A 72,089-nucleotide genomic window follows, 5' to 3' on the forward strand; every position below is an offset into this window, starting at 1 on the left:
ATGCTTAGGTTTATCCACATATCAAACTCAGCGGGGTAGTGATGACAAAATATACTGAGTCTCAGAGATATTTCAGATAGATTTACTTTTTTGTTGTTCTTCCTTAAAACCAGGTGTATTTAAAAAAAATCTGGAAGTTGGTCAGGACTTTCATCAGTTCTCCAAATAGAAAATAACAGAAACTGATAGGAGCCAGCTGATGTTTTCATAATGCTAAACCAATGGATGTTTCAAGTTCTTTCCTTCAGAAGGAAGAAGGCAGCTTACAAACATGTTCTCTCTACTGAACCTCTCTGTTCAGTAGAGGTTGAAACTGCAGTGACTGTTCCATCATTGACTGTAAAATAATCTCTTTACTAGCATCCAAGAAAGTTTTTTTTTTGTAATCTTTAGAGGCAAAGAAGGTAGAAGATCTAATTACCAAGAGGTTGGCTTCTGAAGCAGTCCCAAGAAGAAACTGCAAGAAAGAGAATATCAATAGATTACCCAACACAACTCTTGTTGTCATTCTTTCTAGTTTATGTTGCCAAAATTTACAGCCATGGCAAGTTACATTTGACATTTGGCAAGTTTATTTGTTTCACATTTTATTACAAACTTACTTAATTTGGTCTTCCTGAGCAAACATTCAAAGCAAAATACTAATAATGTTTATAAATTGTAATGCAATTTATGAACAAAGGCTAAATAAAACCTCAATGAGAAGCTGAACTAAATTAAATTTTACAGATTTGTCTCTGCCTGTTCCTGACATCAGGTGTAGATAGCCTGAAATATCATATATTAAGCAATGATGTGACTTTCAGAAGCCATGAAATATGGTGGTTTTTTTTCAAAAGTTCCACTACATACTATGTGGTTTATATCGAGAGTATTATAACAATAATGAAAAATAGATGGCTTGAGTTCAAGTAATTTGTTCTTATCTAATTGCAGCTGTAGCTAATATAACAAATTAATGCTTAAATGAAGAAGAAGGCCAAAAGGAAAATGTTCTTTAATATCTATTCTCAATGGAGGAGATACAGCTATTGGAAAACAATGCACACATCTTGTTTTTAAAATAATGCTAACTAGAGAGCCACTTGGCTCAATCTAATGAAGGGTGATCTGTTGACTGAGAGAGAATTTTGTACATGGATAATTCCCCATCTATCAGATATAGATATTTCAAGAAAGAAATAGGTAGGGAACTAAAACCCCAAAACAGATTTAGATAAGGCATTGGACCCAAAATTAGCATAATTAAACTCCCTCATATCAAGTGCAAGTGAACTATTTTCATAGGCTGTTCAAAATGAGAAGAGAAAGGACTGGACATTTATTCCATCTTGAGGCAACAGGTGCCATTAATTCATACAGTGTACCTGTAACAGCAGTTCAGCCAGGCAGTGGTTTCCAGTTAAGTTCTCTGGAAAAATTAAATAGTAGTATTGATAGTATTTAAAAGTTCAAAGTGCAGAACAAAATTTCATTACAATGCCCATTATCTCAGGCTCATTATCTCATGAAAATATTTATTGGAATTAAGAAAAGCTCAGGGTATGGTAGTGAATTCCTTGAGAATCTTGGCTGTCTTTTACTTTTATTTTTAAAAAAGGAAGATTTTAACCCATATCACTTTTTGAACATGTAGAGTAAATATCTATTAGAATCTCAAATGCCAGAGAGGCAGATGAGTTAAATTCACATTTTTTTCAGAGTCCTCAGTTTCTCCATATCTTCCTATGACTAGAAAGTTGAAGGGGGGAAGAATACAGAATTCTATTTTTATGTATAGAAATCATGCAATAAGATGTTAAACATCAATATTTGCATAAAGGTCCATATCTAATACATGAAACAATATACATTTGCTATATATTCATAATTGCAGAATTGGGGTTTTTAAATTGCAGACTTACCCTTCTTAGATGCAGCATTTTAATTTTATATTTAGCAAAGATGTCCAAAACCTTGACTGCAACAGTATTTTGAACTATCTGAATTTCAGTGAAGCTAATATTTGTGATGAATAAACTGTATATTTGCTAACTTCAGCAGGAGCCAAACTGGTGTAATTCCCATTTCCTTCTCTTGATCCAAGTTAGACATGTTGGCCTGCTATATTAGATTCTTCCTTCTCCAGAGAATTAGGGTTAAGTGCAGTTTATTCAGGGTTTCTTCTAGGTATTTGCCAAGCTGGAGATTCTACTGTAGTGGTCACTGAAAGGTTAAGCAAGGGGGTAATTCAGTGGAATAGTTTTATGCTCCAGAGAGAAGGGATTCCCAAGAAGTAATCACGGGGGACTACTCTGGTAAAGACTTTCTCACTAGCAACCTTGATGGAAACAGTAGGTACATAAAAATCAACCATATCAAATAAGAGCAAGAACTCTTCCCAAGAGATTTGCCAAGCTCTAATCTTGCAAACAGATCTCAGAGGATCAAACCCTTGTTGACTATATATTGCTCAGCTGGGATTAGCCCACAATATGTACCTATAAAGAAATTTTGTCTTCCTGTCAACAGGGGCATTACTGTTGCAGGAATTCACAGACTAATACAATGTAATGAGCAGTAGCGGCTGTTTCAGAGAGGATTCCTCATGATCAAAGGATCTTGAATGTAGGGAGTTTTTAGAGACCACCAACTAGACACCAGACTAGATTAGGCTATAATATTCTCACCTACCCTTCCTTTTAAGTATTTTCCAGATCTGATACCTATTTGAATTTGTCACAATGCTCCCAAGATAGGGAGTTTAGGAGCAAAATGTGTCTATATTATTGAAAGTTAAAATGTAGCACCCCAGATTCGGCTACCCAAAGATAACCCAGTGCAATACAGCAGCTTACTTTTACTGCTACAACTTTCACTCACAGTGGGGAGGGCCCTTTAGAAAGCAGTTCAGCAAGGACTCCTTCAGAAATGAAATTTGCTCTATATGAAGATATGGTTCAGCATATCTCTAGTCTAAACCTGGCTTCAATGCAATGCAATATCCTATGCAGAAGAAATCAGCTAAGGGATTATGATTTAGGAGACAATGTAAACTTCTAACATACTCTGGGAGAATAAATGGGCATAGAAATAGAACTTCTATATGTTCAGATAAATGGACATAGAAATAGAACTTCTATATGTTCAGATAAATGTCTATATATAATTGTAAATTAAGGCTGAGAAAAGACTTGTCTACTTTACAGAGTTGCAACCAAAATCTATGTTTATGCCCCCATTTTTGGTATTGTATGTGAAATCGTATTGTGCACTCTCATTCTAGATGGATACATTGCTCATCACTTACAGCTAAAAATTTCTTTATTTACCATTTCCCTCAAACCCCCAACCAACAATAGCTGTATGGAAAATCATCCCTCAAGATACCTCTGTATATGGAAGAGGGTATCATTGCCTTGCTTTTCCCCTCAGGCAGCCAGAGGCCTCTAAGTGTCACTAGCCCTTTCTTGCAGTTACAGAGTCTGAATCTGTAAAAAAAACTGGTCACTAGTGGGGGGGGGATCTTAAGGGCTTAGGGAAGGCCCTAATTATCCCAAGTGCCAAAGCAGTCTGATTAGGGACTCTATAAATGCCAGTCTTTAAAGCATCTTGCACATTGTTTATGATTAGCAGGCAGAAAACTATCACAAGGCACGTTTCCCAGATACTTGCTTGTTATCTCGTTCTCTTCCTTTATTTCTTGTTTATGTCTCTTTCAAAGGAAGATTTCTCTTGGTTGATTGGTTGCTTTTATTCCTCACCAGCACCAGAAAAAAAGTATGTTTTGAGATAGGAAGTAGCCTTTTTATGTCCAGAAACATCTTAGACAATCTGTCAGTCTTCCCCTAAACTATGTGCTAGACAAAGGGTTAGCATAGCAAGTGCCACAATAATGTCGACACAGAAATATTACAAAGTAAAGGCTTATAAAATAATAAAAATTTTACTTAGTTCAGATACCTCCCAGTGCCTTTGGCAAAACACCTTGAGCATTCCACATAAGGCGGGCATTGTCTTCATAAGATGGCACCTCATAAAATGGTATTAAATATCACCGACAGGGCTTCATATTTCATCCAGCAGGGTTTAAACTAGACATGTTCTATATCACACATTATTAGAATGACATCTGCTTTGCAAGTTCTGTACCCAGGAGCATACCTTGATAACTCATTTCCGCACTCCTTCTCGGAGGGCTTCTGTGCCTTCATAATACCTAATATGTTTAACTCATTTTGAACAGAAGTCTAAAGGCTGTCCTGGCCCTCTGGCCACAACTGTAGCTGTCAGGCAAAGGAGTCAGCTATCAAACATTACTCATTTATCATTAGCGGGGATGCAGCTGTACAAAGGAATCCAGCCTCTACCCTGAAGAGCTGTCAACTCATCCCTGTATATGATTCTTTTCTTCTCTCAGTGGGGCATTTTGCAAAGTGGAGGCATCCCCATTCTCCCTCCAAAATGATTGGTGGTAGGAAGGGTATACATGGACAATGCCCTCACTTTTAAATCACTTTGCCATCTGACAATTTTCTTTTTTTTAATTTGTGTCTTCTTTTCATTGGCCTGTGTGTTCTGGCTCACCGATCCCATTTTGAGATCAACAGCATTTTACCCTTTCTCTGTTGCCTAAGGGGTATTTCAAAATGCGTACCATCTGCTATTTTATATCTCATGGCTGGGGTTCAATAACCTCCTTCCCTAAAAGAGAGAGAGATACACACACATGAAAAAATGGTATAGTTCAGAGCACATACAGCACCAAGAGAAGGGAATTTTTTTTTTTCTAAACACAATCCCTCAAACCTTCTGGAGTTCTCCTGTTTTTTTCCGGCAGGACACTGAGACCAAAACTACAGTTAATATCACCATCTTAAGAAAGCTCCTCAAAATTATTTAACATTTCCCCCAGTCATTTATATTTTTATGACAAAGTGGTTGAGGTTGCAATTACATTCACCATAAAAATGAAGAAAGGATTTTTAAAACAAAAAATGTAACCATTTAAAACTGCCATTGGGTGAGTCATTTCCCCCAAAGGGGATCCTCAGTTCAAAGCCTCTACATTCAGGAGATTCTGAGTTCATGATTCCAGATGTACCTTAGTAGATACATCATATGCATATGATCCTATAATCTCTTGGAATAATGATAATTCAGGCTCTAGTAACACTTTCTTTATTGTTCTCCAGTCTCAGAAGATCTGCCCCTCCATGTGTAAACATGAGAAGATCATCTCACAAAATTCAAATCCCACACATTATAAATACAGTAAGGCAACCTTGATATGATAGGATGGGCTTTTCTCTCCCAAGAATAAGAACAGGATGGAACGTTGGGCCTGAGGGTAAATGTGGGCAGTGGTGGATTCAGTCGATTCGGGCAAACCGGTAGTTAAATTGCTGGCTGGCTCCACCCCTTCTCACTCCACCCCTTCCAGGAGTCCCCACGCACCCCATTTTGGCTCCTAGGTAAATGCAGGGAAGCCTCCTAGGCCCAAAATGGGCTGTGGTGTGTGTGTGTGTGTATGTGTGTGTGTGTGTGTGTGTGTGTGTGTGTGTGTGTGTGTGTGTGTGTGTGTGTGGTGCAGCATGCCCCCCTGTAGCCCATTTTCACTCCCAAGCTCAAAATGGGGTGTGGTGGGGCAGTGCCTCCCCATAGCCCATTTTCACCCCCAGGAGGCTTCAGGGAGACTTTCTAGGCCCAAAATGGGGCACAGGGGGGTGCGGTGCGCCCCCCACAGACCATTTTTGCTCCCAGGAAGCTTCAGGGAGGCCTACTAGGCCCAAAATGGGGCATGGGGGGGCAGTGCACCTCTCCATAGCCCATGTTTGCTCCCAGGAGGCTGCAGGGAGACCTACTAGGCCCAAAACAGGTTGCAGGAGGGAGTGTGTTCCCCCCGTGGCCCGTTTTTGCTCCCAGGTGGTGCAGGAGGCCAAGTGCTGCCTGTCACACCCCCTCGCCAGGCCCACCATGGCCAAGCCTATCCAGCCGGTCATTAGGGCAAAGCAAAGAACTGGTTGTTAAATTATTTGAATCCCACCACTGAATGTAGGATATGTGTGGGATGTATATGGGTGAGTTTGAGTATTTACTTCTCGCATGAGAGTAGGGAAGTGGGAAGATATGACTAAAGGCCAGCAAGATGGTGCAGTTGAATGAGAATGGGGTTAGGGCTGGGGTAAAATGTTCCTCGTTCGGACCGGATCACCCGATCCAGTAGTGATGACGGCAGGTGGTTTGGAGGACCGGTAGCAAAAATCCCTGCCCCCCCCCCATGCCCAGCTGAACCAGGCAATCATCAGAGGCTTTTTTTTTTAATTTTTAAAAGCATTTTTTTCTACAACCTCTTTGGCCGAAAAAATGCTTTTAAAAGTAAAAAAAAAAGCCTCTGATGATCGTGCGGCTAAACTGGGATCGTCAGAGGCTTTTAAAAGAAAAAAAAAAGGCTCTGATGATCAGGCAACTCAACTTCGGCCAAAGAGGTTGTAGAAAAAATGGTTTTAAAAGTAAAAAAAAAAATTGGCCCCGCCCACTCAGTCACATTATCTCCCCCCCCCCAAGCCAGGGGAGCCAGAAGGCAGTAATTGGAGGATGTATACTCTAACAGGCCAGTACATTCAGATAGTGATGGGCATGGGATATTTCAATGGGAGACAGGGAAGAAAATTGCAGGGGAAGATGACCATTGTATCTGATACCAATGGCTGTCATGATAAATGCCTAACTACTATATCTCCCTGATCACCCGGACCTTCAAGGGTTAACTAACCACATATCCCATAATCCTTATAACCACTCCTTACCTCTTAGCCCCTCCTCCTGGGTACAAAAGGTCCAACCACATGGTCCACAGATGATTCCAGATGTATACCTGAAAGAGAAAGGTACAAGGTCAGTGACCTCCAGTACCAACAGATCAATAATAAAGCTACAGAAAAGAATTGGAGTCTGTCTTTGAGTTATTGGGCTAGATCCAGTTTATAACAAAATGGTAGCAGAGGTCGGTTGCCCATAACTCCAGACAATGACTGAACCCAACACCTACCCTGAAGAAGCAAACAGAGCACAGACCAGAGCTCTTACCAAGAAGATGGCTGAGAAGCTTGCAACCAAAGCCACAGCCATGGAGGAGTCAGAAGCTGGAAGCGAGCAGGACTCCAGCCTGGACTCACAATCAGATGAAGAGGGGCCATCCAAGGAAATCACCGCCCCGGAAGAAGAAACAGCACAGAAAATGAATAAATTCAAACTCTCCATCCTGAAACTGATGGAGGCAAGCAGCGACAAAGAAAACCTCATCGCGGACCTTCAAAGCCTCTTCGAGCAACAAGAAGCAGCGATTGAGGCCCCAAAGACCACCGAGAAAGAAAAACCAGCAAAAAAGGGTAAGCCACCCCAACCCGATGATCCTGAGCCGGCAGAACCCATTTCCGCACCCCCTTCCTGGCGGCCATCTTGGGACGAGCACCAGCCAATGGGAAGCCAGGATTTGAATCCCTTGGCGCGAAAATGCCCGAACCCCGAAACAGACGAGGGGGACTCAGAAAGAGACTACGAAGAGCCCAGCTCTGAAAGCGACCACGAAGAGATCACAATAATAAAAAGAAAAACGCCTACCGATCTCAAATTGCAAAAGGCAATTGAGACCATCACCACTGCCCTAGGCTCCGCTTTCGAGCCTCCTGCGGCACTCAATAAACCCAAGAAAAATCCTGGAAAGCACAAGAAGGCCAGGACAACCAACAAAGACCAGGCAACCGAGTCACAGCCAACTAAAAACACCGCACACACCAACATCCGGCACAAAAGACCGCCCACCTGCAGGAAGAATCAACCGCAGAACTCGAACTCACCACCCGCTACACCGACAACCCGAGGCCCGAGGGAGAAGAGAAGAACCGGCTACTCACCCACGCCACGACATCCATCAGGCCAGTCCACGCAACCAGGGACCAGCGACCACGAGGGAGGATCTGCTGCCGCCGCCGCCATTACCGCCGAGCCGCTGGGTGCAGGGAATCCCCAACCTACGACCTCCGCTGCTGCTGCGCCGCCGACCCGCGAAAGTCCTCGACTTGCGACCGCGTCGCCCCCTCACCTTCTGCCCTTCTTCGCCGGGGATCCGGCCATCCAGCAGTGGTGTCCACCTTCAGGAGGAATCTTCGGACCCACCGGGGGCGGGTCCAGCCTCCCACCGACAGGCCTAGGCCTAGGCCTGGGAGCTCCAGCAACAGGAACCTCACCCGATGGACTCCAACGCAGAATGAGCTTCGCGCATGCCCAGTACCTGCCTGTAACAAGAGAAGCAAGTTACATAGATCCAAGCAAGTACAGAATGGCCACAGACATCCCAAAGCCTTATTGTGAGTTTAATCACATTTTGGACCATGGACAGCTCCCCCCAGTAAGTAACCTTACTAATATTTCTGGGGCAAATTATACCAATTTGCCAAAATTGCAGTTAGATGGGGGTAATATTATAGAATGGAGCCAACAATTAAGAGTTGCTCTCATGAGAGAGAATGCACTGTTCCTAGCTAACAGACCTCCCCAAAGGCCCTGGTCACTGGAAATTGACTGCATTCATCACAGGGCATTTTGTATCATGTTAACCTCCATTCCATCTGCTATGTATCCATCTATTGAGGACAATCTAACTGTTTATGATATTATGCAAAAACTATGTAACCTGTTTTATAGCCAAAGCAGAACCACTACCACTAGACTATCTAGGGAGTTCCACTCCACCAAGCATAAGGCAGGGGTCCCCATGAGTGAGCACATCTTAAAAATGAATGCTGCAAGGGCAGAACTCATGCAGAGGGGGGGAAATCATCACTGAAGAGACCATGATAAGCATAATCATAAACTCTCTTGATAGCAGCTGGGACATCTTCATGACCCAACTAAATAGCCTCAACTTGCAATACCTCACACTAGGCGCACTGACCAGTCAGCTCGTTGCAGAGGACACTCTGAGGAGGGAACGCCAACTAGTCAAAGGGGACCCTAGACCCACAAAGAGGGTGGATTTCCAGGATAGGGCCAGGGATACCTCAGAATGTTATTCTTGTGGATCAAGGAACCACTTAAAGAAGGATTGCCCCAGGAACCATAGGGATAGGGGACAGCACGACAGTAGAGGGGGAAGGTCACCTGAACACAGGCACCCAAAGGAAAGAGGGCGAGGGTGGTCACCCAACCCCAGGAAACACCACGAGCGCAGAGACCACTCCAGAGACAGTAACTCTGGCTCCATGTATGGGATCAGGCACGATGACCCAAATGACAAACATAAGGCAGAGAGAAACACATGGCTCCTGGACTCAGGGGCCACAAGCCACACTACTTGTAACCCAGAGCTGCTAGACTCACTCACAGAAATAGACTCAGAAATAAAGGTGGCAAACCAAAGCAAGGTCAAAGTAGTGGGGAAAGGAAACGTACACATCACACAGGTAGGGGACTTAAAAGGAGTACTGTACGTACCAGAGATTCCCCACAACGTGCTAGCCATCACAAAGCTGACACGAGACACAAATATAGAAATAAAATTTAAAGATGGAAAAGCACACTTGATCAAGCAAGGGAAAGAGATAGGAAAGGTAACCATACACGAGGGGCTTCCCTACTTCACACCCAACGCAAGGGAGGAAGAAGGCATTGATGCCAGCACAAACCACAAGGTAGATAAGTATCCAGAAACAGAGGGGGTGCAGCAGGAGGCAGGATGTAGCCATGAGAAGACAAACAAGTCTGTATCTATCGGCAAGCCATTGCATGATAACTGCGCCCACCTCCTACACAGGAGACTGGGACACATAAGCTTCCCCATTGTAAAGAAAATGACGGAATGTACCGAAGGTCTCAAAGTAAAGAACTGCGAAAACTACTTAGAGTGTTCAGTTTGTAAGCGTTCTAAGATCAAGGTTAAGGCCATCCCCAGGGGATCCAAACGAACCACGGAATACCCCTTCCAATTGGTGCATATGGACTTGGTAGGGCCAATGAAACCCTCTGTAGGACATAGGAAGCGATTCTTCCTCACGATTGTGGATGACTACACCAGATACGGGTATGTCTACTCCCTCAGACACAAAAACGAAGTGTTCCAAAGGTTTAAGGAATTCCACAGAAGAGTAGATATGCAACATAACATGAGAATAAGGCAGATAATGACTGATAGGGGCTCAGAATTCATGGCCAAAGAATTCACAAGGTGGCTGAGGGAGCAGGGCATAGCGCATTACACCTCTTCACCTTTCTCCCCCTTTCAAAATGGAGTCTCAGAGAGAAAAAATGGAGTGTTGCAAACCATGATGAGATGCGCCCTGGAGGATGCTGGGATGGGGCAGCATTTCTGGTCAGAGGCATTACACTACGCTAATTACACCCTGAATAGACTGTGGTCAAGCTCTATCAATAAGACACCATACGAGATGCTATACAACAGAAAGCCCAACATTGCACACTTACACATATTCGGCGCCCCAGCTGATGTCCACATTCCCAGACAGCTAAGAAGAAAAGGGGAGAAATTATCAAAAAGGTTGAGGTTCGTGGGTTACGAACCGGGCACAAAGGGCTACAGATTTGTCGACAACAATAACTGTTTTGTGGTTTCCAGATCAGCCAGTTTCCACGAAAACGCAAACTGGTCGAGGGTACACTCCAATGACATCCCAGCCAATAGGGTCACGTTCGAGCATGGCCAAGGGGAAAGGGAGGTCAGAGAGGTCACAGGGCACAAAGCCAACCATCGCAAGGCAAGCGTCAAAGGTTGGAAAGAAGGGCACCCTTCACTGAAGATAGATGACCTGACGGACAAAGAGGCAGACAACATGCAGGAAACCGAGCCAACCCCCAGCAGGCCAATCAGAGAAACCAGAAACAAGCTACCAAAGAAGTTAGAGGACTACGTTATGACCATCCACAACACCCATTTCACGCCCAGCTCATATGAAGACATCCTCGGGCTCCCCCAGGAAGAGAAAGAAAAATGGATGCTTGCCATGGAGAAGGAGATGGAAAGCCTAAGGAACCTCCAGGTATACTCACCTGCCCAAGTTCCAGAGGACAAAAAACCAATAGGAACCAAATGGGTGTTCAGGGTTAAGACATTAGAGGACAACAAGGTCCTATACAAGGCAAGACTAGTCGCGCAGGGTTTCGCCCAAAGATACCCCGAAGACTATACAGACACCTACTCGCCAACCGTCAGGGCGGAGAGCGTCAAAAGCACCCTGGTGGTGGCCACCATCCTGGGCTTGGAGGTCTTCCAATTCGACGTACAAACAGCGTACTTGCACGCCGAGCTGGATAAAGAAATATACGTCAAAGCGCCGCCTGGGTACAACAAAGGCGAGAACCAAACCTGGCTGCTGAATAAAAGCCTGTACGGGCTCAAGCAGTCGGGCAAAAGGTGGTATGACTGCTTGGCCAAGGCCCTCAGATCCATGGGCTTCGAGGCCACCTCAGCCGACAAATGCTTTTTTACGAGGAGAGAAAACAACACATTCGAAGGTGTGCTCGTTTACGTGGACGACATCTTGTACATCAGCAAACACAAGAACAGGTGTGACAAGTTCGCCACTGACCTGGGTAGCCACTTCTCCTTAAAGTCACTTGGAAAGATTGACAGATACCTAGGGGTCCAAGTGATAAAAACCAACAAGGGCTTCCGCCTCTCCCAGAGAGAAAAGATCATCGAGCTGCTGTCCAAATGCAACATGTCCGAAGCAAAACCCAGCGAGACCCCCATGCAACCCGAGTTCCTGAAGACCATGTATGAGGAATCTGAACCTTTCACAGACAACAAATTGTATAGATCAACGATAGGGTCACTGCTGTACATATCCAACTGGACCAGGCCCGACATCGCCTTAGCCGTCAACCTGCTGTCCAGGCATGTAAGCAAGCCCACGGTAACACACTGGAACACCATCAAAAGACTACTTAGATACTTAAAATTCAGTGTGGATGCCCTACTCTGCCTAGAACCAGAAACATCCGAGGAACCAAAGCTAACCTGCTATGCTGACGCTGACTGGGCTGGGGACGTAGAGTGCAGAAAACGCACCTCAGGCTATGTGCTACTACTCAACAATTGCCCCATCCATTGGTACACTGGAAAGCAAAAACTGGTGGCCACATCAACTACGGAAGCAGAATTTGTTTGCCTATCAAAGGCCGCAAACAATTTAGTATGGTTCGATGACCTGCTCTGCGACATCTGGGCTGAACCCTCATATCCAATAGTTATCCACGAAGACAACAAGGCAGCGATAGAGATCTCTAGGGCCGATGCCATAGGTCAGCGTTCTAGGCACATTGACATTAAATACAAACACGTCAGGCAGTTTTCAGAGATAGATTTCATTAGGGCAGTACACTGTGACACAGAGGAGCAAACAGCAGATATTCTCACTAAACCCCTACCGCATAAACAACATGCTTACCTCATGTCAAAAATGTGTGTTTGCTTGTAATTCATGCCTGTACCTGTGTATTCTCTGTATGTATGCAAACACCGCCCCAGGTACCCAGTTAGGCATTTAGAGGGGGTTTTGTCATGATAAATGCCTAACTACTATATCTCCCTGATCACCCGGACCTTCAAGGGTTAACTAACCACATATCCCATAATCCTTATAACCACTCCTTACCTCTTAGCCCCTCCTCCTGGGTACAAAAGGTCCAACCACATGGTCCACAGATGATTCCAGATGTATACCTGAAAGAGAAAGGTACAAGGTCAGTGACCTCCAGTACCAACAGATCAATAATAAAGCTACAGAAAAGAATTGGAGTCTGTCTTTGAGTTATTGGGCTAGATCCAGCTTATAACAATGGCATGTTCTGGTCCTCTAGGCTCAGAGGCCTGAGCCTTCAGCTGTTGCTGCTCAATGTCAATTATAAAGCCCCCCCCCCTTTACAAACTTATTAGCCGGATAGCTGCAAATATTACCAAAATCTGACTGGACCTGGAAGGGGGGATTCCCCTCTCTGAAATTTGCCTGGTGAGATTTCAGACTACAGAGCTAGGGAGTTATCATTCAAGAGTTTCTGTTAACCTTCAGCAACATTGTTCTACAAGTTGCCCATTGTGAGACCCTGTTTCTGAAGATAGGTTTGCAGGATTAATTGCTACTGCATAACCTCCCTCCTGTATAGCAATCTCCCTTCCTGAGGTTCTGTGGCTAGTTATGGAGTTCCCCAGGTTTATGGTCTTGGGGGATTCAGTTTGATATCCCTGTGGCTCACCTCAGAAGCCTGGGGAGGCTTTAGCCTATTCTAGGTCATTCAACTCAAAACACTGGTCACACACCAGATATATTTATCTGGCCAGATCAATGACAGTATGATCTGAGGGGGGGGGAGCTTTCTCTGGCCTCTTTGTCATGGTCAGATCACCCTGATGACCTTGAGATTGTCTTATGCTATCCCTTTCCACAGGGAGAAAATACATGTTTAATTGATCTGCCCCAAGCAACTGGTAGATCCACTATGGTTTCAAAAGGACCTGGGGTTTTTACCTAGGGTACTATTGCATAATCCAGCTAAGATCTTGGCCACTGATTGGAATAGAGAGGTAGCAGAGGTGTTGGATAGGGTCGTGCCCTTGCAACTTCTCTTGGCCCATTGCTCTCAGAACTTCCTGTTGTTTAAGGAGGGCCTGAGGGAGCTGGAAGGGGTTAAGAGATGCATTGCTGGAGGAAGATGAGGGATGAATCAAATTGATAATGAGTTAGAGCCACTATTAAGCAATAGCTCATGGTGGTAAGAGCAGTGAACCGCCAATATTTCTCTGCTCTTATTGCATTTACAGAGTATTGCCCAGTGATCCAGTTTAGGGTTTCTCAATCCCTTCTGGATAAAGGGGACTCTGAGATTTACCTACAGAGCTGTGTTGAGAAACTTCCAGTGCACCTTAGAGATAAAATCACTCAGATCCATTCTTAGTTGGAGCAAGCATGGGGCAGGTCCTTTGGAGATCCCTGTGGAACAGACTTACACAGCTATCTGTGAACAGTTTGATCCTTTTGGCAAGTGGACAAGATCCTCCAAAATGTAAATGCAGCTATCTATGTCTAAGATCTGTACCTCTTCTGGTTGATCAAGGCCACTTGGGAGTTAACATGTGGCTGGAGCCTAGTGATGGTTAATTCATCTTTGAGAGATAGGGTGTTTCCAGTACCTTTTAAGGAGGTTCTGATGTACCCTCTCCTCAAGAAGTAGTCACTGCATTTTACTATTCTGGATTATTTTAATCTAGTCTCCCACCTCCCATTAAGGTGGTTGAAAAGGTGGTAACAGATCCAGAGGATCTTGGATGAGATGAATTATCTGGATGGATTTCCAGTCAAGTTTCAAACCTGGATATGTGATATGTGACAGAAAAAGCATTGGTTATGCTTTTTCTTTCCTCTGGGGGGGAGCTGAATGGGGTCATGCATCTTTTCTGCCTCCTCTTAACCTTTCAATGGATTTCAGTATTATCAACTATAGTATCCTTTTGGAACAGCTTTAAGAGCTAAGAGTGTGGTGGGGCACAGTTTTGTGTTGGTTCTCCTCCTTCTTCCAGGACTGGTCTCAATCACTTTTGCTGTTGAGTGAGAGCACCAGACTCCTGCTTTGTGGGACTGCATCAGGATTTCATGTTCTCTTTGTTTCTTTTTAACATCTATAGATGGTGGGAGTTATCCTAAAATACATATATTTTGTTTCTATTTTTTTTTTTTTTTTTTTAGAAAACATGCTTGACTGACCAGCAATATTAGATGCTTGGATAGTCAGCTCCATGAAATAATAATAGTTTTCAAATGTTAATCTAAATATTTTTAAATATAGCTTAGGAAGTAAGGAAACTACAATCTAGGAGTTTTATCATTTTTACTGTATTTATATATATATATCTCACCTTATTTTTTTTAAGTAACTCAAAGCAGCAAACATATCTAATACTCTTTCGTCCTCCTATTTTCCCCTCAACAATAACCCTGTGAGATAAACTAGGCTGAGAGAAAGCGGCTTGCTCAAAGTCACCCTGCCAGGTTTTATGCCTAAGGTAGAACTAGATACCCATTACAAACATTAATAAGCATTTTTGTAATCGTAGCTAGTTTGCTATTTTCAAATATATAAATGGGTACATAGAATGCAACAATCAGCAGAGAAGTGGCTAAATAAAGACTCAGAAGTTAGCTAAATATTAAATGAAACATTAAACCGTGTTAAATATATATTTTTATCTGCTGTGTTCCATATGTATTGGATTACAAATATTTTTGCAAATGGATGGATGGACAGATAGATATGTAATAATTCTGTGACCAATGTCCCTCAGGTTTTTAATGAAAGGTCAGTTTCAAATATGTTATATAACTTTGCAGACAACAAAGAAGCAAATATAAAATGGGAACTCTTTGGTTAACTTGAGAGCACTCATGTATACATCCGAGAGGCAGTGAAACAAATTTCAAAACAATGTAGCAACCAGCTTTGATGTCTCTGTTTGACCACTTTCTCCATTCTGGTTTCCTCTTAACCACAGGCTTCCCTCCTCCTTGCTTCACCCTGAGGCCTTTTCTGGGCCCATCTGTTTCCTTGGGCAGATGTTTCCTTCATCACCAAATCTTCCTTGGCTTCGTTGAGCCACATAGCTTCCACTTTTTTTCAGCTACTCATGTCACAGCTTCAGAACACCACGAGAAAATCTTTTTGAGGTACATGTCCATTGCCTGTCAGTGGTCAAAACATATGTTCACAAATTCTTCTGTTTGTGTGTGTGTCTCTGTGTGTGTGTGTGTGCATATGTTCCTTCCTCTGTGTTAATGATGTATTCCCATTCTGTACTTGTAAACACAGATCTACTCTTCAGATTCACTTACATTGTTATGAAGTTGCTTGCCGAATCAAAGTATAATTTAATCCACCATCCTGCCTGCAATGATCAACCTGATAATCGTTTGAAGCAAAAACATTCCATCTTAGAATTTCCTTCTGCAACTGGTATTCAGAAACCTACATTGTCTCTAGGCATGGTAGCTATATAAAGCAGGACTGTTTAATGACAGTCACCCTGCACAATAAAACTACCTAAGAGCCTACTGGTATAAAAGTTGTAGAATATCTATATGCTTGGACAAAAACACAATTCTAGCTAAAGCCAATGTACTTTTTGCTTTTGTTTGTGCCCATCCATACATCATTTCTATCTCATACATCCATCATGCTGCTCGCTTTTGGGGTGAGCAATGTTATCCAAAGGGCAGAAAATAAGTAAGGATTAGTAGGAAAATACAATTAAAGGCAAAAGGCAGAGAAACAAACGCTAACATAAATATTTTAAAATATAATTAAGCCAGTTTAATGTAGTAGTGAAAGTATCAAGAACTATGAGTTCTAGTCAGGGGTGAAATGCTCCCAGTTCGGACCGGATTGGGTGATCCGGTAGTGATTGTGGCAGGTGGTACGGAGAACCGGTAGCGATGGTGGCACGAGGCTCCGCCCACCCACCCAGGTGTCATTACTTCCTGGTTTTAACCAGGAAGTAATGTGTTTTTTACCCTCTGTGCATGAGCAGAGGGTCTGCGCACACATGTGACAAACTGGTAAGGAAGATAAGTAGATTTCACCCCTGGTTCTAGCACTTTAGGGCATAAAGCCAGTTAGACCAGCTCTCAAGCCTAGGAAAAAGACAATGACAAACCAAAAGAAAAACTGTAGGGATTTATCCAGACAATCTCTGAGAACTGCACACAATTGCATGGAATTTTAAACAAGCAAGTAAGATAACTGGGATATATTTGGATATCCTATATTTGGTCTACACCAACAGCATTTCCTATACATCTCTATTTTTTTCTAACCTTGCAAACTATGCAGTAATGGTGAATATCTGTAGCTTGAGTGTAGGATGAGAATGAAGGTTTGTTCTCTGAGCTTGTGAGTTAGTTTCTGAATGTTTTGTTATCAGACTAGCAATAGCATTTAGATTTATATACTTCACGGTGCTTTACAGCCCTCGCTAAGCTGTTTACAGAGTCAGCATATTGCCCCCAACAATCTGGGTCCTGATTTTACCAACCTCGGAAGGATGGAAGGCTGAGTCAACCTTGAACTGAATTCTTTTTTTTTTCTTTTTCTTTTTTTTTTTAATATAAACTTTATTGTTTAAAAGAAAGAACATTTAAAAAAAACACGTACAAGTTTCTCACAATTGAGAGACAAATTTACATATACAGTACATATACAGTGTCTTAAATATATGAATTGGGCCGTATTGTTTATCACTACTATAGCAACGTTTTATATACTGTCACCACACATAGTGTGTTTGAGAATAGTTGCCACTAACATTTTTCTTTCAGTGAAATTTGAAGTAAAGCTGGGTTCTCTCCTTTATAATGCCCTTCCCATTTCAGAGTTCCCATTTCAGAGTTAATCAACAGATATAGTAATGATGTCTACTGTATATATGTTTTGTAGTGATTTCCAGATTACCACAGGATGTCACCTAAAGCAAAGATTAAAGCAAATGGGGAAGTTTGGATTTGAATTAAAGCCATTTGAATTAAAGCCATTTGAAAAGTATAGAGCTGTGATGGCAAACCTATGCCACACATGCCACAGGTGGCATGCGGAGCCATATTAGTGGGCCCACCAGCTCAGCTCTGGGATGCATGCGCACGCCAGCCAGCTGATTTTTGGGCCTTCTGGGCCCACCAGAAGTAGGGAAACAGGCTGTTTCCTGCCTCTGGAGGGCCTGGGGTGGGGGAAGGCCCACTTTTCTTTCTTACCTGTCTCCAGATCCTCTCTATTTATCTGGGAAGGTCAAAAACAGCCTTTCCCACTCCCTTAGAGGCCCTACGGAGGCTGAAAGGGCCCATTTCCCGACTCCTGGTGGGACAGGAAGTGACATCTTTTTGCTGTTCCCCAGCCTCCAGAGACTCCTAGAGAGGCTCCTAGAGACTCCTAGAGAGGTTCTGGAGGCTGGTGACAGCAAAAAATGTTACTTCCTGTCCCACTGGGAGTCAGGAAATAGAGATAAATAGAGAGGATCTGGAACCAGGTAAGAAAGAAAAACGGGCCTACCAGGCGATCATGTGCCAGGAGCGGGGGGGGTTGTGCACGCATGCGCGTGGGCACGTACGCGCGCGAACCTCCCCTGCCCCCCCCTCTCCTGGCACGCGATGGCAAAAAAGGTTAACCATCACTGGTATAGAGTCTCCTGCTTGGACTAGAAGATATCTAAGGTCCTTTCCAACTTGGTCATTCTGTTATTGATGGAAACCTAAAATGAGAAACAATTCTGGGGTGGAGATAGGGAGATTGCTATTTTGAATTTTGAAAGAAGTTATTGGTCATATTTTCACCACAAATCTCTTCCACCATTTTTTTTCTGCATAGAAGTTGTCATTTGTCTTGTGATGGTCTCATTAGCACCACATCCAGAGATACTGGCAAATCATTTTCTCATAATTCATCAGCAGAGATCTGTGATACAACTGCTGTTGAATAGTAATGAAGGGGAAAGACCACTCATAAGACATGAGATAAGCTTTAATTCATACTGTTTGGGGCTGTTGAGATGATTGATAGATTGATACATCTGCATAGCCAAATTTATGGTAACAGAGTAGAAAGGTTCCCTAAGAAAATTATCCAGGAATGTTTCCTGTGCTAAAGATGTACAGATAGCTCTTCCCTTTAATCTCCCCCAATACACACAGAGACACTCACATATAGACCCAGTGTAATAAAAAGGAGTGGGTCAGCACGTTAATTACAGGCTGTTTGAGCCGCTCTAGAGAAGTAAAATGAAAACTTTTCCTACTCCAAAAACTGTTTCCCCCTTTTCAATCCAGTTTAAGATAAGGAACAATAAGAAGGGAGGGCAAGATGGGAATTGAAATTGCCACACAATACCAGGATTGTAGACGAAAAATATAGGTAGTTACTTCATCACAATCTTCCACATTAAGGTGAGATATATTCCTATTTTTATTCTTTATAGAAGAATAATCTAAATCTGAATTCATACACATCAGCTAACATATGTAAGATTCCTACAAATCTGTCTTCTTTTATCCTCTTTTTGGATAAAGCATAAACGGCCACCTTGCCGTCCCTGTGCCCATTGTCCAACTCTTCTCATTTTCTTAACAATCCCTGAAGATGTTGTGGTAGTAACGAAATATTCATTGTTTTGTGTCAAAGCAGCACCAGGAAAACAATGAATACACCTGCATGCTTGGCGATAATGATGCCTCTTCCTTTTCTTAAAGGTGCGCTACCATAATTAAATATAGATGAGCTGAAACTCTTGATTGACTTAGCATCTATAAAACTAGGGCTGGAAGTGCAACCCCCTGAGGGCCACACCCCCTGATAGGCCTAGGGCTATGTCTTTCAAGACAGGACAATTATAATTAATTGAGCAATATGACAGAAGATACAAGTCCAGGGATAGCAGCCACAAGTGACACATAGCACAATAAGAGCAAGAAGACCACTCAAAGGGTTAATCTGGATTGGCTGGAACAAGACAGACAATTGCATTCATACCAGTGCCATTTTATTATGCCAGAGAATACTAAGGAGCTTAGCTTTCCTAATCTTCTCTCTTCTTGCTACTTTATGAAAGGGTGGGGTAAAGATACATGCTATCTTTGGTCATTCATTTTTTGATGCACATTTTTTTTAATTAGTGATGGTTTTCCCAGAGAGAACAATAGATAGAGCTGTAGTATATCACTTTTATCAATGACACTATAAGTACCATTCACATGAGTACCACACTACTTTCACCGTGGTGATGTTTAGTCCTTAGTTCAGGACTAAGTTGTAGAATTTCAGCTGAACTGAATTTTCTGAGTAAAATAGGAGGCCAGGCATTCAGGTATAATCCCAGTAAATTTATAAAATGATTAAAAAATCCTTGATTAAAAAAAAAACATCATTCACATTGTTCTTAGTGCCCATTGCCTAGCACTATGCTGAATTTTAGTTGGGGGAAATGGGAAAGTGAGGAAAGGGGATGCAATAGTGTATACTTATTTTTATATTGAGTGGACTAAATGGATAGGGAAATCTTTTTATTAGAACCTAGAATCATTCAAAAAACCAAATGGAAATCCCGAGTACTATCATCAGTACAGGATTCTTTTTCTCATTACGACTTAAGAAAAGTTAAGGTGAAGTTTTTTTGGTGAAATTATTTATTTATTTATTTATTTATATTTCATATTCCTTAACCACCCATCTCGCTCAGAGAGGGGCTGTAGACAGTATACAATACCGTAATCAATAAAACTAAATATTAAAATGAGAATAGAATAGAATAGAATAGAATAGAATAGAATAGAATAGAATAGAATAGAATAATTTAAAATAAAAATTTTCAAATGATGTCATTAGAAAAGGCAAAACAGAAAACAGGAAATGTGTAATTCTATCATAAACCAAAGATTAGGCCAATCAAATCCTCAAAATGAAACATCAATAGAATGAAGGAAGCAAGATGAGAAATTATGATGGAAGAAAACTCTAATCCCCAGATTTCATAACATGAAAGCTGCAATCCTGTGCACATTTCTCTTTGAGAAAGGCCCATATTTTAGTGGGACTTACTTCTAAATGCATGGAGTTGGACTGCACATTTTAAGTCAGATTCAGAATTTGAAAGGGGGGGAGTTTTTATTCACTGAACCATAATTTTTAAATATGAATATAGGATGATCTGCCATCAGACATATCAGGAACAGCACATCTTAATCTGTTCTGTCAAACAAGGTAATCTAGTGGGATCCAAGCCATCTTTGTGACAGTGCCTGCCCTATGGAAAAGGCTTTTCCTTGAGACCTAGAGATCCCCAGCTCTATTGGCCTTCCAGACCTATAGGCCAGGGGTGTCAAACTCGATTTCATTGAAGGATGCATCAGGGTTGTGTTTGACCTCGGGGCGTGTGTGTGTGTGTGTGTGTGTGTGTGTGTGTGGCCACAGTGGGTGTGGCCAGCTCGATGTCACTCATGTGATCAAATGCCACTTTGCTAGTAGTTTGTTTTGCTAGCACTCTGCCCATGAAAACGGAGCTTGTGAGGCAGAGGTGGGTTTCAACAGGTTCTGACCAGTTCTGGAGAACCGGTAGCGGAAATTTTGAGTAATTCGGAGAACTGGTAGTAAAAATTCTGACTGGCCCCACCCCCATCTATTCTCTGCCCCCCAAGTCCTAGCTGATTGGGAGGAAATGGAGATTTTGCAGTAACCTTCCCCTGGAATAGGGTGGGAATGGAGATTTTACAGCATCCTTCCCATGCCACTCCCACCAAGCCACTCCCACCAAGCCATGCCATGCCCACCAATCCACACCCACAGAACCGGTAGTAAAAAAATTTTTTAAAAGTTTATTTATTATAACACAGTAAAACAATACAAGACATACAACACTTATATACAAGACTCTTTTTACAGCTTTTTCATAGTGATCCTTCCTTATTATTTACTATTTCCACAAATTTTACTTCATCTTATTCCATATTACTATCTGTCCCCATCATTTCATTCACAATATATTTCTCTTTTTCATTTCAATCACTAAATTGTATTTTACCAATTTTTCCCATTGTTTTTGACATTTCTTTAACTGCCCCTTATTTTTCTTCTTCATTTTTCCTTTCCTCCAACCACTCATACCATCTATACCAAATTTTATAGTATTCTGTATCCTCTTTTTCTTTGAGTTATTTTGTCAATTTATCCATCTCTGTGCATTCCAAAATTTTTTTTATCAACTCCTCCTCTGTTGGTGTATTTTCTTTTTTCCAATTTTGGGCATAAACTATGCGGGCAGCAGTTAATATATGTAATATTAAATATTTTATTTCCTTTGTATAATTTTCTGTAAAGATCCCTAGCAAAAAAGCCTCTGGTTCTCCCTTTATTGATTGTTGCATTATTTTCTCTAGCCATTTTTTGACTTTGGCCCAAAATTTCTTTGCCGTTGGACAAGTCCACCAGAGATGGTAATATGTTCCATAATTGTTTTTGCATTTCCAGCATACTGGGGATTTGCTCAAAATCATGTTGGCTATTCTGGCCGGTGGTAAATGCCATCTATGGAACATCTTCCACTGGTTTTCCTTCTATGCCGTAGATAATGTTAGTTTCATATTTATTCACCACATCTTTTCCTACTTCTCTAATTCTACTGTGTGATTGAAGTTCCTTGCCCACTTGATCATGGTTTCTTAATAGGATCAACTATTTCCTCTTCCATTTTATACCGTAATAAGAATTTGTATATTTTGCTAATTAATTTCTGGTCCGTCCCATGTATAATTTTATCCAATTCATTTTGCTCCAATTGTACCTCATTCGTCTTTGTATCTTCTTTATATTTTGACCAAATTTGTGAGTATGTCCACCATTCAATTTCCTTGTTCAAATCCTGTTCCAATTCTTGTTTTGCTTTTAGTTTTCCCAAATCATTTAGAATATCCCTATATCTGATTATCTTAGTCCAATATATTAAATTTGGATGTGTTAGTGTTTCAGTAGGAGAGATCCAGATCGGTATTTTTGTATAATGTTGGTTTTTTTTTTTATTTTAATCCAAATTGATAGCAGTGCATTCCTGAGAATGTGCCTTCTGAAGTATTCGTGTATTTTATATTTCTCATCCCACAGGAATGCCTGCCATCCTACTTGTAGATCATGCCCTTCAATTATTAATATTCTTTTACTTCTCAGCTCCATCCTTTCTTTCAACCATGTTAGGTATGCTGCTTGATAATATATCTCCCATTCCGGGAGTAAAAAATTTTTGAAATCCACCAGTGTTGTGAGGGCCGCGTGGGCAGAAGCACTGTGGGTTGGTCCTTCGCTGTTTCCAGGGTAGCCCCATGGGCCGAATCCAGCCCTTGGGCCTTGAATTTGATACCCCTGCTATAGGCTGTTCTCTCTAGTGTTAAGGCCAGGATACGTGTGTTTTGCAGTTCTGACGTGGCTCATGAAGTCCCTCAATTATTATACTAGGATTCTTTTAAATGTATTTTTAATCTTATTTTATATGTACTTTATAATGTAATTTATTATACATATTATTTATTACATTTATTGCTTCTTAACTGTCCATAGTTCTTTCTTTAAGATAGGTAGTGACCATATAAATTTTATTAATTAACCAATAAATAAAAATGAATGATTCCAGGAATAAAGTCATATAATAAAAATTATTCTGGAAAATTATTCTGCATCAAGGATGTTCATCTTATAATTTCAGCCAATGGAAACTATGGAATGCATCCCTACCCTACAACAGTCTTTAATCTCTGCTCTCTCTTCTTTTAGAAAAAGGAATTTCCTCTCTACCAAAATGAAGGAGGTATTTTAGGGTCTTGAGCTGTCATTGCTATTGTGCCATTTTCAGTTTAGTTTAATTTCTGTATGGGTGCACGCGGGGGTGGGCTTCGAAAATTTTAGCAAGGGGTTCTTTGCCCAGTTGCTGGGTGGCTGTGGCTATGGTGGCCATGGCCTAGTCAGCCTCCTGCACCATGGAGGGGGGCATTTCTCCCTCCCTGGGCTCCGGAGGCTTCCCTCGAGCCTCCAGGAGGGCAAAAATGGCCTCCCCAGGGTCTGGAGGCCGGAAACAGGCCTGTTTCCAGCCGTCCTGAACTTCTGGTAGGCCCATTTTCCCCCGAGCCTCTGCACATGCCCTGCATGTATCAAAAATAGGCCGCGTTGGGAGGGGTGGGGCAGGGTGTGCAGGGTCAACCAGGAGTGGGATTTGAACTGCACAGAATCTTAGCTAGAGGTTGTCCTGAACCCCTGCAAACCCTCTGCAAACCCCCAGCAGCCCACCCGGGGTGCACGTATGAGGTGCATAAGTCAAATAAATAAATGAAGTTACAGGAAATTTAATATTTGAAAATTCCCTTCTTTTGCATTCCCAAAAAGTGGCATAACTATGATCTTAAGTAATCAAGGCTCAAAGGATAGGTTGAACTGTGCCCTACTGAAATTATACCAGTTCTCAAGGAGACTTGAACTTCAGTTTTTGTAATTTAATTCTATATTACAATTACCTTAACTAATTCTGTTTTTCCCAATGCAATAAATGTGTCCAAGTCTCTTAAGTGAGTTGTTTGGTTGTAGAATTAGTTTATTTTATTGGCAGGGAAGAAATGAGAAAACCTTAGCAATAAATATGAGGAGTCAAATGTTCAATAACCAAAGAGACCAAGGACTTAGCATTTCCAGTTTATCTTAGTGACAGGGAAGCTTTTATTGCAGACTTACAAGTTCAGAAGGTGTAAGAATATTTCCCTCCCTCCCCCTTTTACAGATAACTTCATATACAGTAGTGCTTTACTTTCTTTCTTTTTTCTTCAGCTGATTCCAACATAACAGAAACAAAGTGAAAATGCTACAAAAAAACTCACAATGCTTCTCATATGGTGTTTTGATAATACAATATGATTCCCCTCCAAAGGTCCTAGAGCTTCATGGACTAGCTCATTTTGCTTACCCCTCCTCAAGTATAAATGGGAATAGCTGTGTGTACTATTATCTTCCCCAATTGGCAGGCAGTATGACTTTTATGGATGGGTTAGACTTCTGTAAAGGCTTGGAGTTTGATCTTCTGTCCCTGTCTGGTGAACAAGCATCCTGCTGGTTCGCTCCAGCTTCTAACCTCTGACATTAGAGCCCTGAGCTGGAGAAAATGCCTCCATCTAGACTCCAGTATGATTCCTTTTGACCCTGACCTAATTGTCAGAATTAGAGTGAATAAGTGATGCGGCTGCTTTTTGTACAAATCATAAATCCAGGAGGGAGACTGTCACATGTATAATTCAAGGAAGATATATACATGTTTTTGTGACACAAAAGGGACTTAAAATATCTACCTGTGATCAGATTCATGATCCAGAATAAACACTGAATTACAATATGTGGTAGAAAGAAAATATTTCTTTTCAGCAATGGAACTGAAAAGTACTATAAAATAAACTTTAGTGACTCTAGTCACATAGAACATGCATGAAATGTGAAGACATGGAGGTGAGATCCATCTCTTCTGTAAAGATTTGTAACGTGCATATATGCTGTTTGTATATTAACTCACTCTACAGGATCATTGTAGATTAATCTGGATAAATCACTAGAGGCTTCATCTAATAGTTTCATATTTAACCATCACCCTAATATTATATGGTGTGGCATGTCCTGATTTTGAAAGTCCTGTCTTCTCTTTTGAGCTAGCCTAGTCTGAAAATATGTCCAGTTACAGTTATAACAAATGAAGGCAATTGCCTTGAAGGTACCTATCAATTTACAGCATCTAGTTGGCAGACCAAAGAGGTACATAGATGACCTATCTGGATTTCCAGTAAGGGGAAATGGGCTGCATTACTATGTAAGCTAATCAATATGTACACCTAATGCTATTGAGCTGCAGATTTAAGTAGGTTAAATAGTGAGAGGCAGTTTTGGTAAATGATTAAACCTGACCGAATTGCTTTTGAAGTTAATATCCTTCCTTTAGAAATATTTTATCTACTCTGTTGAAAAATAAGAAATCATGGTGTATTCCTAGTACTGCCTGTGTTGATAATCTCCAACTGGATTGAATTTTGATTTCTATAACTCCTAGTGAGCACAGCCTTTATGAATTGAAGTCCAACATCTTTGGAGGTCACCATACTGGAAAAAATATGTCCACCTGTAGATCAACCCCTAAACCAGTGTTTCTCAACCTTGGAAGCTTGAAGATGGGTGGACTTCAACTCCCAGAATCCCCCAGCCAGCAGCGCTGGCTGGGGGATTCTGGGAGTTGAAGTCTACCCATCTTCAAGCTACCAAGGTTGAGAAACACTGCCCTAAACGGAAATAAATACATACACTCAGCATTATTATTGATTCTTTATAAGGCTAGCCTCAATTATTCACCCTTTTCTTTTAATTTTTCAAATCTTCTGTTCAAAATTCCCCATCATGCATTAGGGGTGCTCTTTGCACAGCTGAAGAGCAGGACTTTGGAACTGCCTGAAACAGCACAACCCCCAATGGTGCGGAAGAAAGTGTAACGGGTTCATAATTGCAACCCTTTCATTACTGTCTTCTAGTTCTCAGCCCACTAATGTCAAGAGCATCGTCTTTGTAGCGTTATTGGCATTTTTCATCATATTCATGAAGTGCAGGTCAATTTTCTTCAAAAGGCTCCCTTCACCAAGTTGCCACAAAGACAGACAGTAATAAATTCTACTTGTGCACTTGTGAAGGCTTCGTAGCTGCAAGCGACAATAAAAAGCAATGAGCTGGGTGTCACTAAGTAACTCCAGTTTACACTGCATTTTCTCTCTTTTATTGAAAACTAGAATATGAATTTATTAATGAATACACAGGCACACTTTGAAAGCTGGGGAGAGTAAAAGGGAGGTGGTGGGGAGAGTAGGAGAGAGAGACCAAGTCAATTTATTTGATATTCACACAGTGAGTGCCTACATTGTATTGTTTCATCATTTATGGCCCAGATTTGCTTGTTAGGCTGTGGCCCTCCAAGAGGGTGGGGGGAGCACAAGGCTTATATAGCAACACCTTGACGTAGATGTACAGCTGCTCTCCCTGCGCTTGTCTCACCTTTAGCCCTGTCTGTCTACTGCAGGCTTTCATTTTCCGCATTCATACATCAATAAGCTTTGCATGCTGACACCTAATTTTGCAGGCTACTTTGGTTATGGAGGCTGCTTTTTGCATATTGCTACCCACCCCCTTCTGACATCTCCGGGCTTTAAAGCAGAGGAGAAGAGAGCACACATAGGGAAGGGGGGAGAGAGGGGGAGAAGAAGAAGAAAGGAAAAGAAGAGGTTTTCTTTTCTTTTCAGGCCTAATCAGAAATTTTTTCCAATTTGTCAAAAGCCGATCTGCCAAATCAAGTGTAATTGATTCAGCTGTCCACCGCCACCCCCACCTCCCAAGCACAGCCTTTTCTTACTATTAGTTTTAAGGATTCGGCCAGTGTATTTGGCTTCAAACAAATATGAAACCGGTCCTAAGAGATACATGTGAGTGTGAATTAGTTACCATTTCCATTCCAGTTAAACCTTTCCGTTTTGAAATAATTTGTCAGCCGCTTTCTCAAATAGATGAAGCGATAGATGCAAAAATGTAGATTTCAGTTCCCACTGGCATCTAAAAACATGGTCTGATGGCTGCTAGGAGGCTGGGAAACCTTTCTCCTACGTGACTCCTAAAAAAAACCAAACTCATTTGCCCCCCAAATTTGCAAACAATATCATAGCAATGCATATATGTAGACATACATATCTCCATATGAATACACCCAGTGGTGAGATTCTGGGGGTTCTAGGGGGTTCGGCCGAACCCTTTGTTAAATTGCTGGCTCGCCCCGCCCCTTGCCCTGCCCCTCCGCACTACTATTTATTGCCAATAAATGGGGCGAGCGAGCCAGCAATTTAACAAATGGTTCGGTGGTTTTTTGTAATTTATTGGCCCCGCAGCACACTGAACCATTTGTTAAATTGCTGGCTCGCCTGCCCCTTGCCTCCCACCCGCGCGGCACCAGCCTACCGTAGCCAGGGGTAGGCAATTGTGGCTCTTTTACAACCTGTGGACTTCAACTTCCAGAATTCCTGAGACAGCTTGGCTGACTCAGGAATTCTGGGAGTTGAAGGCCACAGGTTGTAAAAGAGCCACAATTGCCCACCCCTTCCCTAGCCTGAGTTCCGCTGCCTGGGATCCACGTGGGCTGCCACGTGGTTCCCCACCGGCTCCGGATGCAAGAGAGCAGGATGGAGAAAGCAGCTTCCACGCCTTCACTCACCCTCATTCTCTGCTCTGTTGGATCGCCGGCCATTCGCTTACCCCGCCCACCCCCAATCTATTGCTGCCTCTGGAGTCCCAGCTGATGGCTAGAGGAAAAAAAAACTGTTCAAATTCTTGCCGCGGGGCTTCAAAGGGCCGCCCTATAGCCAGTGGTGCAACCGAACCGTTTGTTAAATTGCTGGCTTGCCCCACCCCTCCGCACCACTATTTATTGCCAATAAATAGTGGTGGGCGAGGGGCGGGCGAGCCAGCAATTTAACAAACGGTTCGGTGTTTTTTTGTAATTTTATTGGCCCGCGGAGCTTCAGCATAGGCTAATTAGCCCTTGATTAGATCGGCTCCCGAGTCTCAGCTGATTTGTCTCAGCTGTTTTGCTCAGGGCTCTGCTGCTTGCTGGAACAATTTTTTTTCCCCTAGCTATCCTGAAAAATGAAACTGAAACTGCTTTGCTGTTGCTGCAAGGTTGGAAAATTAGGCAGGCAGAATTCTTTTCTTTTTCCTCACCAAAAAAGGTAGGTACAAACAATGGGAAATTTAGGGAAAGATTTTAAAACACAAAAGAAAAAAAGCTAACTAGGGAATTGTAATAATTGAGATACTATTAATTGTATATTTCTGAAAGCAGAAATGGTTAAGTTGTGGTTTGGAGGAATATATGGGGGAAATTATTTGGTTTATTATTATTGGTAAATATAATTAATTGATTTGTAAGAAATTGGATTGCATGGAAATAATTGGAATATTCATGTTCATATTGATTAATATACAAAAAAGGTAGTTATATAACTAATTGATTTATATTAAAATGTTGAATTTATATTAAACAACTGTAATATTACATAATTAACCAATGTGAGGATGGATATAAAAATAGATGACAATGGGAAGGGGTATAATATAGAATAGAAGGGAAAAATTGAATTTGATTAAGATTAGAGATGAGGATGAAGGGTAATATTGGTTTTTTACAAAAATAGATGAGGAATAAATATGGCAAAAAGGAAATATAGAAATTGTAAATTTAATTGAAATGACTAAACACTGTTTAAATTGGTGAACCGACCAAATACTCTGTTCAAAGAAAATACATTGTATGTTTGTATGTGTGTTTCTAATTATTGTTATTTATTCATATTTGTTCTCTTTTATTCTTTAAAGTTTAACAATTCATTCTTTATCTTAATATCTTTATATTTGTTTGGGGTTGGCTTTCTTCCCTTTCATCTTTTTTATTGTACAGCAATCTTTCTCCTCAAACCTACCACCTCTCTCTTTCCTTTCCTTCTTACTTTCTCTTCCTCCCCCTCTTCTTCTCCTCCCTACTTCCTCTTCCTTTCTCCTTCTCGTCCTCTCTTCCTCCCTCTCTTACCCTCCCTCCTACTCTAATTTCCCTTCCCTTCCTTCATCCCTCTCTATTGCTGTATCCTTTTGTGCATATGGACTACTCAGAGGTCTGAAAAAGTTATTTTTGACTGGTCCTCGCACTTTTGACCAGTCCTCGAACTTACGACTGTCCTCACATTTTACGTTTTTGCTCTATCTTGTCACCATGGTGAAGAGAAGCAGTTGTGAAATGAATGACATGGTTGTTAAGAAAGCTGCACGGGCATAAATGTGAGGATGGTCATAAGTGTGAGGACCGGTCAAAAGTGTGAGGCCCAATCAGAAATGACTTTTTTTCAGCCCTCTGAGTAGTCCCTATGCACATACCCACGCCCACCCAGTCACATGACCAGCTAGTCACGCCTACACAGTCACATGACCAGCTAGCCACGCCCACCCAGTCACATGATTGCCAGGCCACACACCCCAACTAAGCCACGCCCACAGAACCTGTTGTTAAAAAAATTGAATCCCACCACTGAATACACCCACATACAGACACTTGGCTGGTTCATCATAAAAGTTCTCACAACTTTCTAATTATGCCTGCATAAATTTCAGTGTAAAAATAGCCACGCTCGAAGCCGTGATGATATCACACGTGTCATGACATCTATCAAATGACGTTGATTATGTAATTTACATCATTTGTGTCATGATACAAATGATGTACAGTATATAATTTGCATCGTTTCCATGATAATATCATGATAGGTTTGACATTACCTCCCACTTCCCATCTTGGTCTCCAACTCTCTCTCTTTGTGTGTGTGCGTGTGTGTAAGAATGAATGACTATTGTGCTAGGATCAGAACTGCAGACTTAAATTGCCAGAGAGCTGGAGGGTGGGGCTGGGAAGTGGGTGATGGAACTGAGGGCAAAATAGAATCAAGGCAGGGGTGAAATGCTCCTGGTTTGGACCGGATCGCCCGATCAGGTAGTGATGGAGGCGGGTGGTTCGGAGAACCGGTAGCAAAAATCCCTGCCCCCCGCCCCATGCCCAGCTGAGCTGCACAATCATCAGAGGCTTTTTTAAAATTATTTTTAAAAACATTTTTTCTACAACCTCTTCGGGTGAAAAAAATGCTTTTAAAAGTTAAAAAAAAGCCTTTGATGATCGCGCGGCTCAGCTGGGATTGTCAAAGGCTTTTAAAATAACCTTCAGAGGTTGTAGAAAAAATGCTTTTAAAAGCCTCTGATGATCCAAGCTGAGTTGCCTAATCGGCAGAGGCTTTTTTTTCTTTTAAATGCCTCTGACGATCCAAGCTAAGTTGCCTGATCGGCAACTCAACTGGGATCATCAGAGGCATTTAAAAGCATTTTTTTTACAACGTCTTCGCCGAAGAGGTTGTAGAAAAAATGGTTTTAAAAGTTTTTTAAAAATTGGCCATGCCCACCCAGTCACATTACCACCACCACCACCAAGCTATGCCCACAGAACTGGTAGTAACAAATTTTAGATTTCACCACTGAATCAAGGTGTAATGGTTGACACCTAGGCTGGATCTAGAGTACTTTGGTTGTTGAAGATATATTTTTTCTTTTTATTTAATCAATTTGTCTTCCCACCCACTGAAATTCTTAGTGAAACACAATATTAGTTGGTTAATTTGAATTAGATTGGGCAGTGTTTACACTGCTGAAAATTTGTTAATTCAAAATCATATCAAGAGAAATTTGCTAAAGGGAGGTGTGATTTGAAGAAAAGGGCCGAAGATACAAAGAGGATGACTTGGTCTATTCTTGCCATCCGTATAAATAAATTAGGGCGTAGAAATACAGCAGTGCACGTACAGTATAGAGAGCATATACAGAACAATTTTACACAGTGTAAATTTTACACATATTTAGATAGAAAACAATTATGCCACCTAACATTAAGTAAAGAGGAAAAAATAGTTTAGGTATTAGAAGCTGAAGTGATTGTTGTCATTCAAGAAAAAGGAGGTTGCAGGATTTTGTTGTGACTCCGACCCCCGAGCCCGTCTTATCGGAGGGAGAAGGCTCCAAAAGTGAAGGAGAGGAGTTGGCCAGGCCTCCCTCTCCAGGACCCTCCTCTCTGGCAATGCCTCAGGTGTCTCCCAAAGGAGAAGAGATTGGCCAGGAGCCAGGTATCGCCGAGCAATCGCAGTCGGACAGTGACGGAGATAAGTCTTGGCTGGATCCACGCCAGCGTCGGAGAGACAAGCTCACGCAGCAGAAAAGGAGGCGTGCCAGAGATTAAGCTGAGTCACTGGACCATACCCCACAGGGGATAAAATGGGGTATAGTGGCCATTCAGGCTCTGTGACGGACAAAACTAAACAACTAGTGAGTCACATTGTATCTCTGAAACTACGTTATCTGCCTGCCTTGGATTTAATACGGACTGGACTTGACAATTCTGTGGCTTTATGTATTTGTTTTGGTTCTCTGTGAGTAAAGTTCTTGGCAAGCAGCTACTGGGTTGCTGCCAATCCTGTTTTTGAAGGAATTTATTGTCTGCAAGTTTTATTTAACTCCTGGCTGACTGTTTGTGTGCGTGTGTGAGACCGGGACAGAACAGATTTGGGTTTGGCTAGTCTAGAGAAAAGAAGGACTAGGGGGACATTATGGCAGTATTCCAGTATTTGAGAGGCTGCCACAAAGAGGAGGGGATCAACTTATTTTCCAAAGCACCAGGATAAGAAACAATGGGTGGAAATTAATCAAGGAGAGAAGCAACCTGGAATTAAGAAGAAACTTCCTAATAGCGAGGACAATTAATTAGTGGAACAGCTTGCCTTCAGAAATTGTAGGTGCTTCATCACTGGAGGTTTTTAAGAAGAGACTGGACAGCCACTTATCTGAAATGTTATAGGACCGTGATGGCGTGCGTAGCCATATCAGTGGGCACACCAACTCCTAGAGAGGTTCTGGAGGCTGGGGACAGCAAAAGTTGGGAAATGGGCCTTTTCAGGTCTCCGGAGGGCCTCCGAGGGAGTGGGAAAGGCTGTTTTCACCCTTCTCAGATGCATAAAGAGGATCTGGAGTCATGGAAGAAAGAAAAATGGGCCTACCAGGCCATCGCGTGCCAGGAGAGGGGGGGAGGGGGTTGCATGAGTATGCGCAGGGGGGTGCATAGAATTATGGGTGTGGGTACCCACACCCTGATTCTCATTCTGATACACCTAACTGCAAATAAAATTAGTTAAATCTTTCTAAAGAATGTAACCAGCCAATTGAAACTACGTATAATATTTTATTATTTGAATATAAAAAAATCTGAGAATCCAGAAAGCTCTCTAGTCACATGCATGCATATCAATTTATTCTTTAAAAAATCATTTTGCCTGATTTATCAGAAGGCATTTTTTTAGTTGACTAGATGGTTTAATGGATAAATCTACACATATGCATATATGGATGCTAAAGTTATTAGCATCCATTATTGCTACAAAATAAGAAAAATTGCTGAGCAGAACTGATCAGAATGATACTATCTATAGTAGAATAACTTGATTTTTTTTTGTTAAATGTCCCATCAGAATCCAATAAGCATGGCTGCTTATTTGCTGAAAGACACTGTGTGAGGTAGCTGTTCTAACAAGCGGCATCTCTCTTAAACTAGGCAAATGTATCTCACCCTCAACAACTTAAAATGTGTGGATTTCAACCACCACTAAGGAATTCTGGGAGCTTTAGTCCACACTTAAAGTTGCTGAGGTTGAGAAACATGAGCTAGACATCTCTTTGGATATATACCTCCTCCTCTGCCCCCAAAACACATGTGATGTAAAATATCCTTATTGAATAACACTGAAAAACTGTAGTAGGGTCATAGAGTAACAGAGTTGAAAGAGATCTTGGAGGTCTTCTAGTCCAATCCCCTACTCAAGCAGGAGACTATACCAAGGGTGTCAAACTTGCGGCCCACAGGCCAAATGCATCACGCACTGGCCACGCCCACCCCTGGTTTAACAAAGGGGGGGAAGTCGTGATATATCACGTGATGACAACATGACACCATGAGTTTGACACCGCTGCTCTATACTATTCGAGACAAATGGTTGTTCAATCTCTTCATGAAAGCCTCCAGTGATGAAGATCCGATAACTTCTGGAGACAACTTATTCCACTGATTCATTGTTCTGGAACTGTCAGGAAATTTCTCCTTAATTCTAGGTTGGATCTCTCTTTAATAATCTTCCATCTGTTACTTCTGTAATGAGAGTCTGAGCCTAGCATTGATGACTAGAATTTTTTAAAACACAAACTATGTTATTGTAGTGTTCATTGGAAGAGAACAAGGGAGGAAATGAGGTTTCATACTCTTTTAATGAGGGACAGGGTTTTCTTAAGAATCAGCCAACAGTCGTGGAAGATCACAGGACCTGAGTAGTGTCCATCTTCAAAACAACTGATTGCTTCAGAGCAGCTTGCATATTACTTCCCCACTTTTAACACCTGGAGTGACAGAATAGTGCTAATTTCATTTGAGGGAAGGAAGTGGGGGGAGGCCCACAAAAAAAGGAAGAGAGACATAAAAAGATTTGCATACAGTATATTCTCAATATGTGAAATCTTCGGTATAAAGCTAACCAAACCATTGACCACTGTGATATGAAAAGGAAAATGTTTTATCAAACTAAATCGTTTTTACAAGTTAGCCTTTCTTTCCTTCTCTAGCCTTTATCACAGTAACTTTTATCATTAACAATTGCCAATGGTCATTTCTATTTAATCTTTCAAGTTTACAACTGCATGATGATAGAGAAGGAGAAAAAAAGTTTGCATATAAGAAACCCAGAAGGGAATGAGAAAAGATGAATCTATGAATGCATTTAAATGAGTCCTGAATGGCTTTTCTTTTGCTCTCTCGTGTTCCCATCTCCCAATAGCTCTTCCGTGAAATATAACAGGAAACTTCAAATGTATTTAATTTATTTATCAAATTTATATAGCAGCCTATCTCATGGCAAATGACCCTGGGTGGCATAAAAACATTGCTACATCAATCCTTTATTGTGGTCAATGACCAGAATTCTTTACATTAACCATTCTGATTTGAGTTTCTGGGCATTATAGTTCTGGCAATTATAGCTGAAAGGCTATAATTCCCCTACCCCTGCTAAAATCATCTGATAACAACAAGACAGGAGCTGATGAGCTGACTGCCTTTTGCTTCTATAATATCCCCAAACATCAGTACTAATATTTCTCCCTTTCTTCAACAGTTGTTAGAATAAATATCCTTCTGGGTTCAGTTCCAAGTGGGGGAAAAGACGTTGGATTCATGGAAGTTGCTTGGAAAGAAGGTTTATTGATGAACAGGATCACATGGCTTGTGTTCCTGAACAGGATCACATGGCTTGAGTTCCTGAACAGGATCACATGGCTTCCTGAGCTCCTGAGCAGAAAAGGGAAGAGATGCTGGGAGTGCCTTGGTTTAATTTATGCCCTCTGTTGGGCCCCATCTTAGAATTTCCTGTTCCTGTACAAGAAATGTATCCCATTGGCTGTCAGACTCCAAGGGGGGTGGGGATCTTAGCTAACTTTGTAGGTTTGCTGGGTAATGTAATCTTCCCAGGTGCCATGTGGTGAGTTTCTGTTGCTAGATGGGTCTTATTATGTCCTGGAGGCCATGTCTTTTGTGTTGCAGATGAGCTGGCTTAGGCCTTGATAACCCATTGACAAGGTGGGGGGGCAGTTTCTGCCTCCCTTTTAGGGGAACTATTCTGCCCTTTTAATATTTCCTAAAATATTTCATCTTTCCAGGAGAGAGGTGGGTGCTAATTTCCTACACAGTGATTGTACAAAATATGCCTATAGACCTGGCTTCAAAAATCAACATGTATTATTATTTGATAAGGCTACCACATTGGTGCTGTAAAAATCCAGATGACCACAATATGGCAGTAACAGATTAGGGTTTTATATATCATTTTGCTGCCATCCTATGGCAGTGCAGATTTTTTGCAGCCCAGATATGTTAGTTCGGTTTAATACATAGCATTGCGGGATACCTGCCTCCTGACAACACTGGAAGATATATCAGTGTTGGAGTGCTAACAATAACAAGTATAAAAATGTAAACAAAACAAAAAGGATACTTTTTCTGAAGAGTTCACCCTGAAGGATGTCATTGGGTGATCACAGAGCCACATCAAATTCCTATACAGCTAGTTAGAAATGGAAAAAATTGGCAACAGGAAACCTTTCTTTCATTTATGGAGTAGCATTCTCTGATTTAATTGAAGCTTCTAGTCTCCGAGAACCAGTGACAGCCTTCATTCTAGGCCATGTTTAGCATTTTATTACTTAGTAATCTGAGCGGGGAGTCATGCTATTATTGACTTTCAGGCAATCTTCTTTGCTTCTTTCAACAAAAAAAGGATGCCCATAGAAATAATTGATACCATATTCAGCTTCTGAGCAAGTGTTCCCTTGGTGGATTGTGCACGAAAGCTTTTTGATTTAGACTTAAGAATAACAAAAGTTGGGGATATTTTTCACTGACGACCCCCATATGACATGTCCGTAACCCCTTTCACAGCAGGAATGTTGGCCTCAAGGCATCTCTTAGCAGCTCAAATGAGTGACTAGAGGCTTTCCTTCTTTTATTATAGATCTGCTGGTTAAAAGTGGAAGCTCTTAAAGAAAAGTCTTTTTTTTTTCATTCCACCATAAAGAAATGAATGAGCACACACATTTTTTTTTCCTTGGACATGATCCAACGAGGGGTCAAGTATAGTCTTATGACTTAAGTTTTACATGGATTGTAAATAACCAAACCTTGATGTGATCATTAGTACTGTCTCCATGGTAACCAGAATCTATGGTCTTTAATTTTTAAGTTTGCATTCAAATTTTCTCCTAAAGTGAAGTTTTAGGAAGAATTTTAAAGTTCTGGCAAGAGCAAAATATCTAATAACTGTGGAAAAAATAAAGAATGACAAAATTGCTGAACAAGTAGTCCCAGAATTGCTATGATCAATACCAGTTTTCCATCATGTGGAGGTAGAAACTATACATGTACTATAATGTGAATCAGCGGTGAAATCCTCTGAAGTCTGCTACCGGTTCTGTGAGTCTGCTATTGAGTCCATGCCTGTGCAGCGTTAAAAAAGGAACATTTTGAAGCTTTCCGAGTCTGCAAAGGTAAGTAGAACAGCGAGGGGGGGAATCTGCTGTGCCATGCAATTTAGATTAGCTAGAAAGCAGGAAATCCAACAATTCTAGCTTATATAAATAGTGCATCACAGCTGATCATCGCCCAGCTGATCGTCGGAAATACCGGTTTGCTCAAACCGATAGCATTTTTTACTACCAGTTCTCCCGAACCAGTCCAAACTGGTAGCAGTTCACCCGATGTGAATCCTAAAATAATCCATGAACAGTTCAATGGACACCAACTAGCAGTCAGAAGACATATGAAAGTTTGGCATTTAAACAAATCACCCATCCCAGGCACATAGAGATAAATCACATTTATGCACCATTCAAAAAAGACAATAAAAAAGCTAAGAAAGGAACCAACACATCCAGCAGCCAATAACCATACAAAGCAAACAATCAAGCAAAAAACAATATCCTAATTAAGGAACAACCTAGGAGAAAACCCCACCCCACCAACACTACAAGGGCAAACTATTATACATAAACAGGAAAAAAAACTCCATAGTCACTAGCACTGATGCTGTTACCTAGTTGGGTAATGAAATGCCTGTAAGCAAACAACCAAGGTCAGAGAGCATCAAGGACTCCACAATCTAACAATAAGCCTAAAACCATTAGATATTACTCTCCTTGTATCATTTTCCATTGACTGCAACCTGCAACAGTAGACCATAATAGCACAACTACAGTTAAAGTCATCAATCTCTTTTTCCTACTCAGAAATACCACATTCCTCTGCTGCCTCTGCCAAATATGACAGCCATGAAATTTTAAAAATCAGTATACACTTCTAATATGATTAGAAATAAAGGAATGGACAAGGTATCTGTCTGAGTCTGAATCTGAATCACTGTGATGACAGGCTCCAAGGTAGTTATAGGTTCTACCCTCGAATCTCGAAATGCAATATTTTTCTTCTGTCATGATACTGCCTGCAGTAGGTCTAAATTTCTACTAAGGTGCTTCAATCCTAGAAATTCTAATTCTGAGCAATGGTGGGAGAGAGAGAAAAGCCCATTTCCTTCAATTACAATTTTCCCCTAAGACCAGTGGTGGGATTCAATTTTTTTAACAACCGGTTCTGTGGGTGTGGCTTAGTTAGGGGTGTGGCTTGGTGGTCCTGTGACTGGATGGGCGTGGCTAGCTGGTCATGTGACCGGTGGGCATGGCTATCTGCATAGGGACTACAGAGGGCTGAAAAAAGTTATTTCTGACTGGTCCTGGCACTTATGACCATCCTCACATTTATGCCCGTTGCGGCATTCTTAACAACCGTGTCACTCATTTCACAACTGCTTCTCTTCATCATGGTGACAAGATAGGGCAAAAACGTAAAATGTGAGGACAGTCGTAAGTTCGAGGACTGGTTAAAAGTGCGAAGACCAGTCAGAAATAACTTTTTCAGCCCTCTGAGTAGTCCATATGCATAAAAGGATACAGCAATAGAGAAGGATGAAGGAAGGGAAGGGAAATTAGAGTAGGAGTGAGGGTAAGAGAGGGAGGAAAAGAGGAGGAGAAGGAGAAAGGAAGAGGAAGTAGGGAGGAGAAGAAGAGGGGGAGGAAGAGAAAGTAAGAAGGAAAGAAAAGAGAGAGGTGGTAGGTTTGAGGAGAAAGATTGCTGTACAATAAAAAAGATGAAAGGGAAGAAAGCCAACCCCAAACAAATATAAAGATATTAAGATAAAGAATGAATTGTTAAACTTTAAAGAATAAAAGAGAACAAATATGAATAAATAACAATAATTAGAAACACACATACAAACATATAATGTATTTTCTTTGAACAGAGTATTTGGCCGGTTCACCAATTTAAACAGTGTTTAGTCATTTCAATTAAATTTACAATTTCTATATTTCCTTTTTGCCATATTTATTCCTCATCTATTTTTGTAAAAAACCAATATTACCCTTCATCCTCATCTCTAATCTTAATCAAATTCAATTTTTCCCTTCTATTCTATATTATACCCCTTCCCATTGTCATCTATTTTTATATCCATCCTCACATTGGTTAATTATGTAATATTACAGTTGTTTAATATAAATTCAACATTTTAATATAAATCAATTAGTTATATAACTACCTTTTTTGTATATTAATCAATATGAACATGAATATTCCAATTATTTCCATGCAATCCAATTTCTTACAAATCAATTAATTATATTTACCAATAATAATAAACCAAATAATTTCCCCCATATATTCCTCCAAACCACAACTTAACCATTTCTGCTTTCAACACAATATACAATTAATAGTATCTCAATTATTACAATTCCCTAGTTAAATAGAGCTTTTTTTCTTTTGTGTTTTAAAATCTTGAACTCTCCTCTTTTGCCCTAAATTTCCCATTGTTTGCACCTACCTTTTTTGGTGAGGAAAGAGAAAAGAAATCTGCCTGCCTAATTTTCCAACGTTGCAGCAACAGCAAAGCCAACAGCCTGCTTTACTTTCAGTTTCGTTTTTCAGCATAGCTAGGGGAAAAAAAATCTGCTCCAGCAAGCAGCAGAGCCCTGAGCAAAACAGCTGAGAGCAAATCAGCTGAGAGTCAGGAGCCGATCTAATCAAGGGCTAATTAGCCTATGCTGAAGCTCCGCGGGCCAATAAAATTAGAAAAAAACACCGAACCGTTTGTTAAATTGCTGGCTCGCCCGTCCCTCGCCCACCACTATTTATTGGCAATAAATAGTGGTGCAGAGGGGCGGGGCAAGGGGCAGGACGAGCCAGCAATTTAACAAACGGTTCGGCCGAACCCCCTAGAACCGGCAGAATCCCACCATTGCCTAAGACATGCAATAATGGTCCATTCTCTTCCCATCTGCTATTCTTTTTTTTCTCATTTTTCCAATTTACATAACAATAAGCATTTTTTAACAGTACTGTGTCATGTGTCTCTTACAGTTATCTACATTTATTTCTATATATTTTTGTTTCTCTGTTCTAACCACTTATACCACTTATTCCAAACCTCATAAAATTCTGTTTCTTCCTTGCCTTTTATTTCTAATGTGAGCTTATACATCTCGGCACATTCTAATATCTTATGAATAATCTTCTCATTGGCTGGTATATTTTCAAGTTTCCAACATTGGGCATAAACAATTCATGCTGCTGTTACTATATGTAAAATGATATGTTGGAGTTGCTTTTTTATCTTTTGATTAATTATTCCTAATAAAAATAATTCAGGTTTTAATTCAATTTGTTCTCCTGTTATCTCCTGTAACCATCTCCTTATCTGTTCCCAATATTTCTTTGGTTTGGGGCATTGCCACCACATATGATAAAATGTTCTGTCCTTATATTTACACTTCCAGCAGTCCGGTTTCCTATTTGCGGACATTTTAGCCAATCTCGCTGGTGTTAAATGCCACCTATAAAACATTTTGTACTGATTTTCTTTATATGTGATTGACAATGTTAATTTACAGTTTTTGTTCCATAATTCCCACCTGCTATTCTTTCTGGAGCACTGTGAAGAATCATGAAAGCACCACACCTGAAAAGGCTGAGTCCAGGTTTGAAGGAGTTGTTAATTAAGTGCCCTTTTTCAGCCCCTTTACTTGGGATCTCATAACTTTTTGTATAGGTAGGATTTTTATGTAGGATTTTTATGGATGGCCACAAAACATGGGACAGGAGGCACAGCAGCCTAGCAGTTAAGACAGTGCTAGGGCTTGTCGACCAGATGGTCGGCTGTTACAGACCCAAGCACCATGTGACAGAGTGAGCTCCTGTCCTTGCCCCAGCTCCTGCCAACCTAGCAGTTTGAAAGCATGTGAATGCAACTAGATAAATAGGTAGCACTTCAGTGAGAAGGTAACAGTCATGCTGACCACATGACCTTGGAAGTGTCTTTGGGCAATGCTGGTTCCCTTGACTAGGAAATGGAGATGAGTATCACCCCCTAGAGTCAGGTATGACTCTGGAAATATTTATTTATTACTTACTTACTTACTTACTTACTTACTTACTTACTTACTTACTTACTTGGAGAATATGGGAAGTGCAGGGCAGTGATATACAACTGTGTCTCTTCCTTGAATTTTAAATCCATAGCAGCTCACTGAAGATATTTTAAGCTGTAGCTACTCCTAAATGCTTGGGGTTCAACCATCTTTTTTTTCAAAAAGCAGGTTCCACGTGCAATTTCAGGGATAGTCCACATCAATGATATAGGTTTCAAGCTTTAAAAAAATGCTCAAGTCTTATGATATTTTATATTGTACCTAAAATCTCATGGAAATTCATATAGGAACATTACTGATTTAGCAGTCATATAAGTTAATTGCTCTTTTAACAAAATGAGAGGGAAGTACTATTGTCATCATAAAGGATATCACATGGCCATCCCTGCATTGACAGAAATATAATTTCCAAATCATATTCTACTTTGCTCAGACCCTCATCTTGAGTATGGTGGGTACCATAATTTAAGATTTCAAAGAAATTAGAATAGGTTTAGAAAACAGAATGACGTGATCAGGGACTAGAAATTAAGCCTTATTTTGAAGATGGAAGGTTTGTTTATCTTTGATGGAAGATAACACAGGGGGGTTATGATATAAATGTATGATAAAATATATAGAAGGAAGTTAAGACCTTCTTCATTCCAGAATGCACCACACAGAATAATGCATTTATCTTACAACAAGATAGATCCTGTTTATTAGATAAAGCTTTCTAACAGTAATTAAACAGTGGCACAAATTACTTTTAAAAAATGGTGGGCTCTCCTTCAAGTGGAGGGTAGATAATCATCTGCTTTGGATGCTTCAGTTTAGATTTCTGCACAAGGGAAAAGCTTAGACTGGACGACATAAATTTGCATGACAGCTTCCCCAGCACCTGGATGACGCTGTCTATCTAGACCCATTCCAGTCCGGTTTCAGGCCTGGGTACAGCATGGAAACAGCATTGGTCGCATTGGTTGATGATCTCTGGAGGGCTCGGGACAGGGGTTGTTCCTCTGTCCTGGTCCTATTAGATCTCTCAGCGGCTTTTGATACCATCGACCATGGTATCATGCTGCGCCGGCTGGAGGGGCTGGGGGTTGGGGGCACTGTATTACGGTGGTTCTCCTCCTTTCTCTCTGACCGGTCACAGTTTGTATTGGCAGGGGGGCAGAGGTTGTCCTCGAGGCGCCTTATGTGTGGGGTGCCACAGGGGTCAGTCCTCTCGCCCCTTCTGTTCAACATTTATGTGAAGCCACTGGGTGAGATCATCCGTGGTTTTGTGGTGCAGTTCCATCAGTACGCTGATGATACTCAGCTGTACATCTCCACCCCAGACCACCCCAATGATGCCCTTGAAGTGATGTCCCGGTGTCTGGAGGCCATGCGGGTCTGGATGGGGAGAAACAGACTCCGACTCAACCCCTCCAAGACTGAGTGGCTGTGGCTCCCGGCGTCCCAATATAGCGAGCTAGTGCCATCGCTGGCTATTGGGGGCGAGTCATTGGCCCCCACAGAGAGGGTTCGCAGTTTGGGTGTCCTCCTGGATGCGCGGCTCTCTTTAGAAGAGCATATGATGGCTGTGGCCAGGGGGGCTTTTTATCAGGTTCACCTGACCCACCAGTTGCATCCCTTTCTGGATCGGGACTCCCTGTGCATGGTCACTCATGCCCTCGTCACTTCCCGACTGGACTACTACAATGCTCTCTACATGGGGCTCCCCTTGAAGAGCATCCAGAGGCTCCAGCTGGTCCAAAATGCGGCCGCATGGGTGATTATGGGAGTGGCGGGGCGCTCCCATGTAACACCTCTCCTGCGTGAGCTGCATTGGCTCCCAGTGGTCCTCCGGGTGCGATTCAAGGTGTTGATTAACATCTTTAAAGCGCTCCATGGCTTAGGACCTGGGTACTTACAGGACCGCCTTCTGCTACCGACAGCCTCCCACTGGCCAGTATGCTCCCACAGGGTGGGGCTCCTCGGGTGCCGTCGGTCAGACAATGTTGCCTGGAGACCCCCCAGGGGGGAGCCTTCTCAGTGGCGGCTCCTGCCCTCTGCAACGAGCTGCCCCCGGAGGTACGGAGGATCCCGGACTTGTGCATCTTCCGCCGTGCCTTGAAGACTTGTTATTCCAGCCGGGCTAGCCTAATTTTAACGGTTTTAAATTTTAAATTGGATTTTAATGGGATGTTTTTAATTGTGGGCCAAAGTATTTAATCTGGTTTTAAATTGTTTTTTAACTTTTATATTTATGTATTTGATCTTGGCTGTTTACCACCCTGAATCCTTTGGGAGAAGGGTGGTATATAAATATAATAAATAAATAAACAAATAAATAAATAAATAAATAAACAAATGGTTGTATGAAAAATGCCATGTTTATGGATAATAAGAAAAACTACTTAGAAAAATAGTAAAAGAATAAGGATTTTTAATATATCATTTAAGGTTTTATTTTCAATAATTAGTACACTTGAAAATGAATAAAAGGATGAGCAAATACATGGCAAATAATTATTGCTTTTATCACCTTAGAATTTAAAAAAAAAATAGGCAAAGAGAACTTCACATCACTGAAAACAAATCCAGTCTTGATTTTTTTTAACCTAAGTTTGAGAGAATGAGTGGATATCTCCACAAATATATGGCTATGAAATTATTTGATATGATAGTTGGAGGTATTGATATGGTTACAATAGCTGAACCATGGAAGGCTCAAGGTGGGAATCAGTTTCCTATTAATTTGAGGCATTTTGTGGATGCCTCAGAAAGACTGTCTAAGCATAGTAGCTTATATTCCTAGGAGTACAGCTATATGAATGCTATATTAGGCATATGTGAAGAAACATTATTTCATACAGTCAGAAGTAAATAGAGTGAGGAGGGGGAGGGGAGGGAAGGGAAAATAAATAGTACTAAAGAGATTTAGCAGAAAAAAAAACAGAATTTAAAAAAAGCAAACTACTAAGGAGAGCCAGGAGAGATTGAAATATATTATATACTTCTGTGATAACTATGATAGTTCCACTCACTACTACCAGGGCTTTCATCAGACAATAGATACCTATTTAAGCAGCTAAAAAAGAAAAACAGAAATATCTGTTTATTAAAAAGTTTATTTTTTTTTCTTTCATTACAGATAAAGACCATGGCTGATGTTGTGTCTTGCCCTTCTTGCCACTAGCCATCAAAATTGAATTGGATTGGTTCATCCAAGAAAGCCATCTGGCAAAAAGAAGAAAGGCAGGAGATGCAATTTAACTGCCCAAGAATTTGCTGAAGTGGCATCAAAAATGCACCAAACATTAATCTCATTTTCATTAGAAAAGGAAGAAAGGCTACTGAGGACAACTTGATAACAGATGGCAAAATTCATCTGTTCTTCTAGCGTATTTTCTGTCCAGTGAGCCCAATGCTGTTGAGTGCCTTTTCCCATTAATGGAGATAGACTTCTCTTCTTTGCAATAAATAGGCCATATTGTCACTAGTTCCTGCTCTGGGGCTACTACAAGCATAGCAAAAGTAATGGAACTCTGATGGAACAAAGAAGATAAGAATTGGATGAAGGGACCACATGTGCTTCCTCTCAATAATTTCCATGATTGTAGTTTGTTTTCCATGCTTACCATACAAGAATTACCATACAAGAATCATCATGCTGATGATACCAATGCGTATATATCGTAGAACAATATATGGCTATAACTCTTGCTTATTATTACCTATATTTATGTCTTTATGTGTAATGCATAGAAAAAAGGGCTAAGGCTAGGACTTCAGTCAGGCAATCAACATTTTTTTTTTTTTTTTACTTCCCCAATTCACTGCCTTCACTTAAGGAGAAGCTTTATAGGCAGCCACAGAAGGAGATATTGTACTTTTACATTTTACAGACATCTATCACTCCCACAATTTTTCCAACAAGGCATAGACCGACCTAAAAGCCACAAGTAATTCATTTATCTATTGTCTCACTATTCATTTCATGAAATAGATATGCAGTAAATAAAATGATGGATATTTGGCTATCAACTGTATTGGAGGTGGGGTGGGGGGCAGTGGTGGGTTTCAAAAAATTTTACTATCAGTTCTGTGGGTGTGGCTTGGTGGGCGTGGCTTGGTGGGCATGGCAGGGGGAGGATACTGTAGAATCTCCATTCCCTCCCCAATCCAGGGGAAGGATACTGTAAAATCTCCATTCCCTCCCCAATCCAAGGGAAAGTTACTGCAAACTCCCCATTTCCTCCTAATCAGCTGGACTCTGGAGGCAGAGAATAGATGGGGGCGTGGCCAGTCAGAATTTTTACTACCGGTTCTCCAAACTCCTCAAAATTTCCACTACTGGTTCTCCAGAACTGGTCAGAACCTGCTGAAACCCACCTCTGGTGCAGGGTTACAACAAAAACTTCTGATGCCAAAAAAAAAAAAGCATTGTATTCTTTCTGTTGTTTTCTCAGTCTATTTTACATAAGTTTCTGCACTGAATATAAACCAGGTCTAAATATGTTGTTTTCTATAGTGAATATATCAGATACTGCCCAAGCCCACTCACAGATACACAAGATTTTGTGAAATTATCCCTTTGCTAAATGAATACCTGTGAATTTTCATGTTAGGTGAGATATATTATGGCACTAGTGGGAAATTTATACAGTTTGGTCTTTGACAGAAACTTATTAGATTTCACACATTTCTTCATTAATATGGTAAAAATGGCTAGAACCTTAAAACCTACCTACTCTTTGTCTGAAGTTTATACCATCAGATGGGAGCTACTGTAAGAATTCCTGCCTCTGTATCACAATTGAGGGAATATTAGCAAGGTATGCTACAGTCAACAGCCTTGGCTATAATCCATATGACAGATAATAATTTATAAGGATCTAGCCAATCCCTTAAACCAAGCTATTTTGTCTCTGACACTTTCTAGAATAAGAAAAGTGCTTTGAGACTAGTTCATAAGCTTAACCAGAGCCAGTGTAGAGTCTTGAATGCAAATGGGTTGGCATTAAGACAGTAAGACATGTAAGAACTCAATTCCTAAGATCCTTGTCTGAATCCTTATATATTTATGCATTCTCTTATGAGTACAGAATGAGCATTGCTACTTCTGTGGATAACCAGGTGCCACATTATTAAGACAAATTTGACTGATAGTGCTTGGTGGATATTTTGTGTTTTTTTTTTTTTAATTTGATTTATATGCCGCCCTTCTCCGAAGACTCAGGGCGGCTTACAATGTGCTCAGCAATAGCCTTCATCCTTTTGTACATTTATACAAAGTCAGCTTATTGCCCCCACAACTGGGTCCTCAATATACCTACCTTAGAAAGGATGGAAGGCTGAGTCAACCTTGAGCCTTGGCGAGATTCGAACCCTGCAGTAATTGCAGGCAGCTGGTCTTAATAACAGCTTAATAACAGGGTGCCTTAAACCCCTGTACTACCAAGGCTCTTTTTAATAAGACCTCTTCAAAGTTGTACATTTCTTCATGGGACAAAAGGAAACAACCATTTAAAATATTAATGTTGGGAAGAGTGTGGAGAAAATATTATAAGATCTGAATATCTATAAACATTGTGAGTGAGTGAGTGAGTGAGTGAGTGAGTGAGTGAGTGAGTGAGTGATTCACCCATCCATTGAGAGATGGAGAGGAAGGAGGGGAGGGGAGAGGGGAAAAGAGGAGAGGAGAGAAGAGGGAGGGAGGGAGGGAGAAAGGAAGGAAGGTAATATCAGCATCCATGAGGAGAAAAAGGCATTATGATCAACATAGACAAAGAAAGCATGATTGTATTTGTGTCTGCCAATGATTAAAAGGAGAGGGACCAACACAAATAGGGTGCTTGTTGCTGACTCATCTATAAGAATGTCCACCAGTTGAATCATTATAATGTGGCCCCAGGCATATAAAAATGAGTCGCTAGTTCCTATACATTTCAAGTCCCTCATGAGAGGAAGTGATGTCATCAAAATCAATCAGATGCTCTCCATATTGCTGTACAAATCCTAATTAACAATAATTGGGCTAACTAAATATGGAAGGTGTTCCTTTGATAATAGTTTTTTTTTTCTCTGTATTTCTGACCGCATCCCTGCCACCAGTAACCCATCTTCCTCTTCAGGTAGCCTTAGAATACGAATTAAAATACAGATACATACACACCAGAAAGAACCCTTTTTCTAAGACAGATGGCCCACAATAAGGTTACAAAAAAAAAAGGTATCTTGAGATCCAACCTGCAAGAACAAAAAGAAAAAAAAATGCTTGCATTGTTGTTTTCATTATCTTGCTTCTGTCATTTCATGAGCTTTGTATCTCACAAGGAAAGAAAGAAGGGAAGGGGGAGGGGAAAACTGTGAAATTAATCTTTTGTGCATTGCCAGATAAAGACGAGACATGCTCAGACAAAAGATAGACTGGGAGAAGGTACTGTGATTGATGACTAAAGTAAAGGTGTCAGAAGAGTATTATGTAAATTACTGGAGGCACAGACCATTTCAGAGAGAATGAGAGGGAGAAGGGAAGCGGGAAAGAAAAGACCTGCCGAAGCAATGTCACCAAGACACTGGTCCCCAAGCACCAATTTCTTGCCATCTTTCATCTGCTGAGACAAGCTCACCTCATATTCTATTTGGCTTGCACAATGCAGGAAAGGGTGGGTGGAATGTGTCTGCATGCGTTTCTGTGTAGGGAGGATACAGCCTTTCAAGAGGAACATGAATATAGGTGGGTTTTTTGGTTTTTTTTTTTTTACAAATGGGGTAAATTATTGGTAAGAAAATGATTGGAATGAACTGGTAAGACATTTAAAGAGAGTGAAAGCAACAGCTGTCTAAAAAGCCATGATTCAAATGTAGATAGGAGGGTAAAATCTCCTAATCCAGTATATCCCGATGTGTTTCCTTGTGTTCAGATGTTCAGCTGAATCAAATGCACAAAAAGCTGATGCAGGTGTCAATTGGGGTGGGCTGGTGGGGGTTCGCAGGGGTTCGGGAGAACCTCTAGCTAAGATTCTGTGCAGTTCGGAGAACCCCCAAATCTCACCCCGGCTGGCCCTGCCCACCCCTCCTCTCCCAGGAGTCCCCACCCAGCCCATTTTGGATGCAGGTAAGCGCGGAGGCTCAGGGAGGGTGAAAAATGGGCCTATCGGAAGTTCAGGAAGGCTGGAAACTGGCCTGTTTCCGGCCTCCAGAGGGCCTCCAGAGCCTGGGGAGGCTGTTTTTGCCCTCTCAGAGGCTCAACAAGACTCCGGAGCCTGGGGAGGGAAAAAACACACACACACACTGCCATGATGCAGGAGGCTGACTAGGCCACGCCCACCATGGCCACGCCAACCCAGGCAGAGAACCCTGGACAGAGAACCCCTTGCTAAAATTTTTGAAGCCCACCCCTAGTGTCAATGTGGTAAAAATACAGGCATTCCTAGCTGGGATCATAGCAAGATGTCTTAGTCTGAGTTCACATATCACATTAAGCCATTATGTGGTTTGACTTTTACCTTGGCTTAATATATAAGCCCAGGCTCTTGCTTATGGCTAGGATCCCAAATGCTGAACCCCAATATACTCACAAACAACTCTCATGGCACATGCCAGATTTCCTGCCTCACCTGATTTATATTTTTTAAAATATATATCATTGTATTAAAAATAAAACAAAATAAAATAGGGAAATGGAATACCATTCTGCATAATCGTTATCCCCAAAAATGGATGCAATATTTTTTCTTAGAAAATAAAAATTATAACTGATTACACTCCATGCTTTGTTTGGAAACATGGACTGTTTGAGAAGGACAAATGTAGCAGAGGTAACAGGAATGTGGAAAGCCCCTCTCTCCCCTAGGAGAATGAAATATTTTGGGAAATATTAAAAAGGCAGAATATTATATTTCCCTAAATGGAGAAACATGCTCTTAAAGACAGAAAGCAGACCCCAAGCCTTTCTTAATAGGCCACAGCAGATGCCAGCACTTAAGAGATAAAGAGTTTATTGAAAGAGGAAGACAAGTATCTAGACAGCTCTATTCATAAGCAAAGCAAATACCACAGGCAGAAATCCATTCAAGACAGGATATTTCAAAAGTCCTTGGCAGAATGGTAGGATTAGAAAGCAGCCCCACACCCAAGATTCAACACAGGACGAAAGCCATTAACCGCAATAGAAATTGCCTAACACCCTTTCAGAACACAAGCCCCTTCATTGCACCAACCCCAGAGCAGTCCAAACTTCAAAGTCACAGAAACCTGGGAGCTCAGATAAACAAGAAGCCAGAGGTTGACCAGATTAGCTCAGACAAGCACCTAGGATTTCCTCTTTTGTCTACATGATCCCTACATGACCCCCAAAGGAATCTGACAACAGCCAATAGAATATTAAAGAACATGTTCTTGCACAGGAGCAAGAAGCTCAAATACAAAGCCCAAAGAATTAATTTAATTTAATTTAATTTAATTTAATTTAATTTATATGCCACCCCTCTCCGAAGACTCAGGGCGGCTGAAGTATAAAAACCCACCCATTCTCAACTCCATTTTGTCCGCTGTCCCAAAATCACACGTGGTTGGTGCTTTTGCTTCATCAATAAATGGAACCTTTTGTTCCGATCAGTCTTCATGTTTCCAGTGTCTTTCTCCCAGCTTGGAACTGAACCAGATGCATATTTCTTTCAACAGGAACTTTCCACTAGAATATGAGAGACTAGAGAAGGTGGTAGATAACTGTCTGGTAAAGCACTGCTCTGATACTTGTTACATTTTTTTTTTAACGAACAAGCCACTCAGAGCCTAAAAATTCCAAATGTGTCTACCAGTCCTAAAAAGTTGGGTACCTTTCCTTTAAAGATTAGCATTACGCATGAAATAAACTAACATAGATTGTTCAGTAAATGATGGTTATCTGTGGATAGTCCTAAGGATAACCTTTTCAATGCTGCTGCCCAACCATTCAATTTCTTGATACCAACCTTGAAAATGAAAATCAAGAATGAAAGCTGTCAAGGATTACATCTGGGACAACATATATGTGAAGCACACGTTCTACCACAGAGCTACAGTCATTCCTTGAAGACATCATTTTATTCTCCAACAAGTCATGGTGAATACAGACCTTTGTTTATCATAATTTTGGAAGGTGAGTTATTATTTTTTTTTAGCTTATAGAAAGTCAAGTTTATTATTTAAATGACAACTTGTAACTGGGCAACCCTGTATTATTTTCAGTGTGATCCAAAATGGAGGCAGTACTGCAAACCCACCTTACTGGTTGATTATGGGAATCTCTTGAGTTAGCGACGGGGTCACTTGGGCTGTGAGCTCAGCTGCTATCACATGATCTTCCTCTGAGAGCAATTAATGAGAAAGTTCTCCAGATGACACCTTGAACAGTCAATGGCAGTCAGAGCAAAAAGAACTGAGCTTAAGAAGAAAAAATAGTCTGAACTGGTAACAGACAGTTTTCTATGTTCCTGTTTTAGAACATTTTCCAATTCCTCCTGCTTAAAATATGATTAACATGTCAACTGCTTTCAAACCAATTATTACATATCATCCACTGGATTTTACCTGTCAAACACCTTTGCTCTTCTTTAATTCTGTGCCTAGTTTTTATTCAAAAATGTTATTTGGCTAGAAGGAAAACTCCCCACCTATTGCCACCTCTCACCTTAGCGTTTTATGAGTGAAAGAGCATTCTAATATTAATATTTTCTCAATAAGGTGATAATGAACTGATTTTAGAATGAAGTCCAAATTGGCTGGAGAGATGAACAGACTTCCATTAGCAGAGGACAAGTAGATTCACTTTGACCCTTTAACAAGGCCTTCAACCTCTATTTGGTGGGAGGGAAACCTAACAATCTACTTTCTAGTACGTACTTTGATGCTATGGAGATTTTTGCAGGCAACTTGTTATAGCATTGTAAATACACAACCAGTAATTAGCTATTGGGGTTCTTTTAAGATTCAGCTCAGTTATGGGAAATTGCATTTTCTCCAAGGATCCAAAGTATAATATGACGGGCTGGAGAAAGGTGAACCCATATTTCCAGCTAAGTGTTTCTTTGAAATCCTCAACTGGTGGACACATAGTGGGTGAATTGCTTAGCAGTAATAATACCATGCAAGAGCAACAGCAATACTCTAATTATTTTATGATTCCAAGTCCCACTTTTTACACTTTCTATAAGTTTTTCAATGTTGTATCCCTCTAGAGAATTATTGGAAATTTAAGTAGCATCTTCAGTAGCATCTTTCAGTTTATCAAAACTTTAAATAAATATGCTGGGAGACCAGAATACTAGGAACCAACAGTAGTTTGATAATACTATAGCATGGTGAAAAGCTTGGTGCTTTGCAAAGCATGGTGTAGAAACTAATGTTGCAAGCAACATCAGTAATGGTTCTTAATTTAGTCCATTAAATATATGATTTGAGTCAATCATTACATTAATTTTGTATTTATTTCAAATGAAACAGAAATAATGGTTCAACGATACTGCAATGAAAGGATCCGAACAAAGATCATCAAATGTCTTTGAGGAGTTATTTGGCAATAACTAACAAAGTGGCCTTGTACTCCTTGACTTCTCAGTGGCTTTCAATACTGTTGTCCATGGTTTCCTTCTGGATAAGTTTGGAGGTTGGGAGGTGGTGGCACGGTTTATATCTCCTTCTTTTGAGGAGCTGGTTCCAGTGTCAGGCCTGAAACTGACCTGGCTATGGCCATGTAGTTTCTATAGAGTTTCGTTCTCAGGGTTCAGGTTGACACAGCTTAGAGCTGGAGAGGGAAGTAAGTGAGGGTGTGTGTGTAACCCAAACAGCATAGCTTTCTGGTGAGTCAGAGGCATTCCAATGACTGGCTGGGCAGAGGAGGAGGAGAGAGGTAACCAAGGACCCAGCCAGCTTCCAGATTGGGCAATGTGATTTATTGTTTTGAGAAATGGGGAAATGTTTCCTCTTAAGGTTGTGGAAAATGCGGGAAGTTTCAGAACTGGCTTTCCACTGGCTGTATTACTTGGAACTCTGACATCCAGTTGAAGTCATAGGGGAGAGAAGTCACTCCCCTGGCCTCTTTTATGGGTTGCTACAGAGCTCTACACTCTCTCCCCTCTATTCAACATCTACATGAAACCACTGGATGAGGTTATTCACAGGGTTGGGATGTGGTATTGTCAATATACTGGTGATAAACAATTGTGTCTGTGGATATCAGGCCAGTCAAGTTAGTCTACTGAAGTTCTGTTCCATTGATTGGAGGCTGTGCAGGACCGGATGAGGAAACCTTACTCTCATTCATTCCTACCAAGAACAAGTGGCTGTGGATATATGGGCCATCTGGATGAGGGAATACTCCATCTTTAACCTTGGATGGAGTTGCACTTCCCTGTTCAAGAGTACTGTGCAAGCTGGAATTGGGGGGAGGGGATGTGTTCCTAGATTCACAGCTACTGCTCAATGGGCAGCTGTGGCCAGGAAGGTCTTTGCAGAATTCCATCTGGTTTGGCAACTGTGCCTTTTCCTGGATCAGAAGCCCTTCAGACAATCTCTCCTGACTAATCTGACTACTGCAATATGGTCTACAATGCTGGAATGCACAACATGGGTGGGGTTATGGCCATGCCTTGGAATAACTATGAGTCACCTCTGCTTTGCAAGCTCCACTGATTACCAGTATGCTTCCAGGTGCAATTGAAGATGACCTACAAGGCTATACATTGCATTGTGCCTGATTATTTGAGGGACCACTTATCTTTCATGTGTCTGTTCAGGGTTGAAGTACTCCAAGTCTTTTCAGTTGAACAATATAACCCTATAGGGATCCAGGAAGCTTGCCTTCTGTGTCACACCACCTGGCCTCTGGAATATGTCCCCTAATGGTTGTATGACTCCAACACTGATAATATTCCAGAAATACACAAGGAGGGAGGGAGGATGGGAGGGAGGGAGAGAGATTGATTTATGGGCATGCGTACAGTATATGGTTTCTAACCATTTTAGTGACCCACAGTCCCACTGAAAATATTAAGCATGTCCCAGAAAGTTGCTCAATTACCTTAAATAACAAGAAACGTATGTAATTCTTTCCTTCCTAATCAGTCTTTTAGTGTTCACAGTTTGGATCAAAATTAATATCATTTTTATACTATTTAAAATAGTGCTTCATTTTTTAGAACAATGCTCTCCTTTTATAAGATTTTCCAAAGAAGATGTCATACTTCCCCCACTCAAAATGGTGGGATTTTTTTTTAAAAAGGAAAGAAAAAAAAAACCTTGCAAAATAAAGGTAGTTAAGAGGAAGAAAGTTGAACTACTTGAATAAATTAACTTGCTATCTATTTTAAAAAAATTTTTTGCACATGCTCAAAACTCCCAAATTCTTTTCTATCTGAAGTGCTTATATAAAAATTTGACAGCTCTTATAATTTTAAATTGCCTGGCACTGCGTGTGCCCAGAACTTTGATCATTTCCAAATTCAAGAGCTTATAAAAATTTCAGGCGCTCCAATAATTCCAAATTGGAGTGCACGGTGTAGAATAATTCAAAATTATTGGACAGCTCCATTTTCTTTTATATATATATAAAAAGTTTTTTATTTTATAAACAAACAAACAATACATAATCAATCATTCACTGTATCATCTAAATACATCTTTTGTATCTTCTTCTCACTCCTCCAATATTTATCATATCTTAATATTATCATTTCATTTATTATAACATTTCCCCCACATTTCTTACTTCTCTATTAATACACTTATCTATCGTTTTATTTTATTAAAAATTTTACAACAATTTTATCCCCACACAACCTTCAACCCCCCCTCCCTGCACCCCCCCCCGACTTCCCAGAGCAAAAACAGGGTATAACATTTAACAAACCTAAGCTAAAATATGCTAACTTACTACAAGATTCAAAACTCCCTCACGTTCTTTTAACTCCCCTTTTAAAAGTTATTCATCAACCTTCCTTTTATAAACTCTCTTATCACATTTCACATTTGTTACTAAAATCCTTTCAATAAACTTTTCAGATTTATTACTAAGATCCTCCCCAAAAGAACTTAATCTTCCATTCTTCCTTTCTTTCTATATTTTTTCCAGTCCTTCTTCTTCAATAATACTTTCTTCTTCAGCATTGCTCCTCCCCTTGCTTTTATTTTCGAGGATTTTTCTCTTCTCCATTTTTTTCTGGCTTTTTTACAAACTTTCTTCTTTCTTTCTTTCTTCTCCAGTCTCACTCCTCCACCACAATCCTGTTCTCGCAAAGTAATTCCTCTCGGTAAAAACACCTCTTTAACCGCGATTGAGAATCCATCCCTGCAACAAAGTTGTAAAGTTCCACTTCAAATCTTCCTTTTTGTATAAAAAATCCCAACACCTCCTGACAATTCTCCATTTGCCTGCATCAAAACCTCTGGAGGAATATCTCTCAATATTTCCTGGTTACACTCCTTCAAGCCTCTCTGCTCCTCCCTCTCAATTTGAAGAACCTCTATTTCATTTTCCAAAGGCACAATAAACTGGGCTTTTTCTTCCACCTCCTCTTCACTTATATCTTTGTTTGGGATTTGAATAAAATCCTTCTTAAGAAACCCTTCAATTCTTTCCACGAACGCAGAGGCAAATGATTCCAGAACTTCTTCCAAAAGATCCACAGTCAGCATTTGTGAGCCTTCATCACTTTCAAAAAAGCCAGCCATTTTTTTTTTCTTAGATATAATTTTTAAATCCTTCTCCTTTTAAAGTAAAATCCTCTTCTTTTAAACGGGCTTTCAACACCACATAATACTTTGTATCTAAGTTTCACTTCTCCATGCCCCGTTAGAGTCACCCGCCATCTTACTTTCCCTTTCTACCATAGAAATTCAGAGGGAAGTGATAGATTTTGGAATTTAGTACTTGCAATTTTCGGTTTTCCTGTATTTGCTCTGCCAGCTTTCAAGTCCAAAATTTTTTTTCCTTAAAATTGAGTTGCTGATGCTGGTGTGGTCACGATGCCTCGTTCTGCATAAAGCAGACTCGCCCCGGATCCGGAGCACTGAAGAGCTTTCAGGGAGCTCTCACCCTGCAAACCCCAGGCTTAAAAAGAAAAACCTGGGAGTCTAGGGGAGCTCTATCCAGGCCCCTCTGCTCTTCTCTCCCCCTTTTCCCCAGGGGAAGAGTTTCAAGCCTCTAGACAGCTGATTTTCGCTGTTCTAGCGGCTAATGGAATCACAGGGCTGGAGCTCCTAAAGGTGCGTTCATTGGCATTCGCAGAGCCACCGAAGATCGACAGCTCCATTTTCTAAAGGGAAAATTCTCTTCCATTTGCAAGTGAGTCAAGTTGCATTCTCATACAGCCATTTAAAATATACAACATGGAGCTAAAATTTAATAGGGAAAAATAATGACAATATTTTAAAAAATTGGGGAAGTAAAATGGCTGTGGTTATGTGCCTTCATCTGGTCTAAAATGCAGAATCTTTATAAGATTTGCCTTTCTAGATTACAGTATTCTGCTTTCACTAGTGTCCAGTCAAAAGAACAGCAGAGATATTTAACTGGTATTCATTTGGGGATGAATCTACAAAACCTATGTATCAATGTAAAATTTGGGCAAAACTTCACAGTTCACACCATTCAAAATCTTAAAACCTGTGTGTCTCTTTGTGTATTTATTCGATTTTGAAGCAGCCTAACACTGTCTGTCTGTCTGTCTGTCTGTCTGTCTGTCTGTCTGTCTGTCTGTCTATCTATCTATCTATCTATCTATCTATCTATCTATCTATCCCACATTCAAATAGAATAAAAATAAACAAAAATCATAGGTATTCTATAATCATCTGATATCAGGTTTGTAACAGTTTTTAGAAAGTCATAAATGTTGGACTACTATGGATCTCTGGGGGATGTCATTCATTTTTTAAAAAAGATGTACATGCACAGGAAAAAAATTTGCAACAGTAGAAAAGCTAATTAAATACAAAAATATTTTACTACGGTATGTGAAATATTTTGTGAAAAATATTTCTATGTGAAATAGGAAAAATAGGAATTCCAAACAGATTCATAAATTGATCCAAAAATGAATAAAAAAGTGATCAAAATGTAAACAGACAGACTTAGCAACCTTTAGGAGGCTCCCAGTCTTAGCAAGCAGCATGCCTTCATGCTGTTGTCCCACAATTAAGAAATCCAAAACAAAATAATATAAAATCTGGATAATACAAACAAATCTGGAAAGACAAAACAGAGCAAGAACATATACTGTACATAGTAAGACATTATCAGACATTGATTTTTTTTCAAAAAATATTTTTTTCCTAGAGCAGCTCTTGTTTTACAATCATTTTCTCAATATCTGCCAAAGTGTAATTTTTTAATGAACTTTGTATGTATTTTCTTGTTCATATACTTCATACACAAAGAAAATACACGGGTTTTTCTCTGGAGACAAAGAATAGCTGACTATCCAATGAGGTCAGCTGGGATATGACAGAGATTGGTGTGCAAGGTCTCACAAATCTACTTCCAAAATAATTCATTGTGGATTGCTGTTACATCTCTAGTCGGTAACAAATGCCTGATGGCTGCATAAGATGGCTTGAACAAAACTACCAGTTCAAATGGAAGTAGACAATCCATGAAACGCTCGGTGTCCCCTGGATTTGAATTCAGAAATATACTGCATGCATATATAGAAGGAGGCATTAGATTTTCATGACTAATATTCCCCAATCTCCTCCATAAGAACTGAAAAACGTGAATTTTCAGCTTGATATACACTGCCTCCAATTGGAATGACATCTTACTTCCAGGTTCTTTCTCTTCCATCCACACTCCACAGCTTTAAAACAAAATTGGAGAGCTGAATTAAAGTTTTAGAAAAATAAATTGAGCATTAAATGAACACCATTCACTTTTAACATCTGGCAAGATCTAAATGGTATTGCAAAACAGAACCATAGAACTCTTTAAAAAAAATTCTCTGTACCTTTTCATCATTCAGTTTTTGGCTGCTTTGAAATTTCTAGATCCTGACTGAATGAAGGATGCCATATTGGAAAAAGCTAACTTTTTGCCCATGTTTTGATACATACTCAGAAAGATATAGACCCAACTATATACAAAATGCAGCATTATTTTTAAAGAGAAATTATTGGCACCGTGGGGTACAAAATAGACAACCAAATGGATATAATAGCATTTTCCATGCAATTTTGATAATATCTCTCTAATGCAAAAAGAAAAAAAAATGTGAACTAGGGAATATTTTGCTCATTTTATTCTCACAGTCAAACATAATATTTCATTCACTCTAAAAAAATCAGTGTACTTTTCATTTATGTATAAAACAGGCATTGTTTTTCGGTACACTGTTGTCACTTCTACTAAGACAACCATTATTAGCATTTTTTTCTACCAGGCAGCTACTAGTTGTTGGTTCTGGCTTGATTAATAATATTATTGCCATTGATGTTATCACTATCACTTTAGTGAAAGGAGGGGAAATCATAGTACATCACATGACCATGTGATGTCATGAGTTTGACACTCATGTTCTAAGCTGTTCAACAGAGCTGCTCCTACTCTCATTAAAGCAACCTTTTTGCTGTGGAGTTGCATTTCTATCTTTTTTTCCAATGGCCAAGGCACCAGGCACAGAGTGATAACATAATAACATAATTGATGGTTGGATTTTTTTTCCTTTTGATCTTTTTGGGAAAGTCAAATTGTCAAAGACTTATAGCCATCTTTATTTGCCTCAAGAATCATCTGAAAAATCATAGCAATAGCAATAGTGCTTAGACTTATATACCGCTTCATAGTGCTTTACAGCCCTCTCTAGGCGTATTGCCCCCAACAATCTGGGTCCTCATTTTACCGACCTCGGAAGGATGGAAGGCTGAGTCAACCTTGAGCCTGGTGAGATTCGATCTGCCAAACTGCTGGCAGCAGGCAGTCAGCAGAAGTAGCCTGCAGTACTGCACTCTAACCACTGCGCCACCACGGCTCATCTCATGCTGCTTTACTTGGAGAATTGCTGCTAAATTTGGTGCCATGATCTTGGGTGATCATGTAGCAGATACAGAAGATCAGAGATTCATATATGAAACATACATGCAACCTTCTTTTGTAGAGAGTGTATGCTATTGAATTCATGCAACATGTTGGGAAAGTATGATAGAAATAAGCTATTGCCTTCAAGCCTTGCTTATTGACTTTCCAATACTACATAGTTTAGAAGACTACTTCTACATAAACTGTGCAACAATACACTGTATATGACTTTGCCTTGAAAATGCCTTAGCAACTCCAAGTGGTTTAAAATATGAGACCCCAAATTTTGGTTCAGATGGTCTTTTGGAAATATATCAAAGTGCTTCCTAAAGAGCTTCATTGGTTGTTGGTTGGTTCTGAAGCAAAATATTCTGCTGTGGTTCAAATGTCAAATGCAGAGTAGATCACACATCAGTTCAGAGAGCAGAAATGAAATAAAGAACAGTGTTCCAAGAAGCATAATGTCAGAGGCTCTCTAAAAGCAAAGAGGAGAAGGTGGGCAATTAGAGAGCTGAAATCAATGTTCTACTGCTGGCTTGCTTTCAAGTTTAGGTTATTATGCTCCAGCCTCCAAATATCCATCCAACACCACTTATTGCTTTTTATCATGTGTTAATGGGGAGAGGGATCCTCACAAATAGAACCATCACTCTAGGTAGACTTATTAATAACAGGAAGAGTCGTACTGCAGTTAAGTTTTAAATACTCATTTTATTTTTATTTACTGATATAACAGATTTGAATGGCTACCCATCTTACGCATGTCAACTGTGAGTGATATCAAAACCATAATAAAAACATAATAAAACAGTAAAACCAATATACCAAAAAAAAAAAATGAATACAACAAATCCTGGTGACCCAACCTTCATTCTTCAACCAATCCACAACTGTAGCCATTGAACTCCAGCCTCATCTTATCCCAACATCTCAAGAAAAAGTCAGATTTTTCAGGGCTTCCTAGAAGACTAGGAGAGTGAGGACTTGCTAGGGGAAGCTGCCCCACAAATCCGGCTACTATGAAAAAGGCACACTAAGTGGCAAGTTTTAAGGGAAGAGACCTGGAGCATATTCATTCTATCTAATCTGATGGAACAGATAGATATCCTCAGGAAGAGGGGTCCCACTAAGAACCTGTTCCTGTACCTGTTCCTGTAGGCTTTAAAGATAGTGATCTGATCTTTGAATTGTATCTGGAGACAAACTGGAACCCAGTGCAGTTAATATAGCAATAATATAACATGAGCAAACTGAGAGGTGCCCAAAACTGTGTATGTTGCCACATTCTGGACCAACTGTATTTTCCAGACAGTCTTCAAAGATAGCCCCATGTAGAACGCAATGCAGTAATTCAGTTGGGAAGTAACCAAAGTTTAGGTGACTGCAAGCAAGACCTCCTAGATCAACAATGGGCGCAATTGGCACACAAGATAAATCTGTACAAAATTGATTGGAGCCAGGCATGGAGGACGGAGGAAAACCAAGATAAAACCATTGCTTCCATTCCCAACCTCCAAATCATTCCAGAAAGATAATTGGTCAGCTAGCAACTAGTATCTGAACAGCAGACTAAGCAGAACTTGTAATCCCCCCAGCAATGAGATATGTATTCTTTATTTAAATAATCATTTCTAACTTTATATCCATGCATTTGAATTCTGTATATATTTTATGCAATCTATGGCATCTGTTGCCTTCCTGCTCCCCCAACCACTACTGCTAAGGGATCATCTTTATTTAACAGAATTTCCAGGTAAGAACATTATGAAGGTATCAGTCCAAAGTTTTTTATCATTAGGCAAACAGCAGATAATATTTGTATATCTAGGGCTGGTATACCAATTTGAGCAATCATAATTTCTTTCAAGCAAGTTCTGAAGTGATTCAGTGAGGACTTCATTTCCATTTACTGCAGAATTACCAAATTGACACAGACAGTTTGCACTTTATGATATGCATGATTGATGGCTTTATTATTGTGCCAGCATTCTCTGGATTGTTTAATAGACAGCTTTCAATACTCATGTTTTATCCAGGATCATTACTACATAGATATCTGTCTTATACCATTAGGCTATTGGTCCATTTAGCTCTGTGCTCTCTATTCTGGCAATGAGGCACCCATAGCCTTCAAAGAGCTTCTCTACAGCCTTTCATGGATCCCTGCCTGCCACAATTCACTATCTGCTTTCCCATCTTGTAGGTTTACCTTGCATGAATTTGAACACTGACTCCAAAAAAAATGGACAGATTTCCCTGTGGTATAAGTTTGACTACCTGTACATTGGATCTTGGACTTCTTGGCTAGTAAGGGCTTCTAGGTGACCAGGTGTTAGGTCAAGACAATGGTGAACACATCCTAGCGAGGGGTATGTTGTCACCTACCTTCAAGGGGATGGTGGTGTATCCCTTAATAAATTCATTGTTTGAATCAGAAAATCTGAATAATTATTAATCAATGTCCAATCTTCTCATCCATGAGAAGGTGGCAATGTTGCACATATATGTTATTTTAAGATTAACATTTTAAGAGGCACTGAATGGCTTAATGATGCTGGAAATGGTCTCTGCTCCAGCAGTTCAAGTCGTAGCACTGTATGGTGAGGTGAGTTCCCATCACTCGCCTCAACTTCTGTCCACCTAACAGTTTGAAAGCATGTTCTGTGTGAGTAGATAAATCAGATACCACTTTGGTGGGGAGACAAGATGGTGTTCTGTGCAGGCAGTCTGATTTCTGCTGGCTCTGAACCTTCCCAGTTGTGGCACCCATTTACAAAGTGGGTCCAGGAAGGAAGGGATCCTAGGATGACATTGTAGGAAGAACTTGTCTCTCTTCCTGGTGCAAAGCCAACTCACCCTCCTGTGGCACACCTTGGGAAGCACACAAGCATGCCCTACCACAGAGCTGATAAATTGGCAGCCAAACTACTATTCTGTAATAGCATTGTGGTCTCCTGGCTAATGTAACAAAGTCATATGCTAATAATAATAACAATAATAACAGCAACGAGATACTTTGTTTCTTTTATGCTGTTTTTAATTCAACTTTCAGATGTTCATGATTGGAGAGATCAATAAGCTCATTAAAATAAAACAAATAAGATAAACAAATCTACTTTTTCAATGGCTGCTTCACTGCCACACCCAGAAAGTCTATCACCTGGTTCCATCTATCTACTGCTTGGATGATAATTTCAAGCATACTATAAACAAGTTGTTAAAGCTAAGAAAAGAGATGATTAAAATATACTTTGCTTAGGGGAAAAAAATCTACCACAGTTTTAGTCACATGGCAAGGGAGATGTCACCATTTAATAAACTGACAAAATCTATCTATCACCTATGCATGAACACCAAACGGTTATAGAAAGGTTAACAGGAATTGATGGCATCCAGGCATTCATTTTGCACTGAATCTGAATCTTTGGTGATTGAAATAGACAAAGATGAATAGGGTTATCTTGTTGAAGAGGCTTTGTTAATTACTGGCACTTGTCATTTCTCCGTAGCTTTATCTAAGTCATGGAAGGCTAACTAGCTCTTTTTCCCCAGTGAGCATTGTTTCTTCAGTGAATATAGCACTGAGGTGGCATCTTTTATTTTATTGATTATATTAGTTTTGTTTTGGATTTTTTTCTTCTTTTCCTTCCAGAAATGCATCTCATTAAGAACAAGTTCATAAATGAATGACTCCTAATATTTTTCTCTGTTATTTAAAGCATTATTAACGCCAATCCTTTAATGAAAAAGAGTTCCAGAGCAGCATGTGTAAGTTTGATTTTTTTTTTAAAAAGTCAGCTCTTTGTTCCAAATTTCCACAACACAAAAAGAAAAACAGTAAAGGAAAATAAGTGATTCAGGCACCTTCCTGAATGTTCCTGGTTTGTGATGTGATATCTCTGACTTACAGGTGACCTTAACCTTTTAATAAAAATGTAGTGTTGTAGATTTTTTAAAAAGTAGAATCGGAAACCAAGGTGACTTCAAGTTGTAGATTAAAAGCAGCCTTATGAGTAAACTCCCTAACAACTCTTCACATAGATTTGATTCCTGGCCTAATGACTACAATGTGGCAAGATCCCACATCTCGCTGCTTTTCAATATCTGTCCTGACAATGCATGAATGTCCAAAATTCTCACTTCCTCCCCCACCCCCAATGCATTCCAATGAAAGTAGTACACTCAAGTGGATGCCACTGTCAGTTAGACAAAACACACCAACACACACTGATCTTTATTTAGTAGTTGGAACAGATCCTCCCTGAGAAGGGTTACCAGGCATCTGAATAGGCAAAGGAAGACATGGGCAATTGGAAATGAGGGGAGGGCAAGGAGGACACGCTAACATTTAACTTTCTTGGCATCCACATCTAAAATTACAGCAAAAAAAAAAAAATCTGCACAAAGTTATACTTAGACTTATTTCTATAAGAAATTACTTTGTCCAGCACCAGAAAGACTGCTCTTTAATCAAATATTTTTCAAACAAATCTTTATTTTCAAGAACGTACCTAGAGATAATATAGAATCATTGAGAATGCACTTTCAAATTTCACCATAGAAATGTATGATGAACCATGTAATCTCTAGATTACAGTGATCATATAGTTGAAGGGGATGAATCGAAGCCAATTGCTGGAATCAGGAAATGAATCAAATAATCTAAGTCTAAGCTTTTGCGCCTGTCCATGGACAAGGAAAAGGAAAAGGAAAAGGAAGAAGCTTATAATTTACAAGGTCACAATACACAAAAGTCTGAATGACCATCATTACTGAAATAGTTCTGAAACCCTCTTTAAAATACTCTAAAAGCCAGACAATATTTGATCTTAAGGTTAGGAAAACAAAAAGAAGGACAGGTCTTTCTTTTGCCAAACATCTGATAATCTTATTCCTAAGGATACAAACTCATGAATAGAGTTTCTTTGGACTTAAAAGACTCTATAACTTCTATAGTGGATCTACCATTTCCTTTACCTTCTTTCATCATGTTATGGTCTTGGTTCCCAAATCCAGGAAGGTTGCAAATTCTAGGGTAGTCCCTGTAACTATATATTGCATCATTTTCTATTTAAAGCGGATCCATGCTGAAATATTTTCAGGCACACTAAAGGCATTTTTTCTATACAAAATGGCTTGCCTATGATCAAGTTTGCTTAAAATAACTCAGTTTATGCCTCTGTTCAGATGCCACAATTTCAGGTCACTTACAGCTACCACCCACACCTGCTGTCAAACACTTCACAATCCTTTCCCATTCCAGAGGCTACTTATTTTCTACAAGAATTTCAAGACATTCAACATTTCCGTAAGGGTCAGCTGGCTCAGTGTGAGGGTGAAAAGGAAGTGCAAACAAGAGATTAACAAAGGAACTCAACTGAAGAAAGGGAAGAAGAAAAGGAGAGAGGAATAGTCAAGAAAAATATTGTCTGCTAACTGACAGCTACAGCTGCAGACTTGTTCTGAGTGCAGCTGATGATGTCTCCCATGAGATCTTAGTAGAAAAGATGGCAAAATGGAACCTGAACTACATTATCATTAAAATTAATACTGAATTGGTTGAGTAATAGCACACAGTGGGAATCAGTGGCTTCACATTAAGGTGGAAGAAGTGGCAAGTGGCACGCCCCAGGGTTCTGTTCTGGGTACTATTTTGGTCAACATATTTATAACATGTTTCAGAACACAGGACAGGCAACAAGGGCATTAAATTTCAAGGAAGAAGGTTTAGGCTGGACATTAATGGCAAGAGCTGTTTAACAGTAGAACAGATTCGCTTGGAGAGTGATGGAGTCATCTTTTGCTGAAGGGATTTAAGCAGAGGCAGGATGGCCATCTGTGAAGGATGCTGTTACAGTGGGTTCCTATAATGGATGAAGGGTTGGACTGTTGATCTACAAGGAGGGCAGAATCAATTTATTATGACCCAGATTTTATTGCCTTTTGTTGCTCTCCCAGGTACCTTGTATGGGGGGAATTGAGCAGTTCGCCCACTGCAGATATTTGCACTCAGACAATTCATACAAAAGAATAAACATGAAGGCATAGTGGACAAAGCAAAGCCAAGAAACATTAAGCTTCTTTATTCCCCAGTGTCCTGGTACTTTCACATGGGAAATAACAAGTAAATAGCTCTTTTATTGGGGTCTACTTATAGCGATTTTAATTATACTAGAAATATTTCTTGTAAAATAGCAGAAATTCAAGGGTGGCAACTAATTGCCGGAAGGAAAAAGGGAAGATTTCAACAGATCTTTTTGAATATATCCAACATGGGAGATACATTTTATGCAGACAGGCTACATTTGCACTGTACAAGAAGATGATCTTTAATGTACTTATCTTAGCAATATGGGTAATAGGAACTTTCAGGAACACTTTACTTTAAGTGTCCTCTGAGAAATGCTAATTTGCAATGAAACACCTATGGAGCTTTATATGACACCAACATGAATACCTGATGAATTCATTTTGATCAATTCTATTATGGCATACACGATGGGAATTTGCAGCGATCGTTCTCTTAAAATATTATTAACTTTCCTATTAATACTACATATGGTAGGAGAAAGCTTAGCAGAAGTTAACAGAACTGGGATAAGTGATCTTCCTCATTTGCCAGGTTCATTACAATGTTAACTAGTTCAGCACTTGTAGAAGTTTATTTGGGCTGATTAACTACAGAGTTGACACAAACATAGTGGGAAGTGGAGAACACCAGCGTGAGAAACTATTACTGTATGGCTTTTATACCACCTGATCTCTCATGGTTTCTTTGAAAAGTATAGACCATGTATTTTCTCAGATCATATAACATGCTGGGACATAAATCAAGCACATGGAGTCACAACCCTTCAAGGTTAAAATTAATGGGCCCTCACATTCATGGGGGCAGACAGTCAAAAGAGTCAAGATGGATGCTGCATCTGCACAAAATCCTACTCCATAAAAATAAAAATTAGAACGAAAACAGTATAATCAATCTCTAAGAACACTGAATTTGGTTTTCAGTATAGGAAATGTACATCTTGGACCTAGCAAAAGTGCATTTAAATGACAGTGCATTAACACAACATGTTTTCCATCTCTTGTGCCCTTATCTTACCAACACATATTGGTGAATTTGTTTAAATTATTCTTGCTCTACAGTGAATCCCACCAAAGTTACCATAAGATTAAAGCTACTTGGGCAAAAAGACCTTAGGAGATTTTTTTATCAAAACAAAGATCTCCCATTTCCCAGAAGCAGACATCTTACTTGTAGTCAGTATCTGTCACCCTTTAAGGTAGACACAGCCAAGAAACACGAGTCACTTGGAAAGTACTTTTATGTGCTTAGGGTGTTACTGTTGTGACCAAGGCCCAAGTAGTGATTACCAAACACAATTCAGTCCTCCACAAACTTATTTTATTAAAACAGCTGAGAACTAATTCATTCTCAGCTTAGTCCAAAACAAAATTCTTAATAACCAGTCCGTCGGCCTTATCACCAACCTTTGATGTCTTTGGGAACCTGCCAAAGGCTTTTCTTGGTAAAAACCCCACAAAGTTCAAGAGACGCTGACAAGAAGCATGGGAATCAACGTTGCTTTTCTACAAAGAATCCAACAACTCATTGCTGCTCTTTTAAGCCTTATGGGAGTGGCCAATCATCTTCTGGCCTTACTCCTTACTTCAGCTACTCTTGCCTTCTGGCAGCTCCTCGCATGCATGCACTAGGAACAGGCTCCTTCTATTCCTCTGCCTCTCTGCTGTCCGCCTCTGGAGGCTCTGGAGTCAGCACATCGCTCCCAGATGGCCCTGGCCCCATTTCTGCCTCTGATACAGAGCCCTTGTCCAGGCCTTCCCCTGATACCCATTGTCCTCACCAGCCTCGTCACTATCTGACTCCGCTGCAGGTCTGCAGGCTGCTGGTGGATCACAATAGTTGTAACAGAATGTTGAAAGCTTGTCAAAGCACCCTCTATTTTAACTTATACCTAACCCCATCAAGGCAGAATTGTTCCTCACACTTTCTACTTTCTCTAGACTGAAATCTTTTCTTTATAATGTCTCCATATTCACCTGACATTCTACCATAGTGCATAGTCAAATATCTTATATTTTAAATCATCCTAGGGAAGCAGGGTGGATGCAACAAATTAATTTAAGCGGACGTACTCAAAGAACATATGAGATAATCACATTGTTGATTCTTTACTTTCCAGCCAGTTATATCATTCACCAATTATGCACATTAGATGCACCAATTATGCACATCTCAGATGAGATGCCATCACAATCCCACTTCTAAGCACATACATCCAGTGGTGGGATTCAAGTAATTTAACAACCGGTTCTCTGCCCTAATGATTTCTTCCAACAACCAGTTTGCCAAACTGCTCAGAAAGTTAACAACCAGTTCTCCTGAAGTGGTGCGAACTGGCTGAATCCCACCACTGCATACATCATACATTCATCCACAGCACTCCAATGTGCAGCCACTGAAGAGTTTGATAAGGGTTCCCAGTACTTACAATGAGTAAAGTTGTACGGCATGGCCCTGTTGCTATTAAAGCTAAACTACAGATAGAGAACACGGAGCCAGTATCATTCGTTTTGCTGAGTGTGTTAACTACTGAGATAGGAGTCTGCTCTTTCATACCCAGGAAGAGTCGGTCTGCACAGTTTCTCACTGGAAAACGGTAATGCCATAGAGCATTAGCACACAGAGGCAGGGCTGTCCTAACAGTATTATGGGCCCCAGACAAAGCAGTATACTAGAGCCCCTACGACAACTACTCACAGGAATAAAAATATATATGGTCGATAAAGTTAAACATATATTTATTTTATTGGCACTTCCAACAAGTCAGTGTTGAAACATTAAAAACATGCTATGTAGCAACAAGTAATCAACATGATAAACATTTGAACAATACACGAGGCTTGAAAAAACACAATAATACTCAGTTAGCCATACAGTTGCTGATGGTATATAGTTGCTGTATTTATATGATACAAGGTACGTTGAAGGGTTAACATACCAGATTAGCATGGGGTCCTTATGCTTGTGGGGCCCACGGGCAAGTGCCCATCAGGCCCATGCAGTAAAACAGCCCTGCACAAAGGCAGGAATGAGAATTGCTGATAAGCAAGAGATTTTGAATGCCATGCCCTTTGCATTTTTTGGCAGTGAGTATTAGTAGAAGGGCACAAAATGAGTGATCTTGGGTAAAAACTAGGGATGCTACAAATCAGAGCAGTATCTCAGTTTCCATTGATGAAATGTGCATTCCTTGGCAATGGCTCCTGTCGCCATCAGCTGCCCTTCCAAACTTGCTATTTTGAATTGTTCTAAACAAGAAAATAAGCTTCTATTTTAAATCTTGTAGCTTTTAGCCTTTTAAATACTGTGACTCCAAATTAATTCACTTTTGGTTAATGTCTGGGAGTAAATTAGATGAATTCCTAAACCTTAAGTTGACAAATCATGACTAATGCAAAATTACTCTTTCACATGACCAGCTGTGTGGCTCCAAACTGGTTCTTCTGTTTTGTCTGTGAGTAGAGATCCTTCCTTCCTTCCTTCCTTCCTTCCTTCCTTCCTTCCTTCCTTCCTTCCTTCCTTCCTTCCTTCCTTCCTTCCTTCCTTCCTTAAACTAACAGGTAAATCTTGCATATATAATGCTGCCTCCCCCACCATTATTAAATGTAGGGTGGAATACGCACTTGTAATGGGGAAGGGAGTAAATCTTATGGCACAGAGAGTGTGAAGAGGAGATTTGCTTAGTTACTGAGTTAAAATGAATAATTCCTCACTAATTTATATGCCAATGGAACCGGCCTTTTGGCAAGCTCACAATTAATGTGAATGCCAAGTGGGATTGCAGCTTTGTTTCATCTAGGGAGACACTCAGCCGAACAGAACTCCCCCACCCAGCTGAAAATGCGTATGCCTGTTTCTCAACTTCCAAGGAGTCGTTGGCACTTCTGGGCCGCCATTCACTCTATCATTATGATGCATTATACTGTGTAATGATGTAATATGCTGGAAGGCTGAGAGCGAAAGCTTCTTGCCAAAAATAATAACACCAAAAGCGCACAATTATTTTCATCTGTGAAAGCCTCTTGCACTATCATCTCATACCACGGTGGCCCAAAGAGAAAGCTGCTATAATGGCAGGGCTCTTTATGTTTGTGAAGATCAAGAGGAGGAGGAAGAGAAGGAGGAAGAGAAGGATGCCAGCTAGCCAGTCAAACTGAGCTGGAACTTTCTTAGGAAGCAAAAAAAAAAAAAATCTTGTTTTAACACAACAAATTGGAATATATATATATTTGCCATTGCAAACATTATCGTGAAACATCCACAACAAGAGCAAAAATGAAACCTGCAACCAAATCTTATAGTGTGGTGTTTTTCTCTTCCTCTCTCTCGTTCTTCTATGTATGGTTGTCCACAGACCCTACAAGTCTGATGTTACTTAGAGTATCACCTAATGACAAAAATTATCTGATGCTCATCTCTGTTTCAAAGCCGAAGAGCCAGCGCTGTTCAAAGACGTCTCCGTGGTCATGTGGCCGGCATGACTAAATGCCAAAGGTGCACGGAACGCTGTTACCTTCCCACCAAAGGTGGTCCCTCGTTTTCTACTTGCATTTTTTACGTGCTTTCAAACTGCTAGGTTGGCAGAAGCTGGGACAAGTAATGGGAGCTCACCCCATTACACGGCACTAGGGATTTAAACTGCTGAACTGCCGACTTTTCAATCGACAAGCTCAGCATCTTAGCCACTGAGCCACCACGTTCCTGAGGAGCACATTTACACAATTACAAATAATGTGTGAGCTATGACATGTCTTATGTATAGCCTATTTCAATTAGTACGCTTTATCTGGGGCTATCTTTGAAAACATTGGTGCAAAATGGAGCAGGCACACTACTGATTGGTCCATGGCTGTACTAACAGAACTGCATTGACTCACAGTTGTCTACCTGGCATAAATTAAAGATGCTGGTATTGACCTTGGAAGCCTTAAATAGCTTGCAGCCTTTCTCAGCTGGGATTCTGTGTTCTAATAGGGTTCCATGACAGGTCAGGATTGGGCGGGGGGGACATATTTTTTTTTTAAATTTTGCATGTCACACAATACTAACATTCACTGTAGAGGGAATTTTGGGGCACTGTAATGCCACAATTTAGCTACTAGCCTGCCACTTTGCTGTTGTTTGTAAAATATGGATTGTGCAGTTAGAAATGAAATCTATTGTGAAGTGTTTGTATTTTCTGCCATTTTTAAGCAGAGACCTGAAGACCTGAACATTATTTTAAAGGGTCCTTCCAAATGCTGGCTTGAGAAGTGCTCATCTGGAAGACTGACTTGCTGAATTACTTCAATCAGCAGGAAAAGTTCTTTTGAAGATGCTTTCATAGTTTGACTATCAAGTAGAGGAAGAGGGGCTTTTCTCTGAGTGATTCCTACACTAGGAGATACATTTGGCGGCACTTTGTTCTGTCTAGGAAGAAAATTAAAAACCAGGCATCTATAGTAGTTGTAGGAAGAAATATCCTTCTGGGTTCAGCTCCAAGTGGGGAAAAAGAAACTGGAAACATGGGAACTGCTTGGAAAGATGGTTTAATGGTGGACAGGATCACATGGTTTGAGTTCCTGAACAGAAAAGGGGACGAGACACAGTGAGTCCCCGGGTTTTATGCCCTCTCTGGCTTTGAACTTCCTGGGGCCCTGAAAGAGTATCCTGATTGGTTGTCAGACTCCCAGGGGATGGGGGGTCTTAGCTAGCCTTGCTGGTTGATGTAATCTTCCCAGGTGCCATGTGGTGAGTTTCTGTTACTAGATGGGTCCTATTGTGTTAGTTTCTGTTGCTAGATGGGTCCTATTGTATTGCAGATGATGGTCCATTGACAAAAATTGAGTTTCTGCCTCTGGCCCATTGACAAAGGGTGGGGGCAGGAAGATGGGAGCTGCTTCGACTTTCAAACATGCTTCTCCATTTCTCATCCAGGGAAACATAATAGTCTGCCTTTTTAATATTTCCCAAAATATTTCATTCCTCTAGGAAAGGGGTGGGTGCTAACTTCCTACATAGTCAAGATTACCACAATTGTGTGAGTGAAGCCTTGCCCTTAGCTATGTGTATGTCATGCAGCCAGTGGGGTTTCAATCTCATGATCATGGCTATCATCCTGACATTTTGATCTTCCTGTAGATGCTCCCATACCTGCTCCATCCTTTACTACTCCTGATGGATTCCTCCTTTCCAAAGTCATTTCATTTTATAATGATCTGCTGTGCATTTTGCCAGCTCCAGAACAACAGAAGAATGTGAGGGCCATCTAATGTATGCTGCCTTGCACTGAGGAAACATTGCTTCCTTCATAGTTTGATTGATTCACCAGTCTAGTCTATAGGTTGGGACTTCCTAGTAATCCCCCATCAAATTATTAATCAGGTTTGGCTCATTTTAGCTTTTTCCATATTGGCCAATATAAAAATAATATAATTAAATTATTAAACTGAAAAGGGAAATGTCTCTGTCTGTCAGCAGTTTGTAGTTTAAATCAGTGTTTGGTAACTTTAAGATAGGTGGAGTTCAGTTCCCAGAATTCTGGTTGGGGAATTCTGGAAGTTAGAATCCACACATCTTAGAAGTTGCCAGATTTGAGAAACACGGCTCTAAATGAATAAGGATGAAGAATTTGAAAGACGAATGTAATGGAGAGAGATAACAAAAATTAATGCAGTTATGTGTATTAAAAAAGAAAAAAAACTTCAGAAGGGAGAAGGGCTTATTTTACCTCTCACATAATATGAAAACTTATGCTCATATATGCCAACAAAAGTGCATAGAGTCAAGGCTATGGTTTTCCCAGTTGCAATGTATGGCTGTGAAAGTTGGACCATAAGAAAGGCTGAGCACCAAAGAATTGAGGCCTTTGAACTATGGTGCTGGAGAAGACTCCTGCGAGTCCCTTGGACTTCAAGGCAATCAAACTGGTCAGTCCAGTTAGAGAAGATCAACCCTGACTGCTCTTTAAAAGGCCACATCCTGAAGATGAAACTCCAATATTTTGGCCACCTAATGAGAAGGAAGGAGAAGAGCCTAATGCTGGAAAAGATTGAGGGCAAAAGAAGAAGGGGACAACAGGAATGAGGTGGCTGGATGGAGTCACTGAAGCAGTAGGCGTGAGCTTAAATGGACTCCAGAGGATGGTAGAGGACAGGAAGGCCTGGAGGAATGTTGTCCATGGGATCACAATGGGTCAGACATGACTGCAACTAACAACAATAAATGCTCATATAATCAGGCAGATTGACTGGAGAATCTAAACTTTTTTTTTCTTAACCCACTGTCTTTTTAACTTATCAAAAGCTTCTTGTTTAAGAAGAACATTTGATAATTCATGGGAGGGAGAGGCTTCTGAGCAGTTATGTGCTATGACAACTAAATGGATCCTTCATGTTCCGTATGCATCAATAAAAGTAACTATGATTGTACCAAACTGCTGTGTTTGTGTCCCATTTATCAGCCTAAGGTTGGCTACTGTGGGAAAGAAGGAGTTGAACCTGAGCTATACAGACCAAACAAGCCTTAACAACTTTTTTGCTAGACTGGAAATTGTAAATTGGCCAGAACAGTCTGAGTTTTGCTGAATGTAGCTTATTAGGCTGATGTAAATAGGCTTTAAAAACAGGTTATGATTTCGCTGTTATTGTTTCCTTTGTAATTTGCCTTTTTGTTTGCGCAGTTGGTAAAGCCACATACTAGGTTGCCTGAACAGAAGCAATCCTACCATTTGCTGGTTCAAAGATTATAAACAGACCTGAAGTAATAAAAGGTTGAACCCTTTGACTTTACAGAGAGTTAAATTTTGCCAGAAGGATCAAAGTTGAGACCTAAGGGGGAATATTTTAAATACTTCCAGCTGTATTTTTATCCAAATTGATTATGATTACATTACCAAACATAATACTCTAGTTTATTTACTTATTCATATATTCTTAATTTGCTTGCATGTTAGGGAAGATTGATTTTTCAGTAAAGCTGTAAGCCATTTTTATAAATCTCAGTTTGCTGTCAAGTGTCCAAGACCATATTCAATTGAACTACATTGATGCATCCGGAAAGTAATGGAATGAAAAAACCTCTGCACGTGCTCTTGGATCTCAACTTGGATCTGTTTCCTTCATTCCAATAGCTAAAGAACTTAGTCTCCTGACATTAAGTGAACTTGGAACACAGCTTGGAGGGGAGGTCCATCTAAGATCTGGTCCAGAGAGGATCCTTTTCCTATCAACTGTGTGCCAGAAAAAATCTCCTAAAAGAGAACTGGTCATACTGACAGAATGATCTCTTGAAACTCAGTTCTGTTTCTTTCTCATTTAAAGTTGAGAATGGGATGCTACTGAGAAATAATTGGGGAGGGTGCATTTCTCCCATTAGCTTTATTCCTGCAGCCTTTCCTTCCTTCTACATAATTCTGGTTGTGTCCTTTTCGTGTGTGTGTGTGTGTGTGTGTGTCTAGCAAGGAGAACAAAGTGAGAGGGATGGAAGGAGCATAAGGAGGAGGCCTATATGCCTGATCCTAGGGGAAGTAGATATTTCCACCCCTGCTTTGCCCAGGAACTGGATAGACCCACCTTTAAGGACCGTGGCTATTGTTTGGATCTCCCACTGTACATTTCATTTGTTGTGTGTGAAACAGGGAACATCACGAATAAACCTTTTACCAGAAATGATGTG

The 72,089-nt window shown here is 40.4% G+C and overlaps 2 long non-coding RNA genes across 3 annotated transcripts in view; one reads left to right on the forward strand and one right to left on the reverse strand.

The window, feature by feature from the left end:
- LOC117671398 (uncharacterized) overlaps window positions 1-2,488 on the reverse strand; it is a 2,730-nt gene extending 242 nt beyond the window's left edge. Inside the window, exons 1-3 of one of the 2 annotated variants that reach the window (XR_004592832.2) lie at window positions 1,905-2,488; window positions 1,368-1,411; window positions 1-457 (exon numbers count right to left, since the gene is read on the reverse strand). The exon at window positions 1-457 is cut by the window's left edge and continues 242 nt beyond it. This is a non-coding gene — a long non-coding RNA (uncharacterized LOC117671398). Of the gene's footprint in view, window positions 458-1,367; window positions 1,638-1,904 lie in introns of those variants that run through there. The other variant, XR_004592831.2, reaches the window with a different exon arrangement.
- Window positions 2,489-17,994: 15,506 nt separating this feature from the next.
- LOC132711993 (uncharacterized) lies at window positions 17,995-44,014 on the forward strand. The gene is made up of 2 exons (XR_009622701.2): window positions 17,995-18,058; window positions 43,445-44,014. It is a non-coding gene; the product is annotated as an uncharacterized LOC132711993 (long non-coding RNA).
- The last annotated feature ends 28,075 nt before the right edge of the window (window positions 44,015-72,089 follow it).

Source organism: Pantherophis guttatus, chromosome 1 (assembly GCF_059756535.1).
Source record: "Pantherophis guttatus breed Tessera chromosome 1, ASM5975653v1, whole genome shotgun sequence".
NCBI lineage: Eukaryota > Metazoa > Chordata > Lepidosauria > Squamata > Colubridae > Pantherophis > Pantherophis guttatus.